A 60,948-nucleotide genomic window follows, 5' to 3' on the forward strand; every position below is an offset into this window, starting at 1 on the left:
ACTGAGACGCATAGGCGTGTTCGAAGAGCAGCACCAGGAAACTCTCACTGAATTCAAAGGAGCAGGGAAACTGGCGAAGGATCTGCCACACACAATCTAAGAAGAGCAGGAAGGCAGGAGCCTCTTGGCGGGGCTTGTTATTGGAGAAAGCTGACTGGGCGCAGCGCTGCTGGAATGGATGACCCGCCTGACCAGGTGGTTAGAGAGGGGGAAATGGGGATTATGGGACAGATAGCAAAGACCATTTAGATGCTTACTGGATTGATTTCAATACCCACATTTATGGGTATTATAAGTGTATGAATATAAACTTCTGTGATGTGATGTGGACATTAGCCACATTCTAAATATTCATGCTGACATACACAAACGCATTGGATCAATTTGAATACGATTCAAATATGTCAAATATGTCATTAAGAAGGGAAACAAATACAACACGAGACATAACTGAGGACAAGTGTGGAATAACATACTTGCAAGGAATGCAAATCATTCGCTTTAAGCCAAGTTGAGTTGAACTCCCTGCCATCACTATGCACTGAATTAAATATGAGTGATACTGTAATACTGTAACTCTTGTCCATCTTGTAGTGCATTCACTGAAGAGACACAGGCCCATGTAAGAGCCTGAAGTACAGAGATATCTGCAGAGACGCTCACCTGGAGCCACTCTCGCTCCACCAGGCCCTGGAAGCCTCTGATGGTCCTGCAGGACGGATCAAGGATAATCTGAGCCAAGGAGGTCACCTGCAGGGTGGAGTCTGTCCCTTCTGTGCCATGAACAAGCACAGATGCTCCCTCCCTGAGAAAAAAAACACAACACTTTTCCTCAGCGCTTTATGTATTGTTCAAGCATTATATAGTCTATACAGACACAGTGCTGAATACTGAGATCATGTTACATCAGTATACACACAATGAGAACAGCAAGAGCAGGTGAATTTCAATGTAGTTTTCTGACCTGTCAATACACTGGGCAGCCAGACAAGCAGTGGTAAGGATTTCCTTGACATGAGTCTGCCAACTGGAAGCCTCCAGTTTACTTAACCAGCGGTCCATGCTGTGAGACTGGTCATTACACGCCTCTACCAGCTTAATCAGGCTCTCCTGGAGCACATTGGCCCTGAAAATGACAGATGTAACACAGAACTAAAAGATATATCTAATAAATTCCAGAATAACATGGAATATACAACTATTTCACTGTTTCTCACACATAGTACCAGAAATTATTTTTATCCAAAGGTTTTTACTATAACCAAGACGAAAAGCAGAGGACATTTTCAAAAACAAAACTAAAAACTAAGATTAGACACTATTTCATGGATCAACTGATGGCCCACCTTTCAATGGACTTGTGGATCCTCCTCCACTGGGGGTAGTTTGCCTCTGATTCAAATCCTCCACCTCGAGCTTTGGCTTGTTGGGCAACACTGATAGTGCGTGTGTCGATGATGTAGCCACGTTTGCCGGGCCTCAGAGTAGCATTGATCAGCTTTTCGTCTTCCTTACACCGTCGCCCGTTGGTTGCGGTGAGAGGCTGTCCTGATCGCATCATCACCTGGAAATGGAGAGGATTTGAGATTTAAATATACATTATATATTATGATATGTATATTTTTATTGATTTCTATTCACTGGGTTATAAACCTACAAACCATTGTCATTGAGAGACAAATGTGTTAGGAATTTACATAATGTAAGAAATTACAAGTAAAAAAGATTTAAGACAGAAACAGTCTGACTCATATCAACTCTAATTTTTTGCACTTACCATGCCATTATTTTTGTGGTAATAGCTAAGTACTGGGAAGCGGCCACCATGGCGGAAAGTGGCCAGTTTTCTCAGTGTGTCGTCGTCAATATCTTTGGGCACCGCCACTAGAGGGGGATATGACGGACACACGCTGAAGTCCTTGTTCACGTCACTTAGTCTCCACTCATCAGTCTGACAAAAATGGGATTGGTGGCGGGTTAATATGCACACGTGCAAAGCAAGTAAAAAAGAGGACTTGGGTTATGTAAGTGTCAAAGTTCCTCTTGCAATGAATGAACATACCATAGACTCCAAGTCTTTAAACGTGTCTTCAGGAAGGAATAAATTCCAGCCATCTTCTAGGACTTCAAACATGGGTCGGTAGAAGAAAGGGTACATCAGCGAGACTAAATCAAGTGTGGACAGAGCCTACAAATGCAGAATGTTAAGAATATGTTTTGATTAATTGCACATGTAAAATCCCCAAAATAACAACCAGGATATCTTTTTCTTCTAATATCAAAAAGGAAGGGAATATTTAACAATGAAAAGCAGTTAAGTAGTTAGTCAGCTAAGCCTTTTGTTTTTACCTCAATAGAGCTGGCAATATTGAGACATTCCTCCATACCAGGGATGTCTAGCTGGATCACCCTCAGGTCTTTGCATTTGACAATGATGCTTCCTAGAGACCCCACAAACCTGAAAGTCAAGTTAAAAACTTGTTTTACAGGGTATAAAGGGCAATAAGGATGTGAATGTGTTATATAATAGGAAAGACAGAGTCTCAGTGCTGCCTCAAAACCCTTTAGCACTGACTGTGACTTAACAGTGAGGGTTTTGTATGTTATTTCAACGTCATATTTTCTGTTACTATGAAACTCCTCACAGTAAAATACATGCACATTAAAAACTACAATGAGGTGTGATAACAAAATGTACCGTGTTTAACAAAAAGGTAAATGTGGTTAACACTCTCAACCACACAAAAACAGAAACAGCAGAGCAGCACAGCAAAATCCCTCAGTCAAGTTCAAACTTCCTGTCACAGAGTTTCAGATCCGGTTAAAGAATCACTGCACTTTCAATCTCCTTTCTCTCGTTTAATTCTGGCTTATCAAGAGATGCCACGATGCAAAATACACTTATCTTATTTTGTAGTCATCTTTTTTCAGCACAGCTAATTAATCTGCAGTTTAAGAGAGAGTATCTGGAAAAGTTTTAGTTGTAACTCCGGTATTATTTTCTTGAACACACACAGCGGGCCCACAATTATATCGGGTAGATTGCAACAACAAATAATTTCTTCTTTTTTTTTAAAAAATGAAAAGGTATGACAGCACACACCATATAACACAAAAGCCTAATAAATGCAAAAGCCACCTTTTTATCTTTATGTAAACCAAAAAGACCAGAGTGGTCATATGTCACAGGGTTTCAATTTTGCTACCTTCATGGGAGCTCAAACCCTCTCTATAGGAGCTCAGCTCAAATTGGCTCCCACATCACTCGAACCCAGGTTGTTAGGAATTGTGTGTTTTTATATCTGTACACTGGGGTGAATAAATTCACAACTACAACCAGAAAATACAGCTAATATGTATGCAGTATTAACACATCAGCAGCATTTTTGAGTGACCACCCTTAACACATGAATGATAGCAGGATCCTGGTTCTCTTAAACCTGGAGTAGAACCCTAATTAATGTAATTGGTAACATCTGTCTGTCCTACTGTTGATGTTGTAAATAAATGGATATCGTGCCTGGTTTATACATGTTGTAACTAAAAGCTTACTAATACATGCACCAATATATACAATACTTAATAACAAAGCTAATTGTGGCCTAAACTTTGGTGTGTGTGTTTTAAGTACTGTAAGTTTAGAAATAAATGCAAAATGTCTATACAAAATATACAATAAACACAATGGTGTAGCTCATCACCTCTTCTCTATGGAGTCAATGTTTGAGTGAAGCAGCCATAGCTCCTCCGTGTTGTCCTGTCTGGAGGAAAGAATGAGGTGGTGACCTGTCAAACACAGAGTTCCCTCTACAGTGGGCATGAAAGGCCGATGCAGGACAACCCCATCCACCCTGGGTGTTTTTATTAGCTCTGCAAACTCCATGACCTGAGGGAAAACAATGGTACAGGTTTAACTGACGCGTAAGGACAACTTCTGCTACATAAGACACACCAACCCACGCAACGCCAAAGACACTATTACTCGATGTCATTTAATAATATTAAACGGGAAGTCTGTCAGCCGACAGCAGTTAGCTTGACTCAGGAAATGAAGTGGCTAACGTTAACTAGCAAGCTAATCGTGACAGAAAAGCTGTGGAAACATTGTCCTTGATTATTGCTTTGTCACAGTACCGACACCATACACGCTGTCAGTGTAAAACACGTACATGTGTGTTTGTCTTGGATGATAAAAAGTATCGATCAATTACCTGGTTATCTGTTCGTTTACGTAGTTGGGCGAGACTGGTACGTTCACAAAAACACTCCGTGTTGAAACAACGTGAGGTTCAGTTGCCGAGTCCCGCGAGCCTGCCGAGAATTGCCACGCATCTGACGGGAACGCGCACAACTGAAGCGGAAATCATACTTTTTGGGATTTACCCGAAGGCAGTAGCTTATGTTTGCACGTACTTGGCGAATAGTGACGTTCTTCTGACGATAAATTCTGGAAATACTAAAACAAACAGGGGGTGAATTTTTGGCAGAGCTGGTTTTACAGCTGATAAGATTAGCATCCACGTTTTATTTAGCTAAGAACCTGTTACACATGTGAAATTAACTCTCATGTGCAAGAAGACATCCAAATATAACATGATCCACCATTTTATTCTAAAGATCCACTATTGCGACTGTGTTAATTAGTGCTGCGCTGTTCACTATGACTTGACAAGGAAATGAAAAAACTGAATCATACCATGAGAGAAACACAGTATTAGACAAATAACAGTTATCTCAACAGAAATCTGAGATATAAGACATTTTAGATCGAATGTTGACCAAACATTCCAGAAATCCTGTTAACATAAGTTAAGTGTTCTCCACTTGCCCAGATCAAACTTACATCAACCCAGAATTAAATTGTCTGTGTCACTGTGAGGTAAAGATGAAACAAACATGTATGTTGAATACCAGCCTTCTTTTTAATTCCTGTAGGTTTGCACCCCATCTCCAACACGACTACTATAGCCCTTTAAAATGGTTACCTAACTCAAATGCATAAATATTATTGAGTCAGACTACTTGTGGATGAGTGACAGCACTGATGTTGGGTTTAAATCTACTGTGGGAATACTTTTCTTGCCACTTGAGCTACTGCTGATACTGATGCTTTTAATACTACTTATATTGCTGCTGGTGTTAATGGTATGGTAATACCGTACTAATAATACCTTTTATTTAAATAGCACTTTTCAAAACCTTGAAACCATAAAATTTGAAACAGATTTTGCTTGTCTGATATCTACTGAGGGAACTGAGGGACCATGAGTGAATATGTATATATATATATATATATATATATATATATATATATATATATATATATATATATATATATATACAGACACAACCATTTTCATCTGTTGGCAGGGTCTTTCCTATCCACCTCCTGGTGTATGAACACTGGGTGGCGACATTGGAACATTTTTGAAAGGCTGCTGGAGCTAAAATTCAATATCACCTTGATTTAATGCCCGGAGGGTACATGCTGCATGATCATGGGAAATAAATGATTGTGTTGGCCAAGTCAGGGAATGTGTGGGAGTTATTACATAACAGATCAGAGGATGCTACATGAGTCAAAGGAATTAACTTAGTGGTGGAGTGGTTTTAACCACCTGCAACTGAGACTGAGATGAGCCCGGAAAACAGGAGGGACACAGTGATGACAGGTCAAGAAGAGTGAGATTTAAAGGCCATGATAGAGCTAATTTTCATATAGTAGCAGCTGGATGTTTATTCTTAAAAAGGTGGGTGGGGATTTTGTCATGGCTCTGCGGATAGGGAGGAGGTTTGTATGCTAAGATTTTGAAAAGCATATGAAGGATCGCTCAATGACGTTAAATGGAAGACTTGATATAGTGAACAGAAGGAGAGGAGAAGATGGATTGGTTGAAGACAGTGCGCCTGTTTGCATTAGACACATCTTTATCAAGATTGTGTGTGCGTGCAAGTGAGCGAGCGAGAGAGAGATGTATTGCCGATCAGCACAGTTTTTGCTTCACTTGCAGCCTGTCTGGACTTAACAATAGATGGTTTGCTCTGGGCTCCTACAGACCTCATCATAGTGAGAGCTGTAGATGCCAGAGCTCAATTGGTTGTGAAACCCAGCGTGCTTTACAAACCAAATAACTTCCTTACATCTGAGTAAAATGTGCTGTGCTCTGTGTTTTTTCCCCCTTCTTTTTCTTCTTCTCTATTTTATTTGAAGAGAATAAAAAAAGCTTCAAAGCAAGTATTCGTTTAACATCCACATACAGGAGACGAGACACCGAGCGTCTTTTCTTTAATAAGATGCTGTGACAAATGTGTTGGAGGGGATCATTTTCAGGAGTGGCGTGTCAGATATTTAAAGAGAGTGCTCTCTTTTGTCACATCATACATCAGACGTCAACATTTACAGACACGTTGGTGATATTTTGGTTCATCATCATTCAGCAGATTTCTTCTGTTTGGACCCACACCTACACCCATTACTCACATGCAGCTAATTTGATTTCCAGAAAACACAACGTCTCATCCATGATTCAGTCTCTGTGTTTAACCATCTGTTCTGAATGTGGATAGGTTGTTGAATTGCTATTATGTTATTTTGTGATTTCAGGCAGATTTTCTTTCTTTCTTTCTTTCCTTCCTTCCTTCCTTGCAGTTTTCAGGCAGTTATCTCCTCATACCTTGTTGGGAGAATCTGTAGAAAGGTGCAACAGCTCCTGCAGGATTCAACGCTCATTACATTCTTTGCATTATTTAGCACATGTATCACATTTTAGATTTACTGCGGTAAATCTTGTGAGCCTGATCTGAATGCTGGTCTATTTGTTGTTATCAAATTGTATTATTTATTTATTTATTCTTATAGCATTATAGCAAACCATGGAATATATTACCTGTGATTCATTTCTAAATGTTTATAGTCATTTACTGATACTGGAAGAATATCTCATATTTTCACACTAATTTTCCCTAAAAATCACTGCAGTGTAACACTGGCTTCCTCTCACACACGCGTGCACGCAGACACACATTTGTGCAACTATTCTTCTTAGGAAGCTGCACTGACTTAAAAAATAACAACATTATTCCAAACCTTAACCATAACCAGTTAATACATTATCCTAACTTTAACCTAACCACAATCTTATGCTTACTGTTTATGTCTTCGTTACATACATACTTGCAATTCTTATAGTTCATTGCATCTATGTGTATGTTGTAGTATACTTTCAGGTTCAGATTCAAAATCAGAGGTGTGGCTCCCCAGTTTGAAGTCTATTTTCCTGTTTATCACGTCGATAGCTCTGATTTTTTGTACCACTGATAACAAGCTGAAATGTGAGAGTTCCTTTGAAGACCTTTATATTAAAATTACAAAGTTGTTATTTAGGTGTTAAATGACATGGCTGTTAGTATTTCTACTATACATTTAAGAATACAAGTAAGAAAAGAGATGATGGTATGCAAGTAAGGATGAGACAAATATTGAATCGATTATAATTCCATTACTAAATTACACTTTGAGTGTTTTTAAGGAATTGGCGTTTTATGGATCAAACGATTACTCGAGGTTAATCGAGGAAATAAACGACAGATGAATCGATTATGGAAAGAATCATTAGTTGCAGCTCTATATGCAAGAGAACACCATTTACAATGATTTACCTTAACATGACTTGCGATTGCTTCATAACTTGACATTCTCATAGTGGTGCTATAGTTGTGTTATGGAAACATTTAAAAAGTTTGTTTTAAAGAGCCGCACTTGCTATGTTGAACCCGTGAACTGGTGTGATGCTGAATGACTCCATAACCATTCCTCAGGGCTGCATAAAAATTCTTTAAATGTGACCAAATGCACACAAGAGGGTATCATTATAAAAGCAGTTTGAGTAGTAGCCTTGATTTCTCTCCTCTCCTCTCCTCCCCTCCCCTCTCCTCTCCCCTCCTCTCCTCAGGGCTTTGGGCCGCCACACTGCCTTTTGAGCTGCACATGCACTCTCAGCTCCGTTGCTCACAAGAGACGGTTGGCGGCTTAACGCAGACGAGGCTCACAGTGATCAAAACAGTCACATCGCGCGACATCCGTTGGAATTATTCAGCAATGATTAGCCATTTCAAATAAAACATGACTATTATGTCTATGTGAGAAAGGGAGAGTGAACGGAGAGGGAGGAGGAGGAGGGGTGTAGTGTGTGTGAGAGAGAGAGAGATGGGTGGCAGGTTCAGCACTATTTCAGCACTGGACAGCTCAAATCCGGTGTCTGGACAGGCAGAACAGAACAGAACAGAGTGACATTATCCAATCAATCTCACCCCGGACGTGACCCTCTATCTCTGTGAGCTCAGTCTAATCACAGCACTGTTGAACCCGTGGCAGCTCTTTGCTACACGAGAGGGTGGAAAAGCATCACTTTTCAGCAAATCCTTAACCCCTCGATTGCTGCTGAGAGGAAAATGCTGCAGAAAGGAGGAAAAAAAAAACCCCCAACATGTCTCTTAGCAACCATTACAGTGACCTATAGATTCCCCTACGGATACATTTTACTGGACGTTGGGGTGTGTAGACGTTGTCCAGTGTTTGTGTGAACTTGCAACATACACCCTCTTCATTCTCAACAGTCAACTTTATCTATCTGTCACAAGCTCTCTTATAGGATTTGTCATATATACGCACATTAACATACAGTAGCCTATACATCATAACCTTGCTCCAAACATATGGCAAGTTTTTATAGTCTGTTAAAAGGTCCAGTTTGTAAGATTAAGATTAGATTTACTGTGTACAATCCACTGAATTTATGATTTCTTCTTCTCTACATGTTGGAAAACCATGTTTTTAATGGACAAACCTTGGCGTTTTAATGATAACTAGAGCCTATAGTGTGTATAATATAGGTACATGCTTAGAAGGGAAGGGTACTATTAGATGAGTCGCAACGTGCAGCTTCACCAGTCGACGTTGTTACCACTAGGCCTAGAGGGGAAAACCTGACCGCAACATGAACCTCCCAAGAAACCACCATCAGCTGCACATTAAACAAACCATTTTAAAGGTTTATTAAAAACAAGTGCTAATTGTCTGCTGGCAGTCTGACTGTGGGTGGTGCAAGGGAGGTCCATTGCAGTTGGGATGATCAGGCCACCAATCAGCTTCCAAGATCCACCTTAACACACATATGCATGCAGAGAGAGACAGAAACAAGGAAAGGTAGGACAACCCTGGGGTTGTAGGAACATTGCCAGATCCTACACACTGTACCTGATAAGTCTGATTTTGTTGATGGGATAAATATAATTTACGCCTATTTAAAAGTAGTTACAGTACATCTGGAGATAAATAAACAAAATAAAAGGCACAGGAAGGTCAGGTATAAACTTTAGCAATAGGAAAACTTTGCAAGATGCTTTTGTTTTATGCTCACATTTCCTCTCTGATGCAAATGTTCAAACAGCACTGAATTTTCTTTCATGGTGAAGAGACATATGTTGCGTTACATCATGGGGTCCTCTCTGTGTTGGGGGCTTCAAAACGAGACACTAGATGGCAACCAAGTTAAGAGGGAGAATCGGTGAGTGTGTATGTGAGAGGAGTGTGTGTGTGTGTGTGTGTTTCTGTGTGTGTGTGAGAGAGAGCGAGCACTGGGGAGAGGTAGTAGCGAGGGGGGTGAATTGCATCGGTGTGGGACAGTGGAGGGACGGTCTGCTCATGGCACACAGCTTGCAGCTGGAGCAGAGCTGCAGAGAGGGGAGACAGCTGACGACGACGGACTCTTATGCACAGGTAAAAACCTGGTCCACCACATTTGGACGCACAAGGTCAATACTGAACAGAGTGAACCTGTAGATTAGATCACTGTCACCAGGTGAGAACAGGTCTGCAGTGGAGGGAAAGCGAGAAAAGATGTGGTGCGTCCGTGGCGCCACTGGCGCGCCGTGCGGGAACAGAGTGATCCACGGCCACGCGCTGACACCCAGCATTTAGATGGCTCCAACATTTGGGGTGCAAAACAGGTGCCAGGGAAGTGTCGTCACGAACCCCGGAAGCCGGAGGAGGTGGGAACATCAGAGGGAAAGATGGCAGCGAAATCCGATGGTCGCGGGGTCGTCACCGGTTTCGCCCAGCTGCACAACCTGGACGAGGTGGTGGGGACCGGGGAGGACGATGATCGGAACGGTAGCTCATTCCACATCTGCCACTGCTGCAACACCTCGTCGTGCTACTGGGGTTGCCGGAGCGCCTGCCTGCATTACCTCCGGGGGAAGGGGAAGGGGAGAGATGCGGCGCGGCCACCGCAGGAGGAGCGCCTCTGGCTGGACTGTCTCTGGATCATCTTGGCACTGCTGGTCTTCTTCTGGGACGTGGGGACCGATTTGTGGCTGGCCATCGACTATTACCACAAGCAGGACTTCCTGTGGTCAGGCCTGACCCTGTTCTTCGTGCTGGTGCCCTCGGTCCTGGTCCAGATCCTGAGCTTCAGGTGGTTTGTGCAGGATTACACTGGGGGCGGGCTGGGCTCCGTGGAGGGGCTGAGCAGTCGCAGAGCTACAGCCTGTCTCCAGAGAGACAGGTGCTGTCGCCTCTCTGTCTGGGTCTGGCAGACCGTCATACACATCTTTCAGATGGGACAAGTGTGGAGGTAAGACCAACTCAAAGTTTATCCTTTTGAAGGAAAACAGTGAAACCAATCAAAAGCCACTCCGCTCATCCATTCACAACTCCTTCGCCTCCTCTTGGCTGTCACCTGGTATAACCTGCTGGTGTGAACATGACCGGGGTGAAAATCAGCTCCCTCCTCACCCCCTCCGTGAGACTGCCCACTGCACACCACAGTCCATACATTTACAATGATTTATCACATGCATTCGTGTAATTATGGCAGTGAAGCAGCGCACAACACATTGCTGCGTTGTCCACATTAAAAGCACAACAGCTGAAACAGAAAAGCCACAGCTGTAATTGTTTCATCACAGTGCGCCATTGCGCTTGTGTGGTGAGGGAAGAGGGCTACTCGTTCAAAGAGGGACAGGTTGTGTTTCGTGTGTGTGTGTGTGTGGCGCACACTCCTGTCTCCTCGATTCACCTCCTCTCCCTCCCCGCAGTCAAAATACTCCCAACTCTGCAACTACGGAGGCCACACGGACATCTGTTTTCACGCCTCACAAAACTACATCTTCCTCCCCACAGACATGATGTCATCGATTCCTCTGCGACGCTCGACGTGTTTAGAGCCCAAATCTGCCTTTCGGCCATTGGTCATGTTCAAACTGATGCGTCGGGGGAGCGGGCGAACGGCTGGATGTGTAGCACGGTTATCTGTGCGCAATCTGATGTGAATGTGTCATGTAGTGGCTGCGTTTGTAGTAGAGATGGTGCACATGGCGCGCGCGCGCGCAGCTCATCTATCCAACGGCTCAGACTGTTCAGTCAGCGCTTCTGAGCAGCGAATTGTTTTTCTTTTTTTCTTTTCTTTTTTTTTTTTTTTGGTGCAGACAGACGCAGTGGCTGGCATTTAATGGGAAAAAAGTAAGGCATGACGGCTGCTGTGAGAGGACTGTCACAGACTGTAAAATGTACAGCAGCAAACACTGAGAGAGTCAGTGGAAGTGGTCACATCCTCTCATCCCGGCTTCCAGGCGACGTTTGTTGTGTGTGTGTTCTTTTGTGCAACACAGGCTGAGACTGGCCAAAGATTGTGTAACATCGTTTGTGCCTGACAACACAGTTTGCTTCCCATCACACAGATTGACTGTGTATGAGAACTATCATGCCGTATAGTGCTTGATCAGAGTAAACCCGAAGTGAAACTCAGTGGCACAAAGGAACATGGTGATGTAGCCAGAGTTTCCTTTCATGAACCACTCTTGTGTGTTCAAAGACCATGTAAAGTCTGTCCCACACTAGAGGATAATTAGATTGGGCTCTTCCGACAATCGAGGATACCTGATTTGAACAGATTATCCGGCCAAATTATCCTGTAGTGTGAGGGGTTAACGGACACAATTTAACGTCATCAAACACATTAGAGTCTTCCTGATTTCATAGTATACGTGGACGTGCACAGAACCCCACAAAAAGCGGATGTTGCGTACCACGCTGACAATCCGCGTCTATGACTGTTTATTTTCTGAAGTCACGTTAAATCACGCGCGTTTCTGTGAGATCCCTGGAATCTCCTCCCTGAAATCGTTTGACATGTGGTCCTGTGTCTTATCTGTATCGTTCGTTGTTTCTGTGGTCTCCCATGTTTTTTAAATCTGTCACTAACCAACTTTCCAAATTTGAATATGTCCGATACGTCGGGGTCATGTCCACTGGAGGCGCCAAACACACACACTCTTTCATGTTTTAGTGGGGACCAAAGTCCATCAACATTGCCGCCCATGAGTGTTTTTACAGGATATAAACATAAAGGCACTGGTAGCACTGAGGGTTTTTATATTGGTACAGCTTTTGAGGAGGAGTTGTACCATCAATTGCTTCGCTTTGTCATTGAGACAAGGAGAAACTGTTTTTCATTCCTTACTCCACAGTTGTCATTTTTGTTCATGCGCACACGGCAAGTACACATTTACTAACATAATGAGTGAGGAGGAGAATGTTTGCCTTTGCTTTACACGGCCTTTAAGTGACGTAACATAGCTCACGCTGTTGCAGCATCTGTCAAAATGGGCTTTCCCAAGACGAGACAACGACCTGTGCTTTCCTCGTCTCTGTTTTTGGAGCCACACCTGACGGCTGCTGTATTGATTACAGCTGCAGTTGCACTGGCTCAAGTTTATTTGCATCACTGTAGTTTCATATGTGTAGAAGAGGCAGCACTGAAGTCACAGGGATTATAAGTAGACCTTTGAGTCGAGAGTGTCTGAAGATACTCATACACCACTGAACAAACATAAAACTGGTACAGCAGATGTTCAGTCATGTCTGACAGGTTTCATGTATGCATCGTGTACGTTATGTCTACCATAGTGCTGACATATGGATTCAAGCGTATACAGCATTTGTTAGTCTGTGTAACACATGAAGTGGGGGCAATGAATCAAAACCAATCTTTTTATTCAATATCAATATAAGAAAGGTTTCCTATACAAACACACTTATTGTTTTCAACTTCAGATGTTTTGCATGTGTCTGTGTTTCTTGTTTTCTGTCCTGAAAGAAGTTTGAAAACCACTGTGAACTGGTTTCTTCAACATTCACCCAGAAGCAAAACATAATCTTTCATGACCTGACATTTTATAATGATAAGTATGGATACGGACTGATTAAAGACTTTTGGTTATGGTTAAAACATCTAATTGGTAAGTGGTCATTTTTTTTAAGACAACCTTGAGTTCAATATTTACAGTTATTGATTTAAAGCAAGATGGATGAGAACTTAAAGATACATGTATCTTACATTTATATTGTATGCCGCTTTTTAACCCTTTAACACTGAGCATAACACAGACTATGCATCACTAACCAACCAAATCAGCATCTTTGTCACCAGAGAGGAGAGAGTTGGAAAAACGCCTGTACATACTGTCGTTTCCATTGTTTTTCGCCTGAAATATGTTTTAACACGCAGAATCTAGTGTTCATGTACAACTACTGAGCTGTTTTTGAAATAAAACTTTTTGTTTTTCTTCATTTTAATTAATTAATTTGTTCATACACTATTTTTAAGTACAGTAAATTGTAAATAACTGCCAGATATTTAAAGTTATTCTGGAAAAATGGGCAAAAGTGCTTACTCATAGGACATTTTCTGGCCCTTTTAGGGTTAAAATAAAATAAAAAGCAGAAAGTCCAGACGGACATTTTGAAGCTTAGTTGTTAAAGAGTTAATTGGTATTGAGCAGAGACCACTCAAAAATAGAATGACTAAATTGCAGCCTTTAGAATTTCTTAACTCTTTTAAATTGTGATGTCGATTTCAAAATAGTGTTGTTATTTAAGCGAGCTTGCCTTGATGCTTCAGTGGTGCTTTGGTGAAATTGAAGGTGATTTGCCTTTTGTGGTTTCAGACTATACGATTGTTATTTTGAAGGATACAGCAGGACTTTTCTTTCTACCCACAGTGATACACTCTTAAGGGACAATAGGATTTAGAGGCAGGAAAAGTCGACCCTTTATAAAACAAAACCTAATTTAAATAAAAAGAAGAGCCACTCTTATAAGAAACGTAATGTGATATGGCGAACATGTTGTGGCAGCACGAAGCTCTGGGTGAGGGATCATTGTCAGGCCACTTTCTCCCCACGGACACGATCCGCTCGGCTGCTGGTTCTGGGTTGAGGGTCAAAAGCTGTTCTTGTCAGCTAAGCGAGAGTTCACAGCCTCGGACCCACAGGGCTACAACTTGATATGGAGATTATTAGCCACCGTGAGGGGACAGCCTTCCAATAGCAAGCATATGTTTTTACATTTTAATATATTCTCGGGCGAAACAGTCATTTAAGACTCTGCTCAGTTAAGATTTCCCTTTGGGGAATAAGTATCAAGGTAGACGGGTTAATCAGGCGATTGATTAATCTTTTAATAAGTGTTGACCAGTTTTTATTTAAGCAATCACATCTTTACACTTTTTTTTTTTATGCCAAGTCACTAAAATGTCATTTGACAGTTCTATAAAGACCTGTTTGTGTACTTTTTATGATTCAAGTTTTATTATTTTAAGTGCACCGTAATGCAGACACAGTGGAGATCGAAGACACAGATCATAAGTTCAATAAAAGTTCATTAAAGAACGAGCGATTTTATGTATCATTTGTAATTATTAAGTTGTTGTATTTTATCAGATTAAAAAAAAAATAGTGGCAATTCTTCATGACTGAGGATGCAGCAGCTTTCCTGGCATCCTTAATGAGATACTACAGAATCAGTGTGTGATATGTGTGCCTTCATTAATATGTGGAAAAACAGTCGAAGAGCTGACAGGAGTCAAAAACATCATCATGTCTCATTAGTCACTTCTATATCCACTTCTACTTTCAATTATCTGTTGTCTCTCTCTGTGCTGTGTGCACCTGAAAGGCTGACGACAGAGTCTCTGAGCTTGTTTTGCAGTTACCTCGCTGTCAGTTGTCGAGGATTTCCTCTTTCCATGGGAACATCTACTATGTCACTGTCTCCCCACAGCTCTTTCATGTCCTCCCTCCCTGTGAATCGGCGGCGTTGCCGTTCGGTGTCTCCTTAAGCTTTTTCGAGATTCCGCTCCACATGCGCTCCGGCACACGGTGGATCATACATACACTGAGGTTTCTTGGCAATGCGGTTGACAGCTTAATCAGTGTAAGCCCCAAATTAGCATCTGACTGCGAAGGAACTGTATCCATCGCCTCTCTCGGAGGAAAGCCATGTAGAAAGTTTAATAAGCTTTGTTGTTCACAAATCCCAGCAGAACTGGATGGAGCAGTGTCCTCTTCTGCCTTTTTAATTTCTCGTAGTTGGCTTAAAATATTGTATAATACATACATTCTCTAGTGAAGAGTGAGCATTTATATAACCTCTTTCTCTTCTCACTCACTCATTTCTGCCACTTTCTCCTCCACGGTCATGGAGGTCAGCTGACATGGGGCGAAATGCAGGGCATAAACCACCTAATCAGCAAATATGCATGTTATTGGACAACTGTCTCTTCTGTGAGCCCATATATTCTCTCATGTGTCTCAGAATTAAAAAAAAAAAGGTTGCTTTCTTTTCACAGCCACACATATTTATTACATCAATGTGGTTAAAATATTATATACTTTGAGGGACACTCTATGTCTCACTGTTCAGATGTCATTGTCTCAGTTCTTCTTGGACCTGAGCTGTCTTCAATAAAATCTTTCAACTTAACTCATCACTGACGCCACATGATCCATCACTAGTCATCTCAACTGATTATCAAAATCTCTACTAACTGACTTTGGCTCTCTGTAGAGCAAAAATGTCTTATGTGGCTTCTAAGGAAGTTTCATTGTTAAAAAAATAATAATAACCTTAGTGACATGCTGCTAAGGAAATGTAAAAATATAGGATACAGCATTTTTGATGGCCATAAGTGAGGAAGCGCAGCATGCCTTCCCATAATCCCCATCTCACGTAGCCTCAGATTTCCATATTCATTTAGTCTTTTTTAACTATTATTGATGATGCATTTTAAATCTGCTCTCTGCTGTGGGAAAGCTAATTTCGACCACTTTTACAGAAATCTGTGCCACTCAGTCTTATATTTTGTCCAATTTTCCTTTATGTTTAAAGTCATGTCAACAGAGACTTGAAAAATTATTTGAAAGATGGTCAATATCTGTCCGGATACATAGTGCTTAACACAACTGCGGACCTCTCGCTCCTGAAATCACTTCCCATACCCTCCTCTTAATGGGAGCTGTCCAGTGCTGAAAGTCTGACCTGGAGGTTTTAATGCTTTTTCTTGGCATTGCTTTGAATTCATTCTGTCCATAACCTTAAACTCACAGAGTGTTATAGAGTATGAAAGCACGAGAGCACATATTGATTTATTTGTTCTCATAGTCCTCATAGGTGTCACATAGGCCTACAAGCAAATACAACACTGTGCTGCACGGCGTCCTAACCACAAACAAGATGATATCTCAAAGATGTGCATCTTTTTCTAAAAAACACTTGATGTGAAGATAGTGAAGACAGCTGTATTCAGCTGATGTTTCCAATGGTGAAATGAAATCCATGACATCCATGTCCACCAAAACGAGTAGAGTATTTACTAGATGTTATCCTCACATTGACTCCATAAGAAGTGTGTAGGTTGTTTTAGTGACTGTTTAAGTCTACAAATCAGCCGGGTTCAGTGGAAGGATGCCATCAAAATCAGACTGTCCAGTTTCAAATGTTTAAAGTTCAAATGAGACCACACAGAAAGCTTTTAACCCTTAGAACACAGAGCATTTTGGCTGTTTTTTTTTCCATTACTATGTTGAAACGTACAGTATATATACAGAGGCTATAAGAATGTGCAATATAGTGCGTGTTATATCCTTTTTTTCAGCACAACCTAGACAATCTGATGAAAAAAAATAATAATTCACCAACTGTATAAACACACCTGAGCAAAAAGTACTCAAAATCAGATTTCATTTGTGACATTTGGAAATACGTCACAGTTCTTTTTGCTACTTTATATCACTACTAAAAATGTAATATAAAATGAATCATAACGTTGACTCAAATACACATTTTGTAAAGCCTGAATATGTGCTCTATAAACACACATCCCCAGGATGTCCATATAAGGAGTGGTGTATTATTCCCACGGCAAATTACCATGGGTGCACCTGCAGCACAGGGTTAACAAGCTGGTAAACAGATGTACTTCTGATCATTTTTTAGAAATTATTTTAGTGGCTGTGGTTGTATTACTGAAACTACGTCCATCTTGTTATGAAGGAAATCTCCAGTTCTGCAGGAGCCAAAGGGCTTTGAACACTACAAATCCCACGCTTGGATTACTCTTTAATCCAGAGCAAGAGTCGGCTCTCACCATTGACTAACATGAAGCCTCTGCCTCGCATGGCTGACATGTACCTCTGTTTTCTAGCCTAGTAAATATTAATACAGACTGGGAAGTAGTCTACAAAAGCGCCTCTTGGCTGGCTGGGCTGCTTGTGGTTGCCAAAAAATGTTTGTACATGCAACGGAGTGAGACTTAGAGATGATACAATTCAACTCGCTGCCCGCTCAAGTAAAACAGCTGAGGGGTTGAAAGCAGGAAAAGAATGAAAGCTTGGGGCAAATTGGTGACAATCCATATAATTATCTATTGAGAGTTTAAAATGATAAAAAGATGAAACCATATTGTTCCCTTCACAGTGAAAGCAACCAAGTGTTTTTTGGAGGGAACTGAGAGACGTCTGGGTCCAAGTTGGCTGCTCTTCCAGTTTGCTGGCAGAACAAATAAATCTGAGAGTTTCTTTATAACCCAGTTGTTCTCCATCGGTGTAAAAAGAACATGAAAACATATAATGTAATTTGGTGTTATATTGTTTACAAATAATAAAAGATGAAAAGAGCACACAGACAGGGGAAACGCACGTCTTTATTAAGGTTTACATCTGTTTGTGTTATTTACAGGAAGCACATTAATCTTCCCTTGCTGGAAAACAACAGTGCAACACTACTCATTTTCTCATTAGCGCTGATAACGGGGGAACAAACCTTTTAAAGTCAGCGCTCCAAGAAAACCCCCAATTATGTGACAGAGGAGCAGGATGCAAGAAGAGCCAGCTTTTTTTCTGGGAACCTATCGCAGCTGGGGGTAAAGAGACAGAAAGCCATAAATGGCGGCGAATTAAGTGCCTCGCTTTTTCGAGTGGCAGGAAAAAAAGAGACGTGGAAAAAGGGATTCAACCGCTATGTTGGTTAAGTGTCATCAGATTTGAGTTCAAGCTGGGCTATTGAATTAGATGTTGTTGCTGGAAAACGCGCGATTCAGCCTGCAGTTTTTGTTTAAATCCAAAGTGTGTTGCTGCTCACTAAATGGACAGATGGTTGCTCAAACTGTGTCATAAAAAGAGAAAAAACTTTTCTTTTTTTTTTGCAGAATGCTCTCGGTGACTTTACCTTTGTTGGTGAGTTAAACCCTAAGTAAATGAGTAGCTAACACTTTAGCTGATTGCGTTTCTACAGGCGATGACACCTGCTGTTACTACTGAGAGCTCTTAAGCTCAGTGCAGGGTGAATGAATGAGGATAAAGAGCCTGTGATGATCCTTACTTTAACCACATCAGGCCTGCCTGCGGAGCAAAACAATATTTTGTAGTGGAAGCCTCCAGGCCCTGATGTTGCATCCTTGCTGTCTCTCAGAGACACACACACACACACACACAAAGGAATATTAAACACATGGGCAGATGGGTTACCAGACACAGATTAGTATGCACATCACATACAAGTGTACGCACTCTCCACACCTCAGGGGAGCAGAGGCTAGCTATTTTTTTTGTTGTTTTTTAAATAAATCTCCTTATTTGTAGTCTCCCATCCCAGATTCCCTTTTCACTCATGGACGCACAGAAACACGCACTGTGGCAGAATTACCACATATTAAATACATATTTCCATATCCTCTCCTTTCTTTAGGCACTTTTGATAGAGTTGGTGCAGCCAATAGACGATGATCTACTCCCACCATCTTTTCTCATACAGTGCATTCCTCCTTAAAAAAACATGTCTGCTGTGATTAATGGGGCCTCAAAAAAGGGCTGGGGTATCCCTGGGCAGGGTATCCAACCTCTTCCAGGTTTCTAGTAGAAAGACTAGACTGCTAAAGCGCTCATTTATTACATTTACAATAGGTGTATCATTGATTGGCTGCACATGGATATAGACAACTGAATTAGGTGAACGACAAACCGAATCTTTCATCTATAAAACTGCAGTGTGTAACTTTCAAATATAAATACAACCAGATGGTGTATACACACAAACGCTCCCTCCGTCAGGTCTGATAGTATTGCGGGACAGGCAGCATACAAATGAGGTTGCATTGTTTCTGTTCACAAAGACCAAACAGAGGCAGAATAATAACCTCAACGACGGCGACAATCACCAGAAGTTATGCACTGCATCTTTAAAGCAGAAATCTGGTCCTGTTCCGTGATTTACATGGTTACACAATGCACTGGCTGCAACGACACTGGAGTTGATTTTGAGTTGCTTGAATCGGAATATTCATAATAGTACATGGTATGTGTTACTGCACAGAGCGTCTCATTTTAAAATGAATCTTAGGTGAATTCATGTCTTTAGTAAGAACCAACAGGGATGTGAGTGTACACAAGGAACAGCGAAGTCAAAGAAGGGAGGTTCTTTTAATGACGGTAAGAAAGCACAGAGAAATGAGTCTGTCTCCTCTTTTGAATTTGTTTCGAAACATAATTGCCAATATTTTTTCCTATTTGCTTCTGTCTGTATGCAAACATGTTTACAATCTGTTTGCTACAGTTGTAGCCCGCATGCTTGTGGAACTTGGCTCGTGAGGATTTAGGATTTACTGACTCTGATGTCTGCTGTTTGTTCAGTGTTGTGCGTGTGCGTGTGTCTTGTTCTGTTCGGCAATTACATTGGTGGCATCGGTTCAATTCTCAGCCGCCCCTATATACGACTATCTCTCCTTCCCATTCTGCTCTAAACCATGCCTGTTGCCACTTCGACAAACTCACTTGTGCATCTCGCGTGATGTATATGTTCCTACATTACTCCACCGCACATTCTACTCCAGAGAAAATCATTACCTGGGCCCAGAGGACATCGAGTGTGAGTTGGAACACTCGCGTACAAAAGGCTGTTTTTCATCTGGACTCCCTGGCTTCAGTACTTTTATTCCCACCAAATATATATATATATATTTATTTCTGCTTTTCTGTTGAAAATAGGTGAGGCTCACACTCCCAGGTGTACAATTTGCGGTCATCATGTGTTCTCCCCACACGCGCTCTCTGTCCATTAGTGATCCTCATAAGCTCAAGCCACCACATTACCATCTGTCCTGCCTGCGAAGTTAACATATGTTTTTATTTTTATCCCTCCCTATCACTTACGCCTATTAATGTTCTGAGACTCCTCATAAGCCTTTTATTCCCCTCCATCCATCTTGGAAGGAGACACCACACTGTGTGCTCCTCGGTCCTGTCTCATCCTCTTCTCATTTACTATAGTTAGAGCCTCTCTACACCGCGTGTGCTCAAAAGCTGTGTCCCTTACCGCTAGTTAAACTCATGATCGTAGCTCCCTCCCCTCCATTTTTCTCTTTATGTCTGTGCCTCTCTGCTGCCCGTGTTGCCTTCCTCATAAAGTTGCGTTTGACCTCCATTTTTGTCAAGGAAACTAGAGCATCTGGCTCCTGCCCCATTACAACTCCAAACCCTGCCTCCTTTATCCTGCCATACCACCCATCTCTTACTCCCTCCAGATCCCATTTACAGATTTCCCACATTCGGCCGCACCCTCACACTTCTGCTTCCTCTCCCTGTCAAAACATTTAATTCCTGCAGGAAAGTGTTGGACCCGGGTTTACGAGTCAAACTGTGGATTAATGGCTCTCCTCTCGGACTACATGTCATTTCTTTGGACGTGCGGCATTTATTTCACAGGTCTATTTATACTCTGAAGTGAAAAGACCGCACTTGAAAGAAAGTGTTTGCTGCAAACTACCGCCCAACAAAATGGAGCGGCTATGTCCAACATTTGAAGGAACGAGAAGAAAAGATTCCATATCACCAACCAAATAAAGTCACTCCTGGGTTTTATGTTTATAGACATCCATGTAGCGCTGTGGAGCTATTATGCTGCACTCACACTATCAGAGGTTAACAGAGCAGTGTCAGGAACAAACAACCTTACATTTGATTGGTGTACAGTCACACTGACATTTAGAAAGTTGAACTTTTCTTAATTTCCAAACACACACACGACGTGAGCAAAGTGACAATGCAGCGCGGCGATGGCTCGATGCCGCTCCATTCATCAGCCGTTAGTCTCTTTTCAGCTCAAGTCAAAACAATGTCACTTTCTATTCAACTGCCGACACTCAACAGGTGACGCGGCGAAAGTCCAATATGAACGAACGCCTCGGCTACGTCAAACCAAGGCTGCGCTGCAAGCGAAGGGTCGCGTAGTTTCCATTGTGAAGCTGTCCCTTTTCATTTCGCCGAAGAGCGCGAGATGTTTTTGAAGCGCGGAACCTTTTGCAACACACTACACCCTTCTGGTGAAGCGCCATGCCTCGGCTTTTTAGGCGAAAAGAGGCTGCTGGCCACGCAGCTGTTTCAAGCTGCTCTTTCCAGCCCCTTCAAGCCTCTTTCACACTAGGCCCCCATTAAAAAAGGTGATTAAAAATCCCATCGTCAGTGGTTGTTCTGCCCCGTGAAACAGAGCAGATAACACAAGCACGATGGAGCTCAAGTGACAATGTGGCGCTGGCTACTATTTTGTATCTATTACTTCCGTCCCTCTGTCAATCAAGTGTCCACTTTAGGACTCTGTCCAACACCTAAGCCTCAAAATGTTTTTTTGCTTATTTTAATCCTAAAATAGTGCATTAACAATTTTAAATGAATAAAATTAAAACGTTTTACGTAGAACTGTACTGATTTTGTATCTCAATGTCCAAAAACAGGCCACCGATTATCTCAACTCTCTCCTCTCTGGTGACAAAGACGCTGATTCACCGGCTAATTCAAGTGAAATCACTGTAATAACCACACGTGATTACTTGAGCTTTCAGAAACTACTGTAATTGTTGTACCGCCGCGTAATTACGTTAATGCAAAGTGTGCGTGAGCAAACGTGTCAAAAGGGTTTTACACATTCTCATTGGTCAAAAATCCAATTCAACTTAGTATTGAATAGGTTTTGGCCAGTGGAAATGGGGCAACACACACACACACACACACACACAGAGTGGGTAGCATCAACCGAACACAGAGAAATCTGCGTTGTTGAAGACCGCCATTGTTTGAGTCTAATCACGGCTGATGCTCCAGGCATCAGTTTGATAAACAGACAATCTCGGCTCATAAATAATTGAGCAGCTCCGTTAGTTCTGTCTTTCTCACAGTTTCTCTCTTTCAGGGCTTTCACGGCCGCCTCTCCTCATTCTCATGTGGTGGTGGTGGTGATACCCTGCTTAGCGAGCTGTTACACACACTGAGACACTGTGATGGCGAGAGAGCTATAGTCTCACGGGCACGCTCTCAGAAATCTGTTTTCACATCACAGATAAGGTGGTTACAAGTGACCCCAATTACGTAACGTAATAGAAATTGCGTGTGTGATTGTAATGATTAGCTTTTGTTCTTTGGATTTAATTGGGTGGCATTAAGAGAAGGATTTCCATTCATATTTGGTGGTTTTGCTAATAACAGCTTTTATCAGTTAAGTGCTTACTTGTGTCTGAAAGAGGCAGTAAGTTGTTGCCGCCAGCTGAAAATTAAGTATTCATTTCATTAAAAAAAATAAATAAATCTGAATTTTCAATGAATTTTGCAACGTACAAACTTACAGGCTAGGCTGTAATAAAATCTGATCTGACCTACATAGTGTTTAGGGCCTTTTTCATATTTAGGACAGCTTCATTTTGAGTCCTCTTGTCCTTTGCGTGTCCTTCCGCTCGTTCTCATGACTGTGGCTGGGTCACTTTCTCCAGGTGACCACGGTGAGCCAGGAAAGCCAAACTGGGTCCTGAGATGATCACAGTACAGAGGTCATCATCATCATCATCATCATCATCATCATCATCACCACATCATCCCCTCTTCAGGCAGCGCCACAAACCAAGTGTCTTTCAGACACGCAGCAATGTTTTCTTTACTCTTTCTTCACTACGTCGTATTTCCCACATCTCCTCCTCCATCGGTCATTTGCTTCTCTTAAATCGATTATTTTCTCGATTTATCGAGAAATCGTTTGGTCCATAAAATATCAGAAAACCTTAAAAAATGTTGATTGTGTTCGGCAAACCTGGAAATGACGATGTTCTCAAACGCCTTGTTTTGTCCACAAACTCAAATGATTAACTTTTAATGATTTCTTTGTTATCCAGAGCAAAGAAATGAAGAAGATATTCACATTTAAGAAGCTTAAAAGATCGGAAATCTTGTTTTAATCATGAAAAAAAGCTTCAAACCGATTAATCGGTTGTCAAAATAGTTTGATCGATTAATTGTTCCAGCTCTACTTCTCTTATCTCTGGCTCTGTCCCCCCCCAGGTAGTCTGTTTGCCCTTAATGGTAAAAGCAGCCTGCATGCTTTATAGGCCCTGCAGGATATTAGAATACATACTTTATTAAGTTTGTTGTGTGTGTTCAGGCAAACGCAAACACCACTTGACTGTTATGCCTCTATCCCTGACTTTCAACTTCAGCCACCTGCTTCGCACTCACAATATGCGATGACGTGAGCATGTGTGAACGCATGTATAGGAGGTGTCGATGTACTTCTCATACTGCGACGAGTGTTGAAAGTCCTTTCATATGGTGCAGTGTAAAACATCTGATGCAGAAAGACGAGGTGATAATGAGATTAGTCAGGGCGCCTTTATTTTCAAAAACGACGGGTATAGTGTTTTTAGCGTTTTATAAGTTTTAAGTTTCTACGTGTTTATATTTGAATCATAAGGGGGAATTAAGGGGGTTCGAGTTTGCATGTTCTCCCCGTGTGTGCGTGTGTGCGTTTTCTCCGCGTTCTCCGGTTTCCTCCCACAGTCCAAAGACATGCAGATTTGAGGATTAGGTCAAATTGGACACTCTAAATTGACCGTAGGTGAGCGTGAGAGTGGATGGTTGTTTGTCTCAATGTGGGAAAACTTCATTTTTCAGTTTGACCTTGAGCGTCTTAAAGTCAAACACCTCATTGTGTTTAAGGCATATTTTAGGCTGAGGTTTGATGTGTAGCAGTTAAAACATGTCTGCTGTTAGTCACTAGTTCACTCAAAACATTTTGTGTGTCTGCCTTAGTGTGTCATCAGCATAAAGAGGACAAAGAGATTAATCACACGCTGGCAAAAAAAAATGGCAGTTTGCGTTCAGAAAAAAAGATGAAGACACGCCACATTTTAAAGAAGATGATGATGATGATGATGATGAGACATCGTCATTGTCCTGATGTATGTGCCTCACACTCACATCTCATTTACAGGCATTCCCTTAATTGGAAATGACATCTTAATTCCCCACTCCTTCCAACAATACAGTATGAAAGGTGTTTAAATATACAAGCACATGACTTAGGGCCAAGAACACTGATCCTCTCTATGTTTCCTCTGCAGTGGTTTTAGGGTGAAATGGAGTTAGTGAGATATTTTCAGCCACCGTGTCTGAGTGGATTAGTCCAGTATTTCTTTAAGGGACATGCAGCTCCCTTACTTCCATTTGGATCGCAGGTTTGGAGGACGTAACAAAAAAGTATTTTACAAATTAGGACTTATGTAAATTAGAATTAGAATGAGTTATTTTTGCACACACGCAAATTAGTGAGAGTGAATTTGACCTCTGCAGTCCTTTTATTTTCTTTGAAGGAAGTGACTTTGACTTTTTTGTCAATGTTATTTATTTATTTTTTCAATCCCGACGTCCTCTGTCGGTGTGGGAATGAGACATGTATCTCAGACCCACAGTCTGATGATCGAATCACACATTTAGCTATGGAAATGTGTAACAAACTGTATATTTTTTGGGTGAAGAGGCCCTTTAAGTGAATACTATTTGCTGTGATGCATTCATTTCTTTGAATCTTACAACTTAATACACTGAAACACACATAAAGAATCGTTGTGTTGTCTTTTCTCTAGCCCACAGGCTTGTATTCGATAGCATATGGCAAATTGACACGTTTGTAACCTCACAGATAGGTAGTCTTGTCTTTTTATAGTTGCCACCCTGGAAACTGACGGAAATCTGTCTGCGTGTGTTTGCCTCTGCTTATATTTCATATGGATTTACGCTCTGTGGAGTGTTTATGTAGAATGTGACCAAATTAGTGGACCATTAAATCATGGAGGCTTTTGGAATAAGCATAGTAGTACCTGAGTATAAAAAAAAGAGTACTTGACTGTTTTTTGCAACAAGGAGAGCAGAGAGTCTTTGGGAATTCAGAATCAATAGTACAATCAAATGTTTGAGTATCTGTTTTTTCCCCCCCAAACCATTTATTGCCAAGAGACGGGCGTTTTTTTCCCCCTCCTTTGTTGGTATTTTCCCTCACGGCCATAAGAGATTCCCGACTGGTCTTTGTGTTTTTTTTTTATTTATATTTTTTGCATGACTGAGCTTTTCCTCTCACTCTCACCTCCCCACTGAGCACAAAATCTCTGCTCTGAAGACAAGTGAATAATGTAGCAAAAACATGGAGCAATATGCAGCACAGTTACGCAGCGCAGGCCGACAGCAGACACACAATCTACACGGTGATTAATTCACGATCAGCTGTGCAGCTACACGTTTGCCCCACAGAGTGTTTTTACTCTAATAATGACGTCTTCACTCTGTGTCAACTTCAGAATTCTTTCTTTCTTTCTTTCTTTGACGTTTTGTCATTTGCTTGTTTGTCTTAACAACAGGAAAAGTGAGTGGCTGTGTTGGACTATGGCTATATTATTGACTTGTTTTATTTTGTGTACATTATTGTAATTGTGTTTTATATACTATGTGAATTGATTCATTGGTGATTAATTGATTCATTTTCTGTTTTTTATTAGCGTATGAAATGAAATAAATGAACTCAACTGAACGAAAAACTAAAACAACGTCCTAAAATTGACGTGTCTTGACATAGCTCCTAAGCAAGAATGGCAATTTTCCACTTCTTTGGCAAATCCACCAGTGTCTGTGGGGAAATCCACCAGTTTTCCATGTAAGCACACATCAATTCTCGAGCTGTAAGTGGCATTTTGGGCAATTAGATATGCTCACTTAAAAAGTCAATAACAAGTTCTATTGGAACCATAGACCACTGTGATATTACAATATCCTTTATCATTACATGACTATTAATAACCTCCTGAAGGATTTTTATTGTGTTTCGCTCATTATGGTGTGTGTGTGTGTGTGTGCCTGTGTGTGACTGCACACTTTTGAAGGAGAGGGAAACAAAGAAGCAGAGACACAGATCATAGAACGGTGGCGCAGTGGGACGTTTTATGAATTCCTGTATTTGTTAAATAGATAATCTGTACAATGAATTATTAACTGCTGAATTTCCCTCTACATTTTCATAATCTCTTTCCACAACAACTACTAAATGTCAGTTTTGCTACCACAGTAAATATTTATTACCTTACATGTATTACCTTATTTGGCCTTTAATACTATGTTTCTATACTGACATCTCACTCGCTCACAGCCAGCCATGTTTTTTGTTGGGCTCCTTGTTTGCGAGTGTTTCCGAGTCGTAAATAGACGCTGCTGATGAAAGAGATAAAAGGATTTAGCAGCAGACAGTCTCTTAATCTTTGTGCATGCTCTCAGTCAGCCGACGAGCTAAGTAAAGAATGAGCGTCGACGGTAGTTTTTTTCTTCTCTATTTTAACTGCCACTTAGGTGTTATCCCCACGGAAATGGGACTTTCCCGAAACAAAAAAGGGTTTTCCGTAAACACAACATCGTTTTAAGAACAACCCAAAACGATTATAAACGCTGCAGTACATATGCCGGGCCTGTATGTGGTGCCGTAACGCTGCTACACCAAAAATGGAAAAGAAGATAAAGCATGTACTGTATGTTCTGTGCAAACTTTTTTTTCCTTTTTAAACGAAGCTTGACCAAGCATACATTACAATATATACAACAGACCAAGCAAGAGAGAGGTGGCATATTGATTGTCTATATGAAAACACAAGGGTGACGTTTTTGAGGTTTTTTCATTCTGGGACCAATTTTACTAAAAATGAATTGCTCATTTTCCTTTGTACTGCCCCTAAACCAGGGGAGTCAAACTCATTTTAAGTTCAGGGGCCACATACAGCACAATTTCATCTCAGGTGGGCCAGACCAGTAATAATGTTTTACATTTTAGTGAAGTATCTTTTCACAAAACATAAGAACAGTTTGAAAAACAGGTGCAATATCAACGACATTATGCACAAGTTAAGCATTTCCAAAGGCACAAAACCTTTAGCCACCGGTATCTGGAACAGGAAAAATATCACATTTCACAAATCCATCCTGGGGGCCAGATTGGACCCACTGGTGGGCCGGTACTGACCTGCGGGCCATATGCTTGACACCCCTGCCCTTAACCATTGTTACTTCAGTATCATCAAGTTACTCCATAAAAAAAGTACAAACTCTCCATGTCAACTTGTCTTGTGTGTTTTTTATATGAACAAATGAGTCATATTAAAAAGTACATTCTATTGCTTATGTCGATGCTATAGAGTCAGTAGTAAAACATACTATTGCGGCAGACTATTAAAGGTACATTTTCGTTTTACACCTTTTTTACAAATGTTCTGTCTGTGGGCCACAGTCAGAGAGCTGATATGTAGATGTGTGCATAGAGAGCTGCTAATGAGGTAATGCCCTGCTGCAAACTGTGACCTAGATTCATAGTGGAGCCCAGTACTGCACTGACCATTCAGACACGTACTGTGGCAGTCCTTTGCTTTCGTGTGAAACACGCTTGCTTCGATGCGTCAAGAAATGTGGACCGAGAAGAGAACAGCGTGTACTGAGGTGAACAAAACACAAACACTGTCATAATTACATTGTGTCAACAACATGCATCTTCATTAGGTGTTGGGCTGCATGAAAACAGGTGAGATGAGGCAGGAGTTTGTGAAATGTAGTCGCGTTGACAGTGAGGTCTCAAAAGTAGGTCTGAACGATTCATTTTAATATTTATAACTGTCTCTGGGGACCATTTAACTCCAGGAATACAGACTGAAAGATTGCTCATCGTGGTAAAGTGTGTAAACAATTCTGACAGCGTGGGAACATTGAAGTGATGGTGATTATTTAAGATGTTATGGAAGATCACTCATAGACACAATCAGTTTTCTTAATGTCATATAAACACGTTAGTCCGACTAAAATCAAGCCAGTCTTAGTCAGACTGACATATCTGGATAATGCGATTCATAGTCTGATTAGTCGGACTGGAGTCAAGTTGTTTTTCTGTGAAGTAAAGGTCAACAGGAAACAAGATTCAAGACGCACTAGATTATACAGAGACACAGCGCCACCTACAGAGGCAGATATATGTCAGATGTACACAGCCAATAAATAGATTTTCTCCTCCACATGTATACTTGGACTCGGCAAGTTGTCCGAATGCCCGATTAAACTGTGCATGTAAACATACTGAACGTGAAAGCTCATCTTTACTGAACTGTCATCAAAGTACAAAAGCACAAACTAAACCAAACTCAAAAGCGAAATAACAATTTCCTCAGTGTGTTTACAGACCCTTTGAAAATACTTAAAATGTGGAAAAACCTGGCAGTAGCTGAGGATTAAGAATGAGATGTTGGTAAACATGTACCTGTGCTGCGGCAGAGACACCTGCGTGTGTGTGTGTACCTTGTGTCCAGTGAGGTGGACAATGTTGTCTGCTCACAGCCATACACCTGTCTGACCCGCTGACTGTGATGCTACACTGCACCGCCTTGTCACAGCATGACCTCGGCGACCGGCAGTGGACTGAGCAGTCTGCCTCTGCCTCTGCACCACACTCGTCCGCAGACACACGTCTACCGTCTTCTCTCACATTTGAGCTCACTCTCACTGTCCTCTCCTCCTCTGTCTTGCTCCCTCTCATTCTCTCATTCCCTCTTCTCCCTCTACCAGTTTTACCCCCGGTGGGCCTTAGCAGCCAGCAGGTGATGACAGTTGCATTAGCAGTCGATTGCAAGTTCACTTTTGCTCAACCCCGCTGAGACTCAGCGGCATCGACCGCGCCACAGAAACAAAGGGACAGGGAGACGAGGTGGTAGTAAATAGAAATTATTTAAAAACAGAGGAAAAACAGAGGCATTTGTTTAGTATTATATGCAAGTCTCTGTGGAAAAATATGGATAATATGCTGTAAGTTGTTATTAAATTTTTGTTTTCGTGCATTAATTGGATGCTTTAATTAAGTCTGCGTTAAATGGAAAAAAAGAAATAACTCAGGTCCCTTTGACATCAGCTTGGATATTTTCCACGACACAGTCAGTGAACACCACCTACACATGTTTATGTTTATTTGCTGTGGTCCTTTCAGCTCAAATAAGACGAGCAAGTCTGAGATTGAGTGCTGATGCAGGTGGGTGTAATATCAGATGTATAGAACCCTGCCATCCCCTGATTGACATTTAATTGCCATGACGACGAGTGGGCCAAGCGAGATGGCTCCCCTGAGAGCTTTTAGTCACCAGGTAACGAGAAAGATGGAGACTGAGGACTTTTCAACTGAGCTTATCGCCGCTGTCTTTGCACCTATTCACCCTCAAAGCCCGCACTCTGCAGATGTTCACCGCCCTCCCTCCTTCAAACATCCAGCTGTTCATCCAGCCCCGTATTCGCATGTAGCGGCGAGTGATGATTAAGTGTTAGACGACAATCAGTTTGCTGGAGTCTGGCGTTCCTGGCTGTCACAGTGTTTTGGGTGCTAAGCGCCATTGCTAATTGTTTCCCCCCTCGGTTGGACGTCGACAGCTCGGTGTTGATTACAAGGTTCTGTGGTAGATTTCAGGTTCAGGGAAACAACACAATGACGGCGACACTCTCTGGTTCCAGATGGTGTTTGTCTGTGTGTTGTAATCTGTCCCTGTACAGTGTTGACTCATCCCACTGAGTCTCCCCTTGCTCGTGCTGCTGCCTTCCCACCTTGCCTCCTGTGTCCTGGCTTCTCTCTCTCTCTCTCTCTCTCTCTCTCGCAGACACTTGTTTCTTTGCAATCAGTAGGAACTGTTGTGCAAACAGTGATCTGAGCAGCCACGCTAATGTTTGTGTGTGGAATACTGACGGAAGACAGAGACAGCGGAGTGAGAGCAAAGGGAATTCCTGTAGCCTGTTTTTACTTTGAAAACGAGTGATCCTAAAAAGGTGATTATGCCCATTCCCATGTGCCAGAAACAAAATGAGTTGGAGGAACATCACAATGGAGCTGAGTGACAATTTTGCAGTCTTTACTATTTTATCTTTTACTTCAGTCTCTTCCTCGTTAAAGCTCAGTGTGTGAATGATTTTATGTTGCTGATAAAATGAAATAAGCTAATAATTCAGCTACATACGGGTGTTCAAAAACTCGCAGAAGAGTCGCGTCTAGTTGCCATTACACTCATTTATAAACACAAGCCTCCCCGCTGAGGTCCGTCTGTGGAGGAGTTTTAAGCCCCTCAGCACATGGTGTCAGTCGAATGCGCCATGGTCCACTCGACTTATTGGAGTCATGGTGGGTGGATTCTTGGGTTGGTGTTTTGCTCAAGACGTTTTTAGTCTTCTTATTTTGCAGGGTGACAAGAGGCCGACGCCTCCCACAGAGCAGCTTTGTCCTCTGCCTAAGGGTGCAGTCATTTTACGTCGATCTGCAAATGATACGAGGAGAATATTGCTGAAATATTGTTGGGGCATGAATTTGACTTATTTTTCGGTGAGTAGTATAATAGTAGGGAAGAGAAAAACACATTGGAAACTAAAAACCTGCTATTTTACACACTTTTCTTGTGTTAGACCAGGCAGTTCTCTTGATAAACTGGATGGTGTTCAAAACAATTCTGAAACAATTAAAAAGGAAAAACGAAACGCTGTATTGCATAACGTTTATGAGTGACTTATTTTACATCATGACTGAGCAGGTGAGGTGGAAGAAGCACACATCACAAGTAAAGCGAAACCGCTTCATACAGCAGTGGTATAGCTAAGCTAATAACCTCAAGATGCACCCACAAAGAGTTTCAGATGTGGATTTAATAACAATCATGAATTCCATCCTTGACCACGTGCCTGTATGTGCCGATCGCAGCAACTGCTGTTTCCTTTACCATGCAGCTCCAATTAAATTTCCAGTCTGGACAGACAAACTGTAGAAACAACATCACAGGACAGCAGTGCTTCTTTGTCCTCTCTCTAACCCTGTATGGTTTGTATGTATTTGTTTGTGTGTGACAGAGAGAGAATGAGATTAGGTAGGAGTGGAGGAGAGAAAACTAGGTCATAGCATATACCGTAGGGTCATAAATACCACACTGTTTTGGTAATTAGTCAGAAATCCATAGGGGGAGACAGAGGTTTCGCACTGGAGATTTCACTGGCAGCGAGAAAAAAAAAAAAGTATTCTGGGGAAAACGATTCAATAACTGGCACCAGCAAATAAGCTATTTGGCCTTTCACGCTTTCAAGTTACCAAACACTGTAACTTTAAGTTAATCTGCTCTTCAGCTCCCACTGTATTGTGTAAGTGTTAGAAGGGTGAAGGAGAAAAGATTCACAGAGATTCATTAGGGAGTGCAAGCTGGGTTTGGTATACGGTAAAGTTTGACATTTTAAGTGGAGACCAAGGCCTTTTAATGATGTGCCTTCACTGGATCAATGTGCAGGGAATGACGCGCTGTATTAATGACCTACATAACACATCCCAGCAGTTCAGTCTCATTTTAGTCTTATTTCATGCAGTACATTGGAACCAAACCTCAAGGGCAGAGGGCATATGTGAATATTTTGTGACTCCACTCGATATTACACAACATCTCTCTCTCTTTTTTTTTTTTTTTTCCACAGCTGCCAGGTACCATTCCGGTTACAGGCGGCTCATCTGATAATTGGGAAAAGGAGTTGTGTGTAAAGCCTGAGGCTGTGCGGCTACTGAAACACTTCTCCATTTCTCAGTGGAAATTACAGTTGGTCTCTCACACACAGACAGAGGAAACTGACGTGGGACAGAGGGATGACGGCGAACATACAACGCAAACTCCAAACTGGCATTAGTGAAGCTTAATCATTATGTTTTACTAATTTTTACACTGGTGTTGATTAGTTTGTTTCTTGTCCTTCTCCATTGTGCTCCGTACTGACATATCTTAAACTACTTGATGGATTTTTCAGACATTAATGATGGCCAGAGAGATTCTAATGGTCCAGAGATTTTATTTGTTGTTTTGCTTTGAGTTAATGGACTGTCAGTGGTCACAGTCCTTTTTTTTATAATCCTACTAATCATATATGCTTATTGTCATCTCTTTTAGATTTTGGCTTATTCATCTAAAAAGAACCTTTTTAAAAACATGCAACACTGACATAGGAATTATCCGGGGCCAATAAACGGAAATAAATAAATGAACACTAATAATATTAATGGGCCTGATTCCCAGGACGGATGAAAATTGCCATTAAGGTTATGTTAACATATATAGTGTAAAGTATACTTTAGAAATACACAGCGAAATCTAGCACCAACAGCGTTCACAACATATTTAGTTAATAAGTTGTTTTTCTGAACCAGTGAAGCTGAGCTGCACATCAGAGGGAAAACTGAAGTTGTTAATTTTATTAATAGCAAGAAACTCCGCTGTGCTGCTGACCTCCGCCACAGCATCAACACTTCCTCTTTTAATGAAATGTCTTTTATAATGAATTTACATCTTTATTTATGGATTTAATTGAAATACAAGAAAGTGTTTCGATCAAAAGAAAAAAAAAGAAAAGATTGTTGATATAAATAAAGAATGATCAGTCACACATTAGCCTTTTGGCTGGAAATAAGACTCGGATTGAGGATCCCACTAATTCACGGGCTGTCAATAACGTTATATTTCATCTGCCTGCCAAAGTAAGGAGGAACACGAGCCAGTGCGTCCAATTAGGGTGAAAACTGCTTTAGACTTGTGCCATTGTTACTGCAGTCTATGTGAAGTAACTAAAAGCAGAGTCTGCCTCCACCAGATCCTCTAAGAACTCACAGAAACACAACTGTGTGAGATGTTTTCTATCGTCTGCAGAAAAAGAACATTTTTCTTTACTTCTTTCCCAACAAATATTTACATTTCTGCTACTTAGGTTAAACAAGAAAGAGGGTTGTCGTAGTGTGTTTGAAAAGACCCTTAAAATGAGAGATGAGAGGAAAGACAGGAAAGAGAGAAATAAGAAAGGGAAGGTGAAAAAAAATACCCATACAGGTTCAGAGTGGGTCACCAAGAGAAAGAGACTTTGTGACGCGCGTCTGCCCATGAACTATGCATAAAGGGTTTGATCCGAGTCGCTTAGCCTCATGCACGCTACAGACTCTGCTGTGAACTTAAATATCCTGCAGTCACATCTTTTATAGTGTCTACACAGTGTAACTTGACCTGGTTAAAGCTATTCCTTCCTTGGATGTAGTACGACGTATATAATTCATTATGAGGTAAACATTTTTAAAGCCTGACTTACGACGAGATCTCCCAGACTGTTTTTCCCAGACTGGAACAGCTTAGCACTTCCTGTGAGGGGAAGCTCCAGCTTTGCCACCTTTAAGAGGAAAGTGAAGGAGTGGTTCGTATCCTCTCAGACCTGTGAACGCTAATGAGGAACTTGCAACAGGGCTACGTGTAACTCATCATGTGCAATATTTATTTTCATTTATTTAACTACCGGCCTGTAAAAATGTGCATTCGCTCACGGACGGATGGAGGGATGGATACTGGAGAGCAGAGAAATAGAGCTTTGCGCCCATATACTAGCCCTCAACGACGTCCAATCACAGACAAGATTCACCAGCACGTCACACGTTGGTGACGTCAGCTTCTCAGTACTGTAATTCCTAAACACTTGATTAACTGGCAGATATCATAAGTGAACGTTATCTTGGAAAAAGGGGCAGAAGCACTCGCTCATTGAATATTTTTTGACAATTCTACAGCCATAAAATCAAAATAAATCCAGGCGGCCTGATTATCATGATGGTCAGAAGGGTTAATGGGCCACACGGTTGGTGTAGTGGTTAGCACTCTTGCCTTTGCAGCAAGAAGACTTGGGTCAGAACAAGGACCTTTCGTTATGGAGTCTGCATGTTCTCCCTGTGTGTGCGTGGGTTTTCTGCAGGTTCTTCAGTTTCCTCCCACAGTCCAAAAGCATGTAAGTTTGGGGATTAGGCAAATTGGACGCTCTAAACTAACCGTAGGTGTGAGTGTGGGAGTGGATGGTTGTGATGGACTGGCGACCTGTCCAGGATGTAACCCGCCTTTCGCCCTATGTCAGCTGGGATTGGCGACCCTCATGTGGAGGATAAAGTGGTAGAAGACCATTAAGATGTACTGTCCCTATTTCTAGATACATGAAATTAAAATTGAAATAGACATTGATCTGGCTTACTGATCTCAAAATAGGGAAATCCCTGTGTTGCAGTCGCATTAACAATACAATATATAAAATACACAAGAATGGAATATAAATGAATATATAAGAACATACTCTACAGCTATACAAACAATAAGAATAATATATTATAATGCAACAACAAACGGAAACAGAATGGCTAACCTACTTCCTACACCTGACCCACATGCACTGGAAACTAAAAATATACTGTATAGCTCTTTTTAAAACTTTGTTGTTGCATTGTCAAGAATTTATTTTACATTATTTTACTATTCCGCTGCTCATCTGTTAGATGAAGGTGTGTGCGTGGGGTGGCCGACTTCAGGTCAGCGCACAGTCTCACAAGGTGAGCCACGGCCACTGAAGCCTCCGCTGATTACTTATTGACTGGGCGTCACTGAGCGCGCGCTCCATCCGTGGTGCTTCAAAGGCAGAGCCGGCAGTGCTGTGATGTGTTCCACGACGGAACACAACAGTGTGGGGAATATTCTCTCTGACAGAGACAGGCACCGGCGAATACAGTAAATATACTGTATACTACACTCGGTTGTAGACTGTTTTTGCAGTGAATGTCTACGGAATACAGCCCGCGTGTCTCTGTTCCTTCAGCAGTGTGCTGTTATTTCCCATCCTGCTTTAGCATCACAAGCCGACTGTCATATATTGAGCCTTTTTCTGAAGAGATTTCTCTCTCTCTCTCTTGTGTGCTGCCTTTGATGAAAGTGTGTCACTGACTTGAGATGGATTTGTTTGATGTGGTCTGATGTGAATTGGGGAGGTTGCCTGGGTGCAAGCACACTAAAGTAACACACACACACACGCATACACACATACACTAGCTAATTATCCACTCCCAGATGTTAAGGTTTGGATGTGTTGTGACCCTGGCACTGATATAAGCCTACACCACTGACAAAGGTCATCAGATTAAACCTGTTTATTAACTGGGCTTAGAGAAAAACGTGTGAGTGCAGGGATGTGGCTGCCGAGTGAGAGGGAAAATAAACTGAAAATATCTGAAGACATTTATAATAATAACATGTCGTGAAATCTGTCTTTTCTTTATTTTTTTTTAAAGAAATTTGAGTGGCGACACATGCATTTTGAATGTGATGCCAAACACTGAAAGTGGCCTTATTTCTTCTTCCCTGTTCATTAAAGAAGGGGCTTTGGGCTTCTGGGCTTTGTTTGTTTGTGCGTACCCTGGTGTGTTGTCAACGTGGCTGCAGTGTGGAAAAACTCGGCCTCGGTAATAATGAAAAGTGGACGCCAGCAGATTAACAGCTGAATCAGTCCAACGCGTACAGTATGACATCAGTGGAATGCGTGAAATAACTTTTACTGTGACAAGCTGCTTTAAAATCCTCCACGTGTAATCTTACCACTGACCAACCTGAAAGACGAGTGTAGAGGTCTGGTTCTGGAGACACAGGTCGCAGGTCTGGGTAACCCTATAACTAACCCAAAACAAAAGCCTTATAAATGATGCATAACAACCTGTATGTTGTATGTATTTAACTCGTGGATTCTGTGGGTTTGCAGATATTTACCCCTCACAACCTCCTGGGCAATCACCCATGGGTGTGGGTCTTTTCATCGCAGAGAAAAGCACCTGAGTTTACAGTGACTAAGACGTCAGTGCATCCTTTCTCCATCTCTGTCACTATTCCCCTTGTCTCTCTGCGTCCTTCCAGTGCTGTGTGCTTCTAGCGTGCCGATATTGACAGCTTGTTTTTCCCCCACAAAGTGCTGAGTTTTCTCCAGACTGTCACTTCCTATTTGCTACTTAATATTTCAGTGTGAAGTGTTTCTGGGTGTTGTTGCTACAAGGTCTGGGGCTTTTGGTGACTCGTTTGGAAAAAAACAAAACAATTTGTCTGTTGTTTAGAGGCTGATGTGAGGGAGCGAAAAAACAACAACAACAAAACGTTTGAATGAAAAAGCAGTTTTTCATGATAGCATTTGAAATGTCGGTTAACAAATGATGGTACAACTGAGTGATTGCTTGCTAAGCCCCATGCAGGTATGGCACTTTTCCACTATACAGTTCTAGCACGACTCGGCTTGGCACGGCTCTGGCTGGTACTTTTCTAGTATGCAATACTAAAATGTGTCTGAAATGTCTGATTGGTCGGATAGCGTCGTCACCAGAAGAGTTACGAGCGCGACGTCCGACACGAGAATGAAAGCGAACAATGCCGAACTGTAGATCGGTTAAAAAGACTTAAAAATCCTGGAGACTTGTGTTAATCTCCAACATTTATGCAACAGGAAGCAACAAATGATCTTCTTCGTGAAATTAAGGTACAAATGTAGGTGGGCAGTAGTATTGCCTTATGCTACTCTGCTGTAATACTGGAATGTACAATGAATTCATACATTCAAGTCAAGACAGGAGTTCATTCTCTTCTTGATTTGCCACTTTGAATCATAAACTCCTCATATCATAAATTCATGTTTTTTGGTTTTCTATCAAGCAAATTGAGAAAAGTAATAGCAAATATTCCTACAAATCAATGTAAGTTTCTCATTAGTCCTGCCTCTGTCGTTTCCTTCCGCAGATCAATTCTACCAAATGAAGGTACAACCCATCACAGTGTCTTAATAAAGAAAGACAGGGGGCGGGACACTTGTTCAACGGTTCAGTTTTTTTTTTTCTTTTTTCCAAAGCTCTGTGCTGCTGCTAACAGTGTGATTTAGATGTCCCTCCTTGATGTTAAAGCATGAGTAGGGTTTTTGTCTACCGTCCCTGTGAGAGCGCCGGAGTAATAGCAGCTGTTCAGTCCTGATTAGAGCCACCGTCCGTCCAGAGCGAGGCCCACACATCTCTGTCCTACTTTCTCTTCCTTTCTTCCTCCTCCCAGTTTTCCTTCTCTGCCCGCAGCTCCTCTACAGTCACGCTACGAGCTGTAGCTTAATTCTCAAAATCACCAAATCACGCGCCTGTTTTTTCCCTCCCGTCGTTTGTCCACCCACCCGTTGGTCCCCGTTCTTTGAGGTGACGTGCTGCATTTCTGGCAGAGAGATCCTCACATACTGAGCAAACGAACAAATGAACATATGCAGGCAAACAACAGGTTAATCGATTTGTTTTCTAAAACAAACGCCTACGCGCAAAACCTACAGTGGAGCAAACACCAATGATTGTGGGTCAGAGCAGATGCTGATTTTCTTACTAAATATGAAGATCAAGCCGTGTGTGTTGTACTTTTTATAGTCGGCTTTTTGTGTCTCCGGGCTCAGATCAAATTTCGACGATCACTTTGCTCTAATGGGCTGTGACATGAACTCGGGCGGCTAAACTGCACATTTGCTTGAGGTGGATCTGTGCATGTAAACGTGTACGTGTGTGATGAGATCTTCTTCACGTTAAGTGGAAAAGAAGCTGCAGACTTTCTTTGCCGTGGGAGTTTTCCCCTCCACTGTCCTGTTTTTCCAGTTCACTTCCCTCCAGGCTCTGGGTTGTTTTCTAAGTTGGAGCGAGGACTGCACAAAGTGAAGTAGATGATAGTATGAGATCATGTTTTACATTCACATCTCTCTGTGTGTGCTGTTTTCCAAAAAAAATGATGACAGGACAAGCTGATGCAGTGTGTCTGACTCAAATTACCAAAGGGTCAGGGGGAGAGGAGCAGGCGCTTGTGGAATGATGGGATGTTTTTTTTCTTTTCTTTTCCATTTTTAAGACTCTCTACTGCAGACCCCATTACTTTTGCCATGCACTAAGGCTAGGCAATATGGCTTATGAATAATAACATGATTTTTTTAGGCTATATCACAATACTCAAGATATATTAGGATGAGAAGCTGCACACCGGTTGTTTCTCTGGGCTGAAGAAAAGTTTGCAAAAGAGAGAGACAATACGCTCTAAAATAAAATATCTTAAAATACACTTATTACCTTTCACTTCAGATCATGTCTGGCTTATTTCTTTGACTTTTTAATTTAAAAAAATAATGAAGGATATTGACTTGTGTTAGAAATTATGACATTGCGATAAATGTGGTCAAATTCCGCTGCAACACAAATAATTAGGCTTGAAATTAAAGACATGTTATTGAGTGAATTTTGTCGATTCCATGTATTTTTTAATCAGTGTGTGTGTAATTTATAATATTTAGTGTATTTCACTTATTTATTCTATATAATAAGGCTTTAAAAAACCTTTAAAACCAGGACAGATCATCACAGATAACTTATCACGACATGACAATATCCAAAATCTAACATGATATCTTGCGCCATGTCATGCTATAGATATAATATCAATATATAACACAGCCCTACCGTGTACCAATAAATAACATTTAAGTACCAAGTCAATCCAGATGAAAATGTATCATAATTTGGTTTTATTGAAAGTGAAATCATCAGCGAAAATGGACCATGTTATCACCTCGGTGAGGTGGATTAGAAATACTGTCAAATAGTAGTTAAAGAGATTCTAATCTCAACGTGACTTCTTTCTAGATTCATCCTATTTCAAGTGTGCGAGCAGAACTGACTACATTTTAACTTTAGATGCTCGCTGGTCAACAAAGAAATCAAAGGGAAGGCAACAGGACGTCACACAAAATCCTCTGTCCATGGAAAACATCCTTAATTATATTAGCTAAACTCCCCTCACAAGATTGTAGGTCCTCAGGTGCATTTATCTTTTTATTGAATTTAATTCAAAGATAAAAGAAAACTGTAAAATATTCTGTGCCAAATGACTAATTTCACACTTGAAAAACATTTTAATAATCCCAGCCAGGGATTCCCTAAGCAGTTCGAGTTTGGCTGGTTGGTGTTGTCAACAAATCCAAAGTGATGCTGCATAATAAGGAGAGCCTTTTAATGAAGAAAACTATAAATAGGTACAAGGAGGAAGAAAATAGGATAAAGGGAAACGAGGAGGATGAGTAACAGACGCTTCCTGTCCTGTACCTTCTCCCCTGGGCTGGGGGTGGGAGTGGATTGTTCAGCCTTGAGGCTCAAAGTTTTGTGAATGAAATGGACTCGTTGGCACGTTGCCAGCTAGGTTTTCTCCTGTTTTTCTTTTTTTCCTTTCCATCCCTTCCTCTGCTGCCTTCGCTCCCTTCTATTCATCAGGAGACTTCCCAGACTGCAACATGTTGGAGTCCAGTTACCATCACTTAGCAAATCTCAGGAGTCATCAGCTCTGATGCTCTCTCACTCAGTCGCTCTCTGTTTCAGCTCAGTCAATGTAAGCTTTAAATTATTGTTGAAATGCAGCTTCCATGTCGTATATATAAACTCTTCATATAAAGACAAAGCACAAAGTAACTAGAACATTAGAGAATGAATTTAAAAATATGTCAGCGTCATCAATTACAGTCTTAAGGATGTGATATATTTACAGTTTTATAGCCCGTGGAGTTTTATTTAGCCGTAGGTGTGGTGTATTTTTTCCTTCCACAGGTTTTGCAGCAGGTTTTAAGAATGAGAAAATAAAAAAAACATACACATCCTGCAGAGTGTTTTATGATGGCGTTGTATGTGGGGCAATAAAAAAAAAGTTAGATGCATCTATTTCACTTTCACCATTACTTACCGCTTGTTCACATTCACTTACTCAGCCCACATTTACAGGCAAACACACACACACACACACACAACCTCATTTAAACTCTCATTCAAAACAACCACAGGCCCTCTCCTCTTTCTTCCAATCTGTCTCTCCATCCACCCACTGAACCCAAAGTGCTCTCCAGCCATAATGGCCAACCTGTGTTTCACCATGTCACATGACGTGTGGTACAAGCCTTAATGGAGGGAAACATAGCTCCATTCCGGTTTTACTAGTGTACCAATCCTGTCAGCGTTTCGAATGCTTGACTGCAACGAGTGGCAACGTGTTGACAAAACACCGCCCTGCCAAGTGTTTAGACATTTACAGTTAAGCTTTATGATATTCTCTTATTTATTATACCTTTTTTTAACTGTTTTCACAGCGGTTAGAAGACAAGGCGACACATGCCGTGAATGAATGTATGTACAGTATTTATTCATTCATAAAATGGGCATATTACACATTAAAGGCAGGGTTGGAGATCCTGGAAAAACTGTTCAAAAGCCCCTTGCTTCAGACTTCCCTCCGAAGCTACGCCTCCAGAGAACAGGAACGTGCAAAAACGTGCTCCAGAAAATGATCTCCCAACCCAGCTTTAGTGAACAGTTTCATACACACATGCCAGATTATAGCCACTGATTTTACAAATACATCTGTAGTCCCAAAACAAGAAACATATAAACGTGACGCAAGCAACCAGAACAGGATATTTGATGTATAAGGCAGACCAGGATTAGGGACGATAAGTTTCAAGCTCCTTTTGGGAACAGATTGTAAAATGGCTGGTGCTGAAGTGATTATTGTATCGCTCATAAAATTCTAGACAATGTGCAATTTTACTCAATTTCCCTTCAAATCTTAGTGTAATAAAAAGAAGTGCATAAAATAAGATACAAAAGACAAAAAATAATACATGTACCAGGTCATTTAATTTAAAACTATTTTGACTTCTGAATATGGGCCATGGACATTGACACAACAGTTCCAATTCTGAAAAACAATTCTATGGGAAATTTTTCATCCCTTAAACACTTTGAGATCCACCCTAAATTAAACAAAAACAACATTTAGATAACTCTCATCATCCCAGGACTCCTTTAACACTTGCCAGCCTATTCTGTAGGTCTACAGCTGAAACATCATAACCGAGGTGGCAGCAGTGATTGACACCGTGTTCCAATGACTTCAAATTCAGCCTCAGCTCACAACCCTGCATGTTTTATACAATAAACACAGGCTGTCAGGCAGTATCTGTCAAACAGTGCATTTTTTGACATTCCCGTTAAGATTAATCCACCATTTTTCTACTGTTCCTTAAAAAACACACATCCCCCCTGTCATGTTGTCAGTACATCATATATGTACTACAATCTGTTCACTCTTTTCACCACCAGAATGTCTCTTAGCACACATCACAGGCTGTTCTTTTCCAGCCCAGAGGCACACAAATGCACTATAGCTGCTATCATACACGCATTACTTCTCTTGATATGACAGATATTACTTCACAAGGGATGATGGTGTCTGTTCAAACATACAATCATTTACTCCGTGCGTCGGTGAAGCTCAGAGGCCGAGATTTGGTGTCGGGGGGGGGATGCTGACAGGGCTTCATGGAAGAAAGGAAAACGCTCCCAGGATACCTGTATTGATCAGCCCCCCTCCCCCGCATCGCCATTCCCTCCTTTCCCTCCTATCTTCCATCTCACCATCCCCCAGCACAGAAAGATAAGACCCCGGAGTTCTCAATCAAGCTCAGAGTCTGTTGTCTCTGTGTGCTTGTATGTTTGTGTGTGCGCGCATGTGTGCGTCTTTTGTTTTTATGAGCTGAGAATGCTGACGCCATTCAGGTTTGCCTCGGAGGATTTATATCATATTGTGTTGGTGTTTGGGTGATGGGAGGAGGCCGTTTATGTGACGGAAAATGCTGAAATGGGCAGGACAAATATGTTTTTTTCCTTTTCCCGACCACAGCTTTTTGTGCGTGTCCCTCTGTGTCTGTCCCGCTGCACAAGCGCCGGTCTACGACCTTACAGCACCCTGCAGAGCTGAAGCATATATGGATAATTTGTCATGGTGGCCATTCAATATGCTTTCTGTCTGTCTCCCCGACGCCTCCACCTCCTCCTCTGCCTGATATTTCGATCCGTCACAACAGGTTCTGCTCAGTTTGCCTGTCAGTAACTAGCAGTTGGTGACTCACACACATATGCTTTGTGTCACTGGATCCCCTCAGGTTAGCATGGGGCTTTCCCATAGTGACACCGTCTGATGGTGTGATGTGTGTATGAGGACCAGAAAACAGGAAACAGATAAACCACAGGAAGCGAGGACATTTTCGTGAAACGTCCCTTGTGCTCTGTCACACCTTAAACAGGCTGTTAAGACTTGGTTTTAGGGTTAGGCATATTAGTTCTGATGGTTATAGTAAGGGAAAGGGAATGCATCCTGATTATGAGCCAACGTTTAGCAAGGAAATCTCAATATTTAACAGATGAATCTGATGTATTTAGCGACAGCACTGCCGAAAGCTGGCCTTCGCGAGTGGCGAGCTGCATCACAACCTCTTCCGCTGTATTTCAGTTCAGCGAAAGAATCGAGTACTGAACGATTCCGTGAGCAAATCTTTTAAATTAACTGAGTTTAATTGTTCTGTACACTGAAAATAACTGCTTTACAGGTCACTAGTCACTAGTCACTAGTTTGTGACACAGACCAGTCACAGACACAGGGACAAACATGCACACTCCACATAGAAAGACCAGGAATCAAACCCAGCACCTTCTTGCTGTGAGGCAACTCTGCTAATGATTATTACCAGTACTAACTACTAAGCCAGCATGCCGCTCCGCAAAGCAAGAATGAATATATGATAAGCTTGTTGGAAGTGATAGTCCACTGTGCCGTTTTGTCTCTCTGTGTGTTTGTGTGTCCCTGTAATCCCCAGCAGCGCCACTTATAATGGCTGAAGTTACATATTCTGCATGTTAATAATGAGCTCGCTCACATTCCTCTCCTACACTTACACCTTTTCAAATGGCTGCCTGTCTTTTGAAATACCATCTGAAGTGAGCAATGTTCCTCTCCACTTGACGAGCCGGTGAAAACAGAGCTGTGTTTGGAAAGCTGTGCTTTCTGCTTTTTCCTGAGAGGATGATTAATTTATCAATGGATGACTTGATCATAGTCAAACATGCACACATGTACCAGTGTGTGTTTGTGTGTGTGTGTGTGTGCATCTGTGAGTGAGAGCGTTAGCACAGTTGAAGGAAGCAGTTTCCTTTATTTGCATGTCTGGAGTGAACATCTATCATCATCATCATCAAGGAGCTGCAAAACAGTGTAGGCAGGCACCACTGCCACTCTGGGGAGAGAGACTGAACACACTTTCAAACCTTTACTGCAGCGTTATCAAATGCTTCCTAAATGCCTTCACCTCGGGGGAAACACACACATGCATACACAGATGAAAAGACCGCTTTATAGTCTTGTTTCATGTAATTTTGGTCTTTTTTTTTTGCTAACTGCAGTTCTGTTTTCCCATCATCGACCTTATAACACACAAATCCGTGGAATGGAAACACGAAAGCGCCTGAAGACACCTTGCTCAATATTAAATGATAAAGTAATTATTTATACATACACATGTTTACCATGCCCTCTGCATTAAAATGTCTCCCTTCATTGACTGGCTTTTTTTAAAAAATGGTCATGGCCAGAGTGGTGCAATCCATTTTGGAGAGCCATGGGGGATTAGTGGGCAGTACCACAAATGAAAGGGGAGTGCTGAAATGGTACCGTCTGATAGATAGAGGAGCAAGAGACAGTGTGTGTGAGCAGAATAGCAAAAAGAGCCCCCAAGACGACGAGGGGGTGCATTGTGGGAGGATGGGAGCAAGAGTGAAGGAGGGAGGAGTGGAGGCACAGAGCCAGAAAATTGCATTGCGTGCTCAGTGATTAGTTTACCTCCTGGGTCTCATTCTCTCTCACTCCCCTCCTCTCCTCTCACTCTCCTCTTACTCCCCAGGTTCTTTTCTGTAGCTTTGTCTCACTGCATCTCGCCTCCTTCTACTTCCTCTGTCACTACATCAGACTGTCACTTCTCTCTATTCCCTCCTCCTGTCCTCGTCTTTCTTGGCGATTATCTTCTCTGCCTCTGCTCTATCTCGGCCTCACACCCTTCCCACCTCCCCCCCTCCCTCTCCTCGAGTGCTGACTTGGCTCTCACCTCCACTGGTTAGTTATCTTCAGGGCTTGAAAAATGCAAAAGCCACTGAACCTGCAAGCAAACCCATCAAACCCTTTAAAAACAAAGTTTGCACTGTGAGGGGATTTTTGGTGACGCGATAACTTACATACACCCAGCAACACTTACCCCAAAAAACTTTCAATCAATCGCAAAGTCAGGGAAGCCTTTTACCTCTTAAAGCCAGCCCTGCTAATTATAGTCTTAAGAGCTGTAAAACATCAGCTTCAAGTGTTGCACACGGTACAACACAAGTGCTGACACTGAATGAAAGCCAGCCTCCTCATAGGCTCTTTTGGTTTGGATGCTTTCTTCTTAATCCGTATATAATCTTGCACTTCCTCTGAAGTGCAGCCACAAAACAGTAAGTGAGAAGCAGGGAGGGGGAAGACAGCGGTAAAGGTGGAAAAAAAAGATTTAACTTCTGAGAGTTGAAATATTTTTCTCCATTTTAATATCAGCAGAAGGTCGCAGAGTCACTAGTCATTATTAATTATTCCACCACCTCACTAAGTTTTACTTAACCATAATGTTTAGTCTTATAATGACAACATTTTCTTTGTAGCAGAAGAAAATTATATATGTGTGTGTGTGTGTGTGTGTGTGTGTGTGCCCTCAGGTAAATATTCCACAGTACATTTGATATAAAGAGCTGTGTAACCAGCTGCAACGTGCTGTGTGTATGGAAATGTAATTCAGAAATAATATCTCTGCATCTGACACATTAACCTTTAAAAAACAAACCAAATCAAACAACAAATCAAAGAGCTGACACAATGTGTCTTTAAAAACAAATATGGCATGCTGAGCACACACGCCATCATCTACCGGGTGAAAAGCAGGGCGTCGCCTAAGAGCATACCATAATGTTACGAGAAACTGGTAGATGCAGATGTGTGAAACTGTCTCATCAGCAGTTTGAATCTGGCTGGAAACGCTGCATTATGCAGTTTAGTTTTAATTGGAACTGTAGAATCAAATCAATCAATTAATTATTCCTGCCTTTCATTTGATTACCCGACTGAACATAGGCGCTAATGCACAACTGAAGTGATCAATAGCCGTCTGAAAGGAAAAGGCAACAGCCCTTGTTTTTAGCACTGATACCGAGTCTGCACCTCCTTATCTGCATCATGCTTTTATCCATTATTGGAGAATGACTCCACACTATCTTAGATCAGCCTGAACCTTTTGGCTGAGGTCTATCTGAGCCTGAGAGCCTTTCATCATGTGACTTGTTTTCCTCTCCTCTCCATTTGTTATGACTATAGATTATTTATCTGACATTACCCACTCTTCCCCCTTCTTTTATCCTCTCCCCCCCCCCTTTCTCCTTCTCCTTTTTCAATCACTGCCGTCATATATCCTTTCCACTCGTCTTATCCGCGGCGCTATGTCACGTGATCACAGTATAATGAGTTGGGGGAACCGGAGGACCGTTGCTAATGGTGACAAATGAGTGGCTGTGCAGAGAAGAAAAGCGAAAGAGTTCAGTCCTGTACCTGCTGGGGGTCAGCGTTTATTATCTCCACAGAGACGAGGTACCTTTCCACCACAGACACATGAAATGTGAAACACTTTCAGCTTTGCATCAAATAAATAATTTCAGTAAACACGCTTTGATGACTGAACAGGTCACAGATTGCATTAAGCTGAAAATGAATGAATTTGACATTTTTCCACTCTCAATAGTGGGATAATAGTTCAGATTGCATATCCAGTATTTGTGAAACAGTATGCAAGGGTGGATATAATATAACGGATTGAGCTCAGGTCACTGCATTATTGTTAAAACAGACAATTTGTGTCAGGTTGGTTTTAACGTATCTCTTTTTGTCAACTAGCAGTTCATGTTCTATACGTTGTTTTGTGCAGTGTGTCGCTGTGGCCTAAGTTTTGGTTTTGTCAATATGTTGAATAAAGCATTATACTGTGGATTTTTAATACTAGGTGTTTTTAAAGACACACAAAGACATCAGATAAAGCAGAAGTGAAAACAGGTAATGCATAAAAGAAAATAAAGCACTGGGTTATTTGTATTATATATTCAAATTTGTAATTTCTGATCCTTTGTATTAGGACTGGACAATATGCCTCGCAGGGCCACATAAAGAGACAAAAAACCATTCAACCATTCACTCTCACTCTCACACCTACGGTTAATTTAGAGTGTCCAATATCCCCATATTGCATGTTTTTGGACTGTGGGAGGAAGCCGGAGAACCCGGAGAAAACCCACACACACGGAGAGAACATGCCCGAACCTTGTTGCTGCAAAGGCAACAGTACTAACCACTACACCAACTGTGTGGCCTTTAAATCAGTTCATAATAATCCAAATTAAATATCAGATGTCTAAAGAGAGCTGAATAAACTAGCTATTTCTCTATTATATTGGTACTGAAGAAAATTATATTCCCATATTTATTGTTACTGAAGATTCCCCAGCCCTCATTTGTATTCACTGCTCATCCAGTAAAATCCTCAATCGTGTTAATGACCATTGAAAGATTTGTCCCTTATAAATCACTTCTTCAGACGCACCGTGGGAATTGGTGTGTACAAACGAAGTGCTATAATTACAGTGATAATGTTTAGTCAAGACATCAAAGTTGGTTAACCACGGCGCACACCGAGAACTGACAGGGCGGAGCAGAACTGACACAGCATCACTGATCTCAGCCTGCCGTTCCTCATCGCTTTCAGCTCACATCATGTCAAACCAGCCTCCACTCAACATTTGAGCGGCTCACGGTGCAGGAATTGCCTAATGGCACTGGTCACAGATGGCTGTGAGTGAGTGTATTTGACTCGCCTGTGGTACTCAGCCAAGCTTTCATCCAGGCCTATTTGCTGCCATAAGGAGGGTAAAGACATAAATGAAGGATCAGTACAACATGGTTAAAGGGGAGGCCCTCTGAGTCATGTACAATACATTTACATAACATTAGAAAAAAAACAAATGATTGTGTCCACCAGTTAGTCAGAAGAAGATTATGACCCTTCACCGACATACAGTATAGCCTCAGTCGGACCAGAGTCAGACTCCGGCTGGCTTGGGCGTGTGCCACAGTGCCCGACCCCTGGCTAATAGCCAGAAATAATAGAAGCCATTAAACAGAGGAATAAGACAACCGCGAGCCGATTTCACACTCTGTCAGCTTTAAGAATTGGCTGTTTTTTTGTTAAATAAGGGTAAATGAGGGTGGAATGCCTCAGAATGGCACTTGACAAGCGAACAACTAGCCACATGCTAAACAGGAAACTGCCTAGTACTACGAAGTTGGTAGCAGGGCGTTTTGCCCCGAGCAGAGCAGAGGCGGACACACTTCATCCAGTAAATCGATTCCCCATTAGAGCTTGTATACTGCGACAAGGTAGTTGTCCATAGCTCGACTAATCTTTGCATGGAAACATACAGTTTAAGCAACTAAGAGTTTTGGGGAAAGTGCAAAAAATACCAAGGGCTTGAAGACATGTACAAATGTCTTTTGAAAACACTTCTATTTGCATCCCCCTCACTCTATATTAATAGAGTAGAGGCAATGCTTTGGAAATGTTTATTTTAACAGTTTTCTTTGGCAATGCACAACTTGATGTAAACATAACACTGACATCACTGTTAGTGCTGCTGTGACAATGTTAATTCACTGGAAAGGGCAGAAATTCCGTCATTATACACTTGGATGAAATGCAACATGATGATACTGACATGTCAGAAAATAGTTTCTTCAACAAATGGTTGAGCAGAAAGAGGAATCTTCACTGCATGTAAAGAAAGAAGAATTTCTATTTTCATTGCTATTTCTTGCAAGTCTAAGATGCCATCACCAAATAAAAAATATATTTTCTGTCAACCAGTACCCTCCTTCTCACAGACACTTTCCACCACTGAAGTAAAAAATCCACATGTGCAGAGACTGCATTCTGTCTTTATGGTGGTGTGTTGGGAGCGGTTGAAAACAAGGCGCCGACAGAGAGAAGTGAAGATATTGAGCCAAAGATGGGGAGAGATCGAAATCTCCCTGATAAAGGAGGTTTGAACCTCATTGAGAGTCCATGTGCAGCCCCTCGGAGTGACTCAGGGTGTGACTCATTGTACATTGCAGCTGGCATTGCCTCCACCACTCACACAAACACGTCCTCGCACAGCATTCTTACTGAGGACACTCAAAGACATAATGTATTCCCTAGTCCCTTACCCTAACCTTAACCATCACAAGTAAATGCCTCACCCCTACCTAAACCTAATTCTAGCCCTCAACCCCCCAAAAAGCCTTTTAAAGTTGTGAAGACCAGACAAAATGTCCTCACTCCCTATTGGTTATATGGTTTTTGGTCCTCACAAAGACACACAAGAACCCGAACACTTCTTTTTAGGACTCTGACTTCCATACATTTGGACAGCCTTATCCCTAACCATAGCCATTACCAGTTAATGTCTAACCATAACCTTATTTTCAATCAAATCTTACTCCTAAACTTAACCACTTCGTCATAAATGAGGTTCTGCCTCATATGGACCAGGTTCTGACTCTTATGAGGACTACTGGTCCACGGAGGACATTGCATTTACTTACATTCATTTCCTGGAGACTTACTCTCACCTTAACCATAATTACTACTGGTCTAATCCTAACCCTGGCCCTAACCTCAGCCTAACTTTCAAAAATGTCTTCACCTTCAAATGTAGTTATTTACGTGATGGGGACTTGATATTTTTCCCCATATGTGACTGTGTAAACAGATTTAGGTCCCCACAACATAAGGAATACCAAGTACACACACACACACACATCTTGCCAACTTTAACAGCATCTGTCCTATAAGTCATGCTAGTGGGAAGGCTCAGGAGCTCAGGCTATGTTTATATCTTATAAGCTGATTCATACGAAGGTCACAAGTTCTGTTACAGCAGCATGAAACAGAGATGGTGCGTCACTTTACAACACATGAAATCTGGCGTCATAAAAAATAAAACATGAAAAAGGTGTAATTTGCAAGACCTGTGTGTGTGTGTGTATTGCATCGAACTACCCACTCAATGGATTAGTGTAAGGTTGGCTGGATGACTAATCGGTCAATGACTTTGGAGGAGCGGGATGAACAACATGGCCAAGCAGCCAGTCGTCCACATGGTCTGTGGGTGCATGTGTGTGTGTACGTATGTGTCATTCCACCTGTCCGTCACTGCTGCTCATGCTCAAGATGTGTCCTCGTGCAGACATTGTAACCACATATGTATAACTGGCTGTATATCAAGTTTGTTAATTTCAGTTGTGGAGGCAAATCCTGAGCTTGTGATTCCATACATGCATGTATGTGTATGTGTGTGTGTGTGGACATGGGGGTAGGGAGGGGGTTAATGGCTGCCTGTGTCTCGACAACAGAGGCAGACGGCTGGGCTTGGAACACGACCCCGGCACGGTGTCGAGCTGTTAGGCCATGCGTACGATGCTTAACGAGCCATGAGTGATCGCTATGATCTGGCTACAAATAATTCATGAGCAGCCCTGTAGAGGAGCTATGGAGCTAAAAGGCAAAGGAGAGGAAGCATGAAGAGGACCAAAGCCTAAGTGGGGAGAGAGAGAGAGAGAGAGAGAGAGCGAGAGAGAGAGATCCATCTGACATGTGTCTGGAATAGAAAGGAAATCCCCTCTTACCTACAGTACTGTCAAGTTTGTGCCTGCTTATGTGAATGTGTGTGCTTATTTGAAGAGAGCCATTTGTGTTACTACAGCTGAAAATTCACAGTGGGAGTGTTTACACAGTGCATCACAATTGCAGGGTGTGTGTGAGACTTGTGAATGCGCAATATGGGTGTGTGTGTGTGTTGGGGAACGTGATGGAGTGAGTTCATATTTTTGTGACAGCTCTGAAACCCAAAGTGTTTAACTGCACTTGTCTTTTTTCTATTCTGTCTTTTTTGCTGAAAACAACAAAAACAGGAACTCAGGAAGCAGTGGAAGGATGGAAGCGTGTACAGCAAAAAAATGCTCATCCACCTCCTTAATACTGCTTGAAAATAAAAGTGTTAAAAGTCTAAAATGAATAACACGCTACAGTATTGACACTTTAAAAAAAATACAGACAGTATATTTGAGGATGAAATAATGTACCTTGTTATATTATCCATAATCATTACATTTATTAGAAGTATGAAGTATGGATACCTGGTTGCTCCACTGTTCAATAATTTTCTTGCCGCCAAAAGATTTTTGTTTTTCAGTACATTTGGATGAAATATGTACAGATATTCATATTGAGCAGGGGAAACCACTTTCCCTCTAATCCATGGATGTCAATGGTATGGCCCGTGGGCCAGAACTGGCAACCCAGTGGGTCCAGTCCAGCCCTTTTGTGAAAATTAGAATTAGAATCTAATCCTAATGTGAAATACTACATTTTTCAGTTCCAGATACCTGTAAATGTATCATATTGTTGAATTTGCACTTATTTCTCTCAAGCATTTTCAGGTTGTTCAGAATATGTTTTGTAAAAAGATTTAAAAAAAGAAAGAAGGGAAATGCTTGTTGTTACTAGATTATTATGCGATTATTTGACTGGTCCTGCCCACTTGAGACCAAATTATGGCCCCTGTTTGCTTATGACCAAATACCTGAAAAAAGTAATGACGTTCCAATCAACATTATCTTTGTGTAGTACAAATATTAGCCCAGTGTTCAACATTAGCATCTGACCCCAAGTACTGTATCACGGAGCTCATTTATCAAAGCAGTGTACTCTTTCTTTGTAAAGTCACACGCTACAGAGACCATGAGGATTTCTGTGCCCCCCCTGCAGCGGCACTACAGACCACTGAGACGTATCAGTGGAACACACACAGACTAATGGAAATTGGGAGATGGAGACAAAGGGTCTGCGCAGGTCTCTATGGCATGTCATTAGTGCGGGAGAGGGGGGTTTGACTTGTTCCATCTGACATTTACCAGTCCCAGTGAAAATGTCACGGAATACCAGCTTTTACCTCTGGATATAATAGTGCCTCTTAGAGCCCAGAGCTATTGACCGTCACTGTCCCGAGAAAGACCATCATCCTGGTGCTATGAAATGTCCTTGCCCGGCGAGACCTTTCTGTTTTTGATCACCACATGCATTAGTAGACTTGCTACAGATGGAGAAGGATGCAATAACAGTGCTCATCAAAGGATAGATCTTCCTCAGGAGGTGGGAGCCCTATCCGATGGTTGCCCTGTAACAGAAACATCTCATATTTGCTGTTATTCTCGTGTTTGGTGCCTCTGAGCAAATGTGAGAGGGAGATTTGAACTTCAGACGTTTCTTAGTGCTTAAAAATATCACATGTATTGATCTGTATTTGTGCCTCTCCTGTTTGTTTTGGCCATGGAACTAAATTTAATGATCACAAGAAAAGTTTTTTGTCTGGTTTGTGTAGTCAGAAATACAATAGGCCTGAATGATACTGTAAATTATATTTCTGAAAAGGTTTTCAAGATGAGAGCAAAAGTGTTGAATATATAAATTAGAGTAAACATTTTTGGTGTGAATTTTAAATCATCAAACTGTAAGCATTAAGTCCGGGGTTGTATCAGATGCCTTAGGGACTGATTAATGTACACATCTCCATCAAAACAATAACCAAAAGCAATCACCCTCAATTAGATGATGCATTCTTTCCAGAGTTCTCAACTTCATTTAATCCAAGCACAATTCTCTTCCCCAACAGCAAATGTAGAAGCTAATTATCATGCTTAAAACCACTCATAAGCATTTTCTGGCATTGTTTGTTGTGCTGCAGTGTATTTGTGTCTCACTTTGAGGGACTGAATTTAGATCCTTGGTCTCTCATTTTGTTTTGGTGAGTGCTACTGTCTAGTCTATTTCTGTCCGTGCTTCGCTATTGTCCTCGCTTGACTGACTTCACATCAAGTGCTGGATTTATTTAGCTACTGTGCCAGCTCAGGCAGATAGACCCTGCAGCTACCACCCGAAATGCAATGACTGAGCTCACAGTTAAGATAATGATAAACCACCACAGTATAACTATCATACTACTCCAGCTCCACAGCTAGATTTGGGGTCAACATGTTTTTGGGTAAAGCCTGTTGCACTTTTCTTAGCACTTCACTTCCAGTCATATCCAAAGAACATAATGCTCTTAATTAGCTAAATTACAGCCCTCAGCATATTACAGTTTTGTTCAGCAGTACTCCAAAAACTCTTGGTCATGACTCGTGACTCAAAAAAAAAAAAACACAGTGCAATTACTATTTTCGTTGTATAAGGAGTTCAATAACCTGTGTTGTTTTTCTCAGTACTGCTTCACAGAGACTGTGCGTTAGTGTGTGGAGTCCTTTTTATGTACATATTTGTGTTTATGGTCTTTTACATTTAATCAGTTTTTACTCAGAATGAACAAATGTTTTTGCAAATCATTTAGTGGTTACACTTTAAAAAAAACACAAAACATCACAAAACAGGCTACAGCTGTCAAGTCTGTCCTGCATGCTCATCAATAAACATGAAATATGAGTAGTGGTGATACTTTTTTTTGTTTAATTCTTTCTCCAAACAGATTTCAGCTTTTCGAATATGTTTTACTCACAAATTTATGAAAATAAAGTTTTCTTTAACTCATTTAGAAACTAATGATATGGATACATTTTCTGGGTATTAAGAATGTAGCTAAGCATGCCCTCTAGTGTTTTTTTGTTAGCCGTGTATGTGTGGACTGGGACTTAACACTCTATTCGTCCTTGGGGCACATGATATCACTCACTCCCTTTTGTATTAATAAGGTCAAGTATTTGGTCGACGAGTCCAGAAAAGTGCACTTATCTAACTCTCTGTCCTTGCTGTCTCTGCAGGTACATACGCACCATGTACCTCGGCATACAAAGTCACCGGCAGAAGGAGAATCAGCGGCGTTTTTACTGGGCTATGATGTATGAGTATGCTGATGTCAACATGCTGCGACTGCTAGAGACCTTCTTAGAAAGTGCCCCTCAGCTGGTGCTGCAGCTCTGCATCATGATCCAGAGCAACAATGCTGAGTGGCTTCAGTGTAAGGAGTTAGCTCTTTGTTAATACTACCATTTTGTTTGTATGTAGTTTTCTGTGCTCAGTTCACATGTCAATGTATTTACAGTGCTTAATAATTACAACTGTACCCAATATCCAACAATCGTCGCTCCCGTTATTAAAAACCTTTTTTTTTTTTCTTTTTTTTTTACCATTCCAGTTTCGTCAGCATGCAGTTACCCAATGAAAGCAATTCAATCATAACAAGTGATATCCCGCTCTTACGGAGTGTCTATAGAAATGCCATCAATACATTTGCTGAGAGGCACCATACTGCTGCTCTGCAGATAATCTTGTATCATTTTTCATGCAGCAGGTTACTGCTCTGACATATGTGCTGTCTCTACTATTATACATGTCTTATGGAAACTGAATTTGTGCACTAAATGGAAACAGTGTTGACTGAATGACCCATGATGATCTTGGCAATAATATGGCTTTCAAGTGGTGATGGATCACTTTGGCTGAAATGAATCCTACTGTATGCAGTAAGTGGAATGGCAGCAAAGACTTGATAAAGCCTTCTTTGGGTTATGCTTCATGCCTATACAAAATAGATTTTTTTTTTCTCTTCATCTTTTTCTTCTGTTGTTTGAAGAGCCATCTATCAATAGCTCCCATTCTTACAATTTCTAGTCTTCCTCTGATTGTATTCTGTCTCACTCTCTGTCTATTTCCCAGGTGTTTCTGCCATGTCCTCCCTCCTGTCCCTGGCCTGGGTGCTAGCCTCTTACCACAAACTCCTGCGTGATTCGCGTGATGACAAGAAGAGCATGAGTTATCGAGGTGCCCTTGTGCATCTTTTGTGGCGTCTTTTTACCATCTCCTCTCGGGTGCTCTCCTTTGCCCTGTTTGCCTCAGTTTTCCACATCTACTTTGGCATTTTTGTGGTGCTCCATTGGTGTGCCATGGCTTTCTGGGTCATCCATGGCGGCACCGACTTCTGTATGTCCAAGTGGGAGGAGGTACTGTTCAACATGGTGGTGGGTGTGGTCTATGTATTCTGCTGGTTTAATGTACGTGAAGGCCGGACACGGTATAGAATGGTGGCCTATTACATAGTAGTATTGTTGGAGAACGTCATCCTCAGCTCCCTCTGGTATGCGTACCGTGATCCAGCCACCACTGACGCCTATGCCTCTTTTGCCCTATGTGGCGTCTTCCTGTGCTTTGCCTCAGGTGTGGCTTGTATGGTTCTCTATTATGGGGTCCTACACCCAATGGGCCCCCGGCTGAGGGTCCTGGCCAGTTCCTGTTGTGCTGAGCTGCTGTGGGGCCTTCCACTACCCCCTGAAGCTGAGCCCATGGCTCCCACACCAGGCCCTCGTGGCTCTCAGGCCACTCCCACAAGGGGTCTGGCTGGGGAATATGTGGAGTCAGATGAAACAGCCACGGACACCTGCCTTCCGGTTTTCCAGGTGAGGTCCACTGAACCTGTGGATTCAGCCGGCAGACCCATCCAGCCTGAGGGTCCTCTCATCAAGATAGACATGCCCAGAAAGCGCTACCCAGCCTGGGATGCGCACTTTGTGGATCGGCGCCTGCGCAGGACCATAAATGTGCTGCAGTACATTAGCCCCAACGCAGTGGGCATCAGGTATAGGGACGGTCCGCTTCTTTATGAACTCCTGCAGTATGAATCTTCCCTCTGAAGGCATCCTCTTCAGCTCGGTCACCTTCTCTTACACACAACGATGCACATGCATTTCCTTTCTTTCAGCCTGCTCTTCCTCCTCCTCTTCACACATGATTTCTTTCCACGTGACTGTCCAATCTCTCCCTCATTCTACTGTGATCATTCAACTTTCCTGCAGGAGATGTGTGTTTTGTCAAACCGAAAATCTGTCAAAACACAGTCATGATTTATTTTTCGGAGAAAAAAACAAAACAGCACAGAGCGCAAATTATGAACCCACAGTATCTTATGTGATATACAGTATACAAATGTCTCATATAAACCCCTCTGCATACAGGAGGGTTCTGTATGAGTGTGTAGATAACAAATGAATGTTTCATTATGAAATGTGTTTAATGCATTATACTGTATTGGTGATTAACCTGTGAATACTTGTGAAGGGCATATTGTATGTCCCTGTGACATGGGACCGACGCAAAGCCTGATGGGAATGATGGAGGAGAATCTCAGAGGGGGCAGGTCTTTGCACATTCTAACATTTACTGCCATTCTTTATGTAAATCATTGAAATGTATGATAATGTTTACCAAGTCCTTAGCCCAAGAATTGAAAAGCACTGACAGTTTTATCGCGATACTGTAAATTCTACAAAGAACACCATCAAAAGTGTATCTAAGAGAAGCTCCTCAAAATGGTTTTACCATCTGTGAGCTTCTGTGTATCCTGACTGTACCATTTTCTTTCAAAATCCTAAAGGATAATCACATCATGTATGGAAGAAAAAAGAAGCACACTGACCTTCAATTTTTCTACAGTACAGACTGCCCTCCACTGGAGGCAAGCTGAAACAGCATGCCTTACTTAAGTCAGTTTTGTCCATATTTACGAGAGCACAAATTATTACGAAAACCACATTACGTGGGAAAAACACAATGAAAAATGAATGTTAACTACAGATGACATGAGCACAATTTTCCTAAATTGGTGGGTAAGAAATCATAGAAAAAAACATTCCAGACTTTTTCAAAGGTTGTAGGTTTCTAGTGATGGATAGAAGGGTACAGACGTACTGTATGTTCACATGTACAGAGCAAAGACAGCCTTCAAGGAATCCTCCACCATTCCCTTCTGATTCCTAGAAAGTACAGACATTTCCACCCACTGTTGTTTTGTTTTTTTTGTTTTCTTATGAACAAATGTTTTAGGTTGATTAATATATGCTTATTTGGTGCAAAGAAAACAAGACAAATGTGAAAAGATATTTCTATGCTATTATACTTCAGTGCATATATGTGTCCATATATATAGTTATTAACATAACAACTATTTTTGTCAGAGCACACACTTTTTTACATAACAAAACATGTTGCAGTGTTAAAAGGTGTACTCCTTAACATCAATATGCCCTTAAAGAAGTTATACTCTTGTATGGGTGTACAGGGCGACTATTCTAGCACCTGCAGGTGTATTTAAAGCAAAGCCAAAATGCGTCTTAAAGTACTGTCTTGTCAAAATGTATCTGCCCCCTCCAACCACTAGATGCAATCCGTGCAACAATGCATGCCATCTATAGGCCTACTTTGCAGCAGTTATACATTGATATAGTAATATCTCCCAGCTGAACATGCGGGAGCACACCACCTCAGACACTCACAGGATGTCCACTGTATTCAATCATGGTAAAAATATATATAAAAAATCCCAATAACAATGCCTTCTGAGTCAAAGAAGCACAGGTTTCCAGAGAGGGCAAATTAACAATTCATAAGAAAAATTGTACGCATTTCATACACTAATTTTACCTACTTACTTAATTGTTCATTTGAATATATAATATGTGTTTTATACATTGTACTGTTTGGCATGACTGTAGTATGTGGCATTAGTAAAAATGCACCCAACAAGGGAGGCCCAACAGCCCTACACGAAAAAGAGAATCCTTTTTCTGGCTGACTGGCGTTCTGCTTCGCTGTGGCCACATGTGCCTGTTAACATCGTACTGTAAAAAGCAGAAGCCATGTAAGACCAGGCTAAAAGGTGAGAGGGGGGTTTTTTGCCAGGGTTGGAGGAGAACATGAGGGCAGATCATGCTAAAGGGTCTGACTGGAGTTTGGGGTTCGATTCCTCATGTGGTTGCGTGAGAACGTGTTCCAGTATTTATGTACAACCTACACTCTGGTGTCAGAGGACGCTTGCATGGTCGGTAGAGCATGCACATGCTTGTGTGTGTGTGTGTGTCTCCTCAGCCCTTTCCCACAGTTCTGTTCTCTCGCCGGTTGTTTGACTCCATCCTTGGTTGCTGCTCTGCCCTCCTCCCATCTCTATGGTGCTGGGTGTTGGTAAGCTCCCGCAAAACACTCTCTCACACTCTCTGGTAACTGAACAACGGGGTTGAGGCTGAACAACTGGAGATCCTGACATGAGAACATGCAATGAGGTACACTGCCATTACCAAGAGCTTCAACATCCAGGGTCTGCCAGATTCAGCTTAAAAGCGATGTTCAGCCCTGAGTAATTGAAAACTGTTGGGTCAGCTTAGGTGGTGCAAACATTCAACACACCACGTGTATGCAAACAACCAACTTGTTCACTGTTTACCATAGTAGCCAGAGTAGTTCCCCTCTCTGTTGTAGTGAATGAACAGCCATGTTAATAGTCGATGAATGAATAATAAGTATATCAGTATTGTTAAACTAAAAAAACTAAGCAAAACAGCCAATACAGGGGTTCCTCAGGACCAACAAACAAGACCACTGAACCAGCTGACTCAGGTGTGTCTCAATGCAGTTCTCATCCCCAGGCATGTCCTCAAGGGTCTCCATTTTTTTCCTTAACATACTGCATCCTGGACCACTCTTCGGCTGGGATTTAAACTACTAAATTATAGTTTGCACTTTTTGGTTTTGGGAATGAGTACTCATTCTTATTATTGTGGTCGTTGGCTGCCTGGCATCCTTTCAAGACACTGCTTTCCTTTTCCAGACATGGACACATGTCCAAATCAGGTGCAAATACACTGTGATTCATTGATTTATTTGTGTGTGTGCAACAACAGTATTCCATAGCATCATAAACAAGATTATATACAGCTAGGCTGCATTTCATCCAGTGGTGCTTAATGTCGTACAACACCGAATATTTATGCTTGTGTAGTTGTGTCATTTTAATATTAGCAATGGCAGTTCATTAAACTGTTTTTTAATTAAGTCTACAAAGAGTCTACATATACAGGTCTGGATTTTTATGATACATGTGGTATATTTGACTTATTTCTACAGATCAATCACCAGTTTCACTCTGTATCCCTGAAAATGATTAGCTAGAATGTTGTTATTAAGTAGCTTTTGGTTTCTAAATATATGTTTTCCTTTGTTTCTTTAAATTACACACGGGTTTCTAGAGCTAAGCTACACAAGAGTGCAAGTAAAGCCAGCACTATACTGTAAAGTGTAGTTTTCAGGCTAGCACGCTTTATACCGTTAACAATATCACAGAGAAATCACCTGCAGAGAGTTGTTCCTGTCAGGTTATCAGGCCACCTCGACATCCCTCAACAGCCACAACTCACAGCAAGAGCATTTGAACAGCCAGATTGTTCTTCTCAGTCCTTGTTGTGCCTTGTTACTTTGGGTGCTTCAATCCAGCCATGGCAGCCAGGTCCGCAAACAACATATGCCAATGTCTTTCTTTACTCATTTCATGTGCCAGCACACTCACCAAGGTGACAACACCAAACAATATCCGCACCTCTTGCTCCACCAAACCTGATCAAGCCAAGTCAGCAACTCAGCTTACACCTCATTCCACTAATTTAAATGAGTCTGCAGGACTGCACTATTACCTAATTACAGTGTTCCAGTTAAACTTCACAATGTGACAGAACTAAGTAATCTGGGTACTTATATGAAACCCAATGACTAGTTCTTTCAAAAACATAGGAGAAATAGTAAGGCAATACTGAACATCTTCTTTACATGAACATAGGGTTCCTCATCTGTATTACGTTTGAGAAAGATGAATCACGTCAGCTCAAGCTGATTAAGTAAGTTATAACTAGCAATTAAAGCTTAAACGCATTCGTTTTGGACTGTTTGGATAGATAGTCAGGTGCCAGCCATGAGACTGGATGATTTGGTCGATGATTGTTCTGTACGTTTGTCTCTGCCTTCGCATATTTTCCTGTCTTGCAAAGCTGAATGATTTGTCGTGGAAAGATGTGAAATTTCTGTGTCGTTTGTCTCGTGTGAACAATACATTCTCTAGCCAAAACAATAATGCCTGCAGTTGGAATAAATGGTGGAAGAAGTCAGTGATAACAAAAACAGGGAAAAATCAATTATGTTACATTTTTCTTATGATGGAATAGTGAAACAAGGCCAATCACTGATTCACTTTGGAATAACTTCATCACCTGGTTTTCCATCACCTCCCAGCATGCCTTCAGAACTCATTGTGAGGTGACCCTCAACATTTAGCATGTAAGTGCTCTTGACTGCACAACAAACACAGTGATTTCTGCATTTATGTGTCGCAGCAGGCCATTGTAATATATGACTTGGTTTAAGTCTGTATCCTTGTGTCATGACCATCTGTTTTGCAGATGTGGTGTTATGTTCAGATGATAAAGTGGTGCATTCTCTTATTTACTTTTGATTGATTTCTGTTAATAACCTGGTGCTGAAGTAATACATTTTAACGGTGCTACCACTGTGGACGGCAGAGTCCGCTTTTTGGCTTTCTGAGAGCATAACCTTCCAGCTGAGTGAGGGAACATGCGCCTCACAGACCTGCAGACACATGCTGAAGAGCTAGCACCTCAAACCCACACAGTTTACAGCAGAATTCAACTCTCAATGGTGCCATTTTGATTTTCCAATCTGCACAAAAACCAATAGTTACAATACTGGTCATGTTTATTACAACTGTTTAAACATACAGTATGTTTTTTTTGTTTGTTTTACTATGATTCAGTCTACTCAATGATTTTATTATTATTTTTATTTCTCTGAGAGAATGAAACTGGCAGATGATGAAAATCATCTTTTGGCAAAGGCACAGGAGCACAAATGTACTTCTGCGAGCAAAATCTGAGTTTTAAAAAAAAAAAGTATATAGAACGTGATTGCTGTGTTGTAAAATTCCTGTCATCTATATGTCCTTAATCTGTGTGTACCTATTTTTGTTGTTACTGTAGAATTGGCTGTAATATTTTGTTTAAAAATGAATTTGATATTCCAATGAAGCGACTATGGTTGTCATATTAATTGCTGCTGATTTTTGAAAGATTATTAAGAGGTGTTGGGAAATATTGCTTTGTTTATATTCAATCAATTATTTCTAGATTGTGTTTGCTTGTTGGTGTATTTCAAAGCGTATCAGGATATTCCCTGGGCTATATGATTTATCCAGGGTATTCCAAAAGTCAACACAATGTCAGAAGGCTAATTTGCTACATGCTGTGTGGCATTTTTATGAAAGTGTACTCATACAACCAATGTTGTGATGGAGAACATATAAGGAATGATTTATTTGATGTTGTTAAATATAAAATGTACACAAATTGTTCCATGGAATTCCCATTCTTTAAAAAAGCAAAACTGATGTCCAGTATTGTACCTACGCCCTGTTTTTGGGAACAATATGAATATTATTAA

At 41.5% G+C, this 60,948-nt stretch overlaps 2 protein-coding genes across 2 annotated transcripts in view; one reads left to right on the plus strand and one right to left on the minus strand.

The window, feature by feature from the left end:
* The window catches only part of mtmr9 (myotubularin related protein 9), an 8,973-nt gene extending 4,673 nt beyond the window's left edge, over window positions 1-4,300 (minus strand). Inside the window, exons 1-9 of the mRNA XM_044049704.1 lie at window positions 4,212-4,300; window positions 3,702-3,886; window positions 2,350-2,458; window positions 2,063-2,188; window positions 1,778-1,951; window positions 1,347-1,564; window positions 965-1,126; window positions 664-805; window positions 1-187 (exon numbers count right to left, since the gene is read on the minus strand). The exon at window positions 1-187 is cut by the window's left edge and continues 34 nt beyond it. Coding sequence (XP_043905639.1) covers window positions 1-187; window positions 664-805; window positions 965-1,126; window positions 1,347-1,564; window positions 1,778-1,951; window positions 2,063-2,188; window positions 2,350-2,458; window positions 3,702-3,883 — 1,300 coding nt within the window. The 5' untranslated portion in view covers window positions 3,884-3,886; window positions 4,212-4,300. The remainder of the gene's footprint in view (window positions 188-663; window positions 806-964; window positions 1,127-1,346; window positions 1,565-1,777; window positions 1,952-2,062; window positions 2,189-2,349; window positions 2,459-3,701; window positions 3,887-4,211) is intronic.
* Window positions 4,301-9,269: 4,969 nt separating this feature from the next.
* xkr6b (XK, Kell blood group complex subunit-related family, member 6b) lies at window positions 9,270-60,374 on the plus strand. The gene is made up of 3 exons (XM_044049844.1): window positions 9,270-10,634; window positions 53,445-53,641; window positions 54,340-60,374. The coding sequence occupies exons 1-3, from the start codon at window positions 10,072-10,074 to the stop codon at window positions 55,308-55,310; spliced, it is 1,731 nt and encodes a 576-aa protein (XP_043905779.1). The 5' UTR covers window positions 9,270-10,071; the 3' UTR covers window positions 55,311-60,374.
* The last annotated feature ends 574 nt before the right edge of the window (window positions 60,375-60,948 follow it).

The sequence above is a fragment of the Solea senegalensis genome, linkage group LG17 (assembly GCF_019176455.1).
Source record: "Solea senegalensis isolate Sse05_10M linkage group LG17, IFAPA_SoseM_1, whole genome shotgun sequence".
NCBI lineage: Eukaryota > Metazoa > Chordata > Actinopteri > Pleuronectiformes > Soleidae > Solea > Solea senegalensis.

Excerpts from the sequence above, each read along its gene's own strand:
- xkr6b (XM_044049844.1), top strand. The coding sequence starts at position 10,072 with ATGGCAGCGAAATCCGATGGTCGCGGGGTCGTCACCGGTTTCGCCCAG. Across the intron at positions 10,635-53,444 it reads CAGATGGGACAAGTGTGGAG|GTACATACGCACCATGTACC; the intron begins GTAAGACCAACT and ends CTGTCTCTGCAG. Across the intron at positions 53,642-54,339 it reads CAATGCTGAGTGGCTTCAGT|GTGTTTCTGCCATGTCCTCC; the intron begins GTAAGGAGTTAG and ends TCTATTTCCCAG.